The sequence below is a fragment of the Rhyacophila brunnea genome, unplaced genomic scaffold (genome assembly GCF_057557595.1).
Source record: "Rhyacophila brunnea isolate RB1 unplaced genomic scaffold, BYU_Rbru_1.0 scaffold_17, whole genome shotgun sequence".
In the NCBI taxonomy this organism is placed as follows: domain Eukaryota; kingdom Metazoa; phylum Arthropoda; class Insecta; order Trichoptera; family Rhyacophilidae; genus Rhyacophila; species Rhyacophila brunnea.
The window spans coordinates 8,236,799-8,308,887 of NW_028232827.1; the positions used below are offsets into that span (position 1 = coordinate 8,236,799).

Sequence of the window (72,089 nt, forward strand, 5' to 3'; positions counted from 1 at the left end):
TACCTAGCTACATTATATCAAGTCACTATTCCGTTGAATGCTGTAAAGTTTATAATTCATTAATTTCAATAAATAACTTAATAAATTTAACCCAGATATTATAATCTTGCTTCAAAAAAGAAATACAGCTATATTTTTTGACTAAAAGTTGCGAAAATATAAGTGGTAGGTCTTCGTACTGAAATAAATAACAGTTAAGATGAAAGACTGGATATAAATTTATCAGAAGGCACCATGTACGAGCATTTCAGAAGCACCAAAACAGCATAGGAAGTGTTAGTAAAATAGACAATTTTGGTAATCTTTATAATGGTTTAAAATTTGGCGGAAACTAATTAGGACACATCAACATTTTGATCCCAGTGAATATATTTTTGCTTAATCTTAATGCTCAAATAGAAAGAAAGTTGTTTGATTTACATAGCACAGATAAATAAATATACAAGAGCATGGATTCGTAATTATTATTGCTCTCTTTTTTACACTAACTATGGACAATTTATTACAATATATTTACAATATTAAATCTAAAATAATATAATTCAAAATGTGTGGTAAACAATCACAATTATCAGTCGATACTTTAATTCTAATAGACAACTTTATATAGTCATAGTTTTATAAAAAATACAAAAGTTTAATATTGGATTGCGTAGGGTGTTTTTTTTTTGACGCACAGTCAAAATTTGGCTTACTTGGGAGACATCGAAGAATGTATAGGAAGTAAATTGTAAATTGCTTAAAATGTTAAAAGTGAAAATATACGTTTTCTTGCCTAATTTAGGCAGTATTCATCAATGCAATACAATGCACATAATAATTTAATAATTTGTAACAATGTTTCTGGTTTGATATATCACTGTACTTCTGTCGATCGTTTGAAACTATTAGATAACCGCAAAGATGTCGCAGAAACCCTTCTCTAGCTGGACAGCATCTTTTGTTGTTTCTCTATCGAAATCGGTAATGCAAATTTTAGTTCGTCCATTAATGATAATGTTAAATTAGAATTGTTTATAACTTTTAATGAACGAAACATCACAAAACAAAAATTATACCACATTTTAGACATGCGAATCTCCTGACAGTTAATGTCAGTTTAAACCAGTCAGACCTTCAAGGTCCGCGAGACGAGTAGGTAGGGAAAGACTAGTCTTGATAGTTGCGTTCCGGCATGTGTTTTATACGCATAACTCTGTGGATACTTATTTTGTACTTCAATGCACTAAACAACCACTGACAATAATCGTAGTACTATGTCCATAAACTCTTTGACTTACTTCACTATTTTGCTCTATAGAAGAAATTTTTGTTCAACATCTTTGGGTTATTGTGAGATTTCAAAAGGTATTTAGCCCACAATGGGTTCGAATCCTGGGTCCGGCAAATACTCATATTGTTTTTCAATGTGTTTTTGGAGCCAAAGTATGGACCTAATCAGTTGAGCAAGTGGCTAATATCCATTTCTCATAAAAAAAACAACAAGAGAAAATCTGTTAATACAAATAAAGGGCCGATACGATCTTCTATGTGTCCGGAAACTGTTCGTCGTATCACACATCACTGTGAATGTATCGGAAATATATGGCTGTATATTAACCGCTTCACCATCATTTAAATAACATGCTAATTATATCTAATGGCCCCCTAATGAGGACACAACAGCTGTACCGTCCGCGCTCTAAGGATTAAAGACCATCCAACCTCTTTGGGTCATATAGTACTGACATGTCTAAATAAAACATGGTTCTTGTCAGTTTACACTGTTTACAGGAAGCCAGCAGCAAACAAATTTTGAAAATACCCTATATACTGGATTATTTGTTAGGTTAGGTTAGGTTTTCATTCTTGAATTCATGAATTTTTCCAAAATTAGCTATGAAAATTGAATTAATGTTCATATTAAATCTAATAAAATTGGAGACTGTATAGTTTACGGTTATCTCTTTCCGATAAGAAAGTTCACGGCGAACTGTGCTACAGTGAAATGTTTTTCATACAATTTACATGTAACCGAACTTCTTAATATCGGATATGGTCAAAAATTGTGAAAAATGTTATAACAAGTACCTATCGATCTCGCAGTATTATTTTTGTTTCAATCGCTTCAATATTTCGCTTGTTTTACAATAAATTAACAATAGAAATATCGCTTCTACGTGTATATCAAACCGGGAATCAATGTCAGTTTACTGTCACATTATTTCAAAACTATTCAATCACAGAAATTCACCGGAACAACCGAATACGTCACTTCTGCACTTTGTTAAAAAAAAATCAAAGCACCCATTGTCACTCATCAATGACACCTATTGCAAGAGTAACTATTGCGGGCAATGATTAACGGTGTTGGACGCTGCTTTACCCCAATACAAAATTGTCTCTTTATTGTAAAGTTTATCTTCCATTTTCTCGTCTTCGTCCTGAGGCATGTTGATATTTACATCTCTGTTGGAAGGATCAGTGTTTGTCGGTTTATGGAGCGGAACCGGCTGCTCCGCGTTCGGCTGCAGGCACTGCTGTACCATTGCATCGTAGGAACCTTCTCTGCTGTCGCTGGCCAAATTCATTTTGGCGTTTGCTTCGTTTTTTCCGGAACTAAGCGTCCGGTCTCGACTGGACATTTCATAGGGCCGTGTCGCATTCGCGTGACTTAACAGCAACGGCGCTGTGATCGGCCCGTGATGTAGAGGTAGTGACATGGGCGATTTCTTCATCAGGGGTTGCTCCATGGGACCGTGATCCGATGCGTGCGGGGTATACGTTGCACTGAAACAAATGAAATGATCTGTCAGCATAACAAACAAACAAATATGTCAAACCCCTTATTTTTCCAGATGTAACTTTCTGTGGTTTCTTCATCAAAATCCCTGAAGTGCCATTTTATATACAAACTCAATGAACTACTACTATGAAAATTGGGAGACTAAATGACCTTTATTTGCTTCATTGCAAACGCATGCACATTTCCCATAACTTTAGAAGACATATTCATCAACTACTTTGATGTAATGATGTGAAATTACAGTACAGCAGGGCAATTCCCAAACACGTTTCTATTATTTTTCTTGATTCAAAATAACACAGATAACATTTGGGGCAATTCCGTATACAAGGCGGTCTACAATAATAATTGGTACCTAAAACGGTGATAAGCGAATATTTAAGTTGGTACGTATATCGTGTGAACCGCATCTCTTTTTTTGCAGAGAACGAAGAGGTGGTGTTGAGTTAAGGCGGCCACCGTAGCTCTAGTATAGGAAATTAGTATTAACTTACGAAATCACAACATCTCAATTCTAAACATGTAATTGCCATAGGTACTCTTATCACAATCTAAACCAGTTAACGCGATCATCTCAGCACTTGAAATGGGAAATATTACGAACCGGAGCGTTCGATAATTTTACGAAAATATTAACCTAGTTATCTAATTTTATGTGTATTTTATAAAAGCAAGTGTGTTCAATTCCTTGTTATAATATAGTCTATTTATATTTAGCTCACAAATTATTTTTTCCACGAGACAGAGTGATACTTTTGGAGACCTATGAACCGGAATGGCGCTCCGGTGCGTTCCGGTTCATTTCGAGCCCTGGGTAATCTCGACCTACATTAAATAATTACAAGATAAAAAGATCTTTTTTATATACAACGTTTTTAAATTTTCTGTTGAATCATGTAAACTTGACTTGACTAGCTTAAACGATCAAAAAAAATTGTACTTGATACAAATAATACTGAAATGTCATTTTGACATTTCATATTGATTTCCATAGCAACGCACGTATATATTAATAATTTAGTTGCTACGGGTCTGGGGTCCTTCTCTGGGGTTCAAGTATCAATAATTTAGGACAAATAAGGCAATTGTCAACAAATCATTTTTTTTGCTATTTTGCAACAAACAAAATAATACATATAGAATACTAAAATGTCATTTTGATTTCCATAGTAACGCACGTATATATTAATAATTTAGTTGCTAGGACCACCCCCTTAGTAACCAATAATAGTGGATTGGATTACGGATTTCTACCGAAATAACTTTTCATACAAAACAGAAATAACTGAAAATGAATTCAATTCTACTTAAAGATGGCTAAAAGTATTAAAAAAATGCATTGGCATCGTGTTCTGATATATTCTAAAAGTTTCAAATGTCTAGCTAGTCAGGAAGTTAGTTAAAAATCGATTGCAAGATTTGTACTGTATAAACAATCACCGGACAAATAGGAATAGATCACGCCTGACAGTTCATATACCGGGATAATTAACTGTCGGCATATGACGTATCATATCATAGTATCACATGATATATTAGAATACTGCTGGTAAATTTAAACATGAATTTGTAATATTAATGCATTAATTTAATTTTATAATGTAAGAAATAAGTATATGCGATGAACCTCACCTAAGTTTATTGGCAGATTCGAGAGCATCCGTCCGAAGTATTCTTACAGCTAAACCGATGAGAACGAAGAGAATGAGAGCTCCGCAGATTGGCACCGCGATGGTGGCCGCACGGAACCATAAATCACCAGCTCCGCCTTCACCGGCTACATTGCCGGCTGCCGACACAGCACCCGCCCCAACACCTCCTGAGATCATCCCTCCGCCAACCATACCACTGAAGCCACTCCAATTTCCTCCACCTGGAAAAAGAACATTAGATGCATTAGTACAACTTAATTATTGTTTATGCAAAGATATATGGGTGACACTAGTAATAAAAACCAGCGAGTGCTGCAGCATTAAGACCCGATTTCAATAATCAATTCAATGTAAAAAATAATATTTTGTAAGTTGGCGCATTGAAACATGACAGTAGCACATTCTTTATATTTGGCAGTTGCCATGTCGGTGTTAACATAATGTCCAAATTCTGTCTATCCACATATTTATCGATGAAACAAGATACGAACATCTAATTGCTTTGTATGCAAAGCATTTTTTGCCAACATTTGAGTAAATCCCATCGGGGTAAGCATGTCATGCGCTGTTTAGAGGCGGCACATTCTAAAAAGCAGTAAATAAATGACGGAATACAAATAATACATTATTTGAAAGGAGGTTTCGTAAAAATTACAATATATGTTTCGCCCACTGCACTGAGAAAGTTCGTCTACTCCTTTTTGTATAGGGATCGGAATTTTAAAGATTTTAAATACATAACAATAATGACATCACAGGACCCCTAATAATGACAGTCGATAATATAAATCAGTTGGTTTAATTATTTCAAGAGTGGCACCATCCAACCTCTTAGTTTATTCTAGATTTCGAAATCAGCCAAGTCCACCTTTAGGTATTTTTGACTTTTTTGTGAATGGCTGAAGAATGTGGAACTTATTAATTTTAAATATTCTATAATCGAAATAATATAAACTTTCACCCGCATGACTGTGTACCTGAGAAAACGAAAAAGCTGTTTTTATCCTATTCATCCATTATGGACATGGCTAATTTTGAAATCTAGAGACTAATGGTTATGTAAAAAATGTTCATTCACTGGGTAATACTTTTAATGGTATATGAATGACCATCAAGTGACCATGTGAAATTCTTTCTATAGGCACATGTCTTTAGAAGAAAAACGCAAATACAACGTGTATTCTTCGCATTGAAAAACATGGCCTGGCATTTTGTTATTACGAGAAATGGATTTCAGCCACTTGCTCAACCTATTAGGTCCATACTCTGATTCATACACAAACTGAAAATTTTTATCAGACCCAGGATTTGAACCTGGGACCCACGACGCCATAGACCGCCGCTTAAGCCACGCGACCATCGTGTGTGTATGAAATAACGATGTGAGAAACTAATAACATCTTTAAATAGAAATTAGTATGAAAATAATTACTTAAGTAAGATTTAGATGTTTCTACAATAATTTACACTATAATACTATTTAAAATAAATTCTGTTCTTTATAAATTGTGAATTCTTTATAGGATTCTATTTTATTATTACATGTTATTTGTATGTTTATTATTAAAATTTAGTTTATTAATTTTTCTGTAATCTATAGAAAAGATTTAATTTTAATGTTTTTTTTCTATACTTATTTAGTCTTTTGTTATTTAAAACAAGTAAGTGTCCCACCTGCCAAACTATCATTTAGCCTAATTCTGGAATGAGGGTTGTCCACATGGTTGCAGAGGTCTCTAAAACAGCACAGGACCAGCGATCCAGCACTTGACTTGAGGGCAGTATTGGAACTACCTCCAGCACTTGGAGAATTCATGCATTTGGCTCTGTGGTCCCTGAAAAGAGAGAAAAATATATTGTTATTATCTAGTTATTTCCGAGCAATGTTTATAATAATTGGTAATTTCTTTTTAATCCCGATTGTGAGTGACAGAAAAATGTCATGATTTACTAAAGAACTGAAAAATAAAGTATCTGCAAAGTTCAGACTCAAACCGGAGGTCTTACGATTAGTTGTTGACCATGCTGTCAATTCCGATATTCCGGCCATTGAGTGATTGACAATAATTTACAAGTAGAAAAACCAGGATCTTTGGCGCCCCCCCCCCCTAGGTACCTATCGCTAAGTTAATGAGATCTGTGAGGCATAACAGAAGTGTTTAAAAGTAAGGGCATTCGGTTTATTCGGTTTAGCGATTTCATGTAGTTTTAATACATCTACTTGATATGGAGTTATCGAGTATCAACACAAAATACTCAAATGGAAGGGAGTCCAAACTCTTTGGCCCGAAGGCAATTTTTTTTACGATTAATACGACACATATCTGATCAACACGCCACGCCGCCCCCCCCCCCCTTCCGGGCCCCTAGGTTAGAGACCTGTCAGCCCCCCCTTGTGGGGGCCATGAGTAAAACTATTAATATTTTTTGATAAATCATGTTATTTAACCTTTATTATTAAACTTATATTTTATAACAAGGGATTCGCGTCATTCGAATAGTGAGAAGAGAAGAGATTTGAATGAATCAACATACAAAATAGATAAGGTTTTCAACGGTTACCAATAATTTAATATGTACACATTGATTGAAACATTTTTCGATATCATTTAACGGGTTGTCACATAATTTTTATCATTAGGTTTCCAGTGCACTCGATGGTTGGCGCCAAGATAACACCGGCCGATAATTTCAAGATAGGTTAGCTGTCGGTGTCACCCAAAAAAAATCATATGTACGTAATTACAGATAAAATTATCATATTATTATGGTATAACATATTATTACCATTTTTCGTTATTCATGCTCATTTTAATGGCGGTATTTTATCAATAATTAATATTTAGTAATATGAACATTATGGTAAGTATAATATAATTTACATAATACAGGTTTGAGGGTAATACCATTAGTGAAATTCAATAAACAAGACATATAGTGCAGGATCCCATAGACTTGTCGTATACATAATATGCGGAACGCATTCTGACAATTGGAATAGGTTTTAGGGGTCACCAAGATATATAATGTCGATGTTGCCAGGCGATATTAGTGGTCAATTTTTTTTTATTGAGGTTTTAATTTTTTTTCTTATAACCCACCAAAAATTGTTCTGAGTTCTTCAATAAAACCAATACGGGATCAGGGATTGATTGAAAATGCAATAATTGTACCATGCCATCGGCATGGTCGTAGAACGGTCCGTCCCGTTTAAAAAAATAAAAATAGCGGGTAGTGAAATGTGTTCAAAATTATCGATTCTTAGGACCCTTCTTGGCTTAAATTATTTTATTTAGTAGCATTTTTGTATATAATCACCTAAATTGGTTTCTTTACTATATCTATGCATATGACATTCGTTTTAGTATTATGGTTAATCCAGAAACAGTGTAGGTTGCATATATAGGTAGGTGAATAAATGAAATAACGATAACCACTAACCACACTAAGTACCTACATATTTATTAAAAAAAAAGAAACAACAAGTCAAGTGTTCAAACTCCTTTAAGTATCATGATCACAGTTTTTACAAACACTACTTACACTTTTGCACAATGATATACATGTCAAAGCCGATTTCTTATAACTACGTGATAATGTACGGCAGTTAGAATTACATTTGCATGGTTTAATTAAATAATTTGGTAGAGGTTCATTCGTCATTTGTCTTGGATACGAATTATTTTCTCGTAACTCATAGTCAAGTTGTAGGACATCAAGAGGCTCAAATAGTGGAACATATGAGCTTTCCCGTAAATAAACTTATGCTGAAGGCTTTAAACAGTGTAAATGCAATGAATCATATGTGCCTATCATTCTTGACATATTTAAACTAAATTCAATATTTTGGGAAATAAATTTATGCCGAAGCTCATTCGCTATTGGTTTTTGTTTATATAATAAGTAAGTGCAAACTTTTTCCAGGTCTTGAAACTGCTGTGGTCTCCAATAAACCATTTCCTAAAGCTGAAAGTGCATCCTGAACAAAACTCGTTGACGAGATGGTTAAAGCTTGTTTCTTTGTACATATGCAGTCACTAGTGGTGTCGCAGCCGGTTAAACAATGTAATGCTGGTATAATATTACAAATATTTTCGCCAAGAGGTTCAGCTGCCAATTGGCATTCTAAAACATGGGATTTCTTCTGAGATCCCTCAAACCATAATCCATGGCAACCAATCGTTGCAAGTTTATTCCAGAAATGAATGCCTAAAATTAAAACATCTGTATCGGGACTGTGATAATCTCCAAATTTTGCATTTTTACAGCATGAAATATATGACAGAACATTCTAGACTCCAGAGTCTGCTTCTAAATGATTTTGATTTTAAATCAATGGCGTCAGTGAAAATTGATCCCTGCAATTTAAACCATTGTGTGGGGTCGTCAAATCCACCACAATGTACAGCTCACTTTTTCCGTTGATTTTTGCAAATGTGGGAGCATTTTTGCAAATACATTTAACAAGCTGTAATTTATTTTGAGGGCTCACAAAAAAATCTTTGCAATTAATCCACCACATACCTACTACATACACTAAGGGAAAATCTCCAAGGCTTAGATATTATAAGCATTTACACTGTTTAAGGGCTGCAGCACAAGTTTATTTATGGAAAAGCTCATCTGATCCACTAGTGAGCCTATTGATTTCCTACAACTTCTAACAATTATGAGAAAATAATTTGTATCCAAGACAAATGACGAATGAACCTCTGCCAAATTATTTGGTTAAACCATGCAAATGTAATTCTGACTGCCGTACATTATCACGTAGTTATAATAAATCGGCTTTGACACGAATATCATTGTGCAAATGTGTAAGTATTGTTTGTAAAAACTGTGATCATGATACCTAAAGCAGTTTGAACACTTGACTTCTTGTTTCTTTTTTTTAATAAATATGTAGGTACTTAGTGTGGTTAGTGGTTATCGTTATTTCATTTATTCACCTACCTATATATGCAACCTACACTGTTTCTGGATTAACCATAATATTAAAACGAATGTCATATGCATAGATATAGTAAAGAAACCAATTTAGGTGATTATATACAAAAATGCTACTAAATAATATAATTTAAGCCAAGAAGAGTCCTAAGAATCGATAATTTTGAACACATTTCACTACCCGCTATTTTTATTTTTTCAAACGGGACGGACCGTTCTACGACCATGCCGATGGCATGGTACAATTATTGCATTTTTAATCAATCCCTGATCCCGTCTTGGTTTTATTGAAGAACTCAGAACAATTTTTGGTGGGTTATAAGAAAAAAAATTAAAACCTCAATAAAAAAAAATTGACCACTAATATCGCCTGGCAACATCGACATTATATATCTTGGTGACCCCTAAAACCTATTCCAATTGTCAGAATGCGTTCCGCATATTATGTATACGACAAGTCTATGGGATCCTGCACTAATATTCTTATGTAAGTAGCTACAGATGGTAGCTAGCTAATTATCGTAATTAGTATTCTTTTTCACATAGGTATGTATGTATATTATGACTCATTATGAGGTTTGCGACATTTACGTAAATAAAACTATCTATTGAGGGCATGGGTTCCACACACAGAGCAGATGAGTTCTCTGGTCCCACATCCTGAATGATTGGCGCCAAATTCAAATGGAACATAATTCAAAATTATTGTGTGCAACATTTTTAAATACATTTCCAAACGTTCTGATAGCTCTAAGAAATATTTTCAGTGGGTAGGTATAGCTGCAACTAAAATGCTAAGGTGAAAGATCATTACTCTCTACATCAGTGTTTCCCAAAGTGTGGTACGCGTACCCCCTGAGGTACGGGAAGAGTTTGTGGGGGTACGCGCTGCACCGGGCTTTGGCTGCGCCTGGTGCAACTAGCATTAATACGACATCAATACAACATCCATGCTAGAAGGTTTATCGCATGCGAAGGGAGAGCAATAATTGTTGGAATTAGCTTCAGACGGATTATTGAAAAATAAATATAAGGAGTGTACTTTAACATCATTCTGGTTGCAGATGCAACATGTGTAAGTCCTGAAATACATCTTGCCTTTTCCAACTTCAAATCCATGTGAAGTTGCATTTTCAGCATTTTTGTTGACATTAAGTCAAAAATAGGAACAGGCTTTTGGATGTGGAACCGCATCTCAGATTAAAATTAACAACCAGATAACCAAATTGTGATGATCTGTCTCAACATAAACAATTTCATCCTTCTCATTGATTATAATGAATGTTATTTATAATATACCTAACTTTTGTTTATTTTATTATGAATGAATTTTATTTTTCGTTTATTATTATGTTGTGTATGTAGGTACCTACTTACTAAAAAAGGAAAAAAATAAATATATTTTAATTGTTGTTAAAGTATATGCATTTTTTTGACGAGGGGTACTCAGTGTTACGAAAATTATAGAAGGGGTACACAGATATCGAAAGTTTGGGAAACACTGCTACATAGTCACGAAATAAGAATTGTTTGCGAAACACCATTGTCCAAAATCGATTGAGTTCACTTGCCCTAACCAACGTCAATAAAACCTGAAAATTACATTTAAATAAGATGTTTGGGGAGGGGGCTAATATGTATCCATAAAAAGCGTAAATAAGTCCTGCCAATTAGTTACATCAATATTGTATAGCACTGTTTAATACATATTGGTAATATTCTCCTATATAAAAGACTCAATAGAAAGTACGCAATAAAGATGTCACAGATGTTCGAAATCCGCCATTTGCAAAAAAAAAACATAATTAAATATAAATAAAATATAAATAATTAATGACGACTATCTTATTAACAATTATAAAATAAAAGCTTATCAACAACATAATTAATTGACATAATGAGACGTTGTCTTCATTTGCAACACAGCTGCTGCCTCTCCTGACAGATAAAGACAAAGAGATGGCGAGGTCACGACCGCATCCCGATTCACCCGTGACCTTTCTTATCACAGCGTGACCTTTAGACTTATCGCCGATGGCAGCCGCGGGTCGTCAAACCCTCGCAGGACGATATCGCACCATACCGATGTATCTACATATTATTATTATCTACCTACTCTCAGTAATTTTATGACTAAATGAGAGAAAAATAATCTAAATACGTATCAGAATTAGAATTATTTTGAACTACTTCAAAGGAAAATAAGCACAGAAAAAAGCGTTTAAGCGAATAGAATAAATTAACATAGTTATTTTAGAATAGGTAATTTGTACAAATTAAAAAAAATAAATAGCATATTTGACATAAATAGTCCTCTTTCTTCATAGTTTTAATATTTTTTTATATCTATTATAAAAAACATCGATTTTTATAAAAAATATAAATGTGTATAAATTCTAATGGATTCAAGCTCTGTACTATTCCATTTAAGGAATTCCACTTAAACGGAAAAGTACAGAGCTTGAATCCATTAGAATTTAAATTCAAATTCCATCAAGTACCTTCGGTCGAAAGTATTAATAAAATGTGTATAACTTGAAATCCTTTTTATTTATATCAAATCGAGCTTAAATATTGGGACCATACCTAAATAAGATTTCATATAAACAGCGTTCGAAATGGACCGGAACGTACCGGAGCGCCGATCCGGTTCGTGACATCGATAAAATTATCGCTCCGTCTCGTGGAAAAAATATTTTGACCGTCTGAGCTAGATAGGCCATGTAATAGAAAATGTAACACATTTATTTTTATGAAGTAGGTACAAATATAGCTACAAATTTGTTAACTATGTAATATCTTCAGAAAATTGACGAGCGCTCCGGTTCGTGAACTTTTCCATTTCGAGCGCTGCATATAAATAAAAAGGATATACCTACACATTTATATTTTTTTTATAAAAAACGATGTTTTTTAAAATAGATATAAAAAATATTAAAACTATGAATTAGTCAAAAATCTCTTAGGCGATGCTTAGCAAACTTAATAAACTACATTTTAATAATAAATATGACCATAAAATATATGTAATAATAAGATGCGGTCCGATTCAACAAATTCACATTTTATTACATTTTTTACAATTGTAAGTTTATCTCCGAATTAAAATAAATAATATTTTTCTTTTTAATGTTTTCAGAATTATCAAAAAAAATTCTCAAATTGCAAGCTTCGTATTTTTCCGCTAGGTGCCTCTTTAAAAAAGGCTCAGTAAAGGTTTCACCTTAAAAACTCATGTTTTAAAAATAATTACTAAATACATATTTATTGCTTTTTCTCATTATTTTTATTGATTGTGTTTTATTTAGGTACCTACCCTAAAAAATAAACAAGGTATTTTGTTAAAATTTCAGGATTTGCGAAGTGTTCCATCGCAGGAAAAAGTTGACGAAAAGGGGTGTTAGGCGTAAAACCCACTTAACGCAGCAAGTGGGGCTCTCGCGCAAAATTTCACAAGTGGCGCGTAAATCATCGAAAATACAACGCAATCAAATACGCCAGCGCACACTGGATTTGACGACGCATTATACGCGCCCGCCCCATGAGTCATCGTTTTTTGACTTCTCGGCGATACGAATGAACGAAAATACAACGTAGTCCATTCATTGAACGCGGCGAGCAAAATCACGCTCTGGAAGCGTCGTCGATCGACGGGCGAGAAGCCATTATTTAATAACAGAGAACTCATTGTTTAATTTTATTGCGTGTCCGATATTTCGCTGGTAGAATAATGTCATCGTGAATATTAATTACAAGCCCCGAAATAATATAATATTTTTAATGCTTTGTTATGAGAGACGCTGATAATAATAATTATTTTATGCTTCTTGGGCCCTTATTACATAGGTGAAGGGTAATGCGCGGGTGGGAGGGGGCCTACTCAGTAGTGAGCGCATCGAGCGCTTTTTTGGTGGGCTTTATGCCTTAGGGGTGCGAAACACTCGGGCGGCAAAAGTACAAGAACAAGTCACCAGAAAATTAAAAGTAGAATATTTCAAGAAAAATAATTTGTCTCATGAACTTGATCCACGGATGGTAAAAGAGGTCGCCTATGGAGTAATTATCTTCCTTGTCATTTTATAAATTTATGCTTTCGTGTTCCACTATACGTCAACCATTTTAAGTGTTTTAAATTATAATTCATAATGTTATATCATTTAATACGTAAAATACGTCATAATTGTTTGATAACAATAAAATAATTGTTTCAATTTTCTTTGACTTTTGCCATATTTCCAGATTTTTTAAAACTTTAGGGGGAACGGTAATTTTGGGCTGGCACCCAGCCGGCAGACGCTCTTGGCACCCTGGCTGTCAAGGGTACATGACTGATCCTAATGAACGACACCTGTGGGGAAGGAAAAATCCTGCCTTTGGAATATCATGGCGAAAAAAAGAACGACGTTTATTTTAGACTACTAACTTTCATCTCGAGGCACGGGTTGAGAGCGCGCGTCTAGAAATCGAACAATAAAATTTATAATACGAATCAGTCTATTTCTTCATTGTATTTATTTAGTATCTATATTATATATGTCTACTTTTAATTTGTTTATTTTACGCATACGAAGTCGTGAACTATCGCTAGTAAATATTTGGTGTAGGTATCTATGCTTTCTTTATAATATTATACCTTTGGGAATGTAAAAGAAGTAAAAGCTCACGCCTATATAAGATCATAATATGGAAAAACAAATATTTTATGTGTGTGATGTCGTTCTATATGAGAACGTACGTAACCGTTGACTAAATCAATCATTTTTTTAAATGATCTAATACAGAGACTAGATGTATGTTGTAAAAAGTTGTATAGGGCCTCACCTCGTAGGGTCATCTGTGACATCTTCCACGCAGCCATGCCGCGCCCTTTTGACGTCCGGAAGAAGCTCCGAGAAGCATCCTCCTGCCGGAGACTTGCACATGTAGCCCGTCATGACGCAGGCTGGCATGTTGCAGTAACATCGCACGTTTCTCCCGCCTTCTTCCCCTGTAACACAAAAAAGAATGACACATTAGTACAGTTGAATTAAAATATATACGCGCTTTCTATTGCCGGTCTGGAGTGGTCACCAGAAAGTTGAATCCATGTACAAACCTACAAACTTATCTAAATAATGGATGGGGGAGCCACAGTCGAAAACTACCCAATCAAGACTCGCAACTGGACAGAATCTAACATTCGAATGACTACGTGGTACCTACTATTTCTGACCGTTCTTTAGATACGTTTGTAGGACTATAACCTTTGTTAAAGTGACTGTACACAATATGAAAATAGAAATAATTGCAAAACGATAAGTCGAAGCTACAACCAATTTGGAGAAATCTTCTCTTCCCAATTTGAATTAATGTGAAATGTGTTTCTAGGGTCAGATGTTAAATGTGAGTTACAGACAGGGTTACGTGTAAATTGTACGTACAACATTTCACCGTAGCACAGTTCGCCGTAAGCTTTCTATCGGAAAGAGATTACCGTATACTATACGGTCTCCAATTTTATTATATTCATAGCCGATTTTGGCAAAGTTCTTGAATCCAAGAATGAAAACCAAACCAAACCTATCCTACCTTTACCTAACAAATAATCCAGTATATCGGCTATTTTCAAAATTTGTTTACCGCTGGTTTCCTGTAAAACGACAAGAACCGTGTTTTATTTAGACATGGACTTTATCTCAGTAGTATAAGACCCAATGAGATTGGATGGTCTTTAATATACTTACGACCATTATTATACTTCCGATACAACATTTCACGGTGAAGTGTGATACGGCGAACTGCATACGTATCTACAGATTTCCGGACACGGAGTTACAGAAATTTGACTTAGGTATATACTCTTATGATTTAATTAATCTTTTGTCGCTGTGAGTAATATTATATAAAACGCGGCTAAATAAAATAATATCCTGGTAGGTACCTTTATTATATTAAATCACATCGTATTTATTGCATAAGTGAGCAAAAAAAAGTATTTAATGGTAAGTGGGCGCAAAGCTTTCAGAAGAAATCCAATAAAATAAACACATCAAAGGATGCATTGCCAAGATTTTAGGGTCACCGTAAAAAAAGAGGGGAAAAAATTGACCACAAAACGACGACATGCCACGTCCATTCTTTATCGGAAATCAACAAGTCAGTCCAAGTCAAATAAAAGTCCATTGTGTGGGTTATTTTGTTTTACTTATTAAACACAGTGGCGCGCTATAGATCTCAGACCCATTGAAAAGCAATAAAGATAATTTAAGCTTATTAAATTTACTTTCTCTTGCGTATTATATGACATAAAAATATAGAGAAAATAGCATGTAAGTAAGGCATAAATTGCATTGGCGAAGGGTGACTTTTAGAAAGAGGTAGGCGGACATCAGAGAAAAATAGGACACTTGTCATTTTAATGAAGTAAAAATGTAAACCTATCTAGAGAGATGAATCTAAGAAGATGCAATCTGTTACACAACAATTCACAAATTCAACCGTAAAACAAGTCATTTAAAAAAATACTTAGATACATATTCAAAACACTGACGAATAGGTACAGTATCAGATAATTTATCCACATTCAGTATACAATAATACTCTGAATTTAGATCACAAAATCTTACAAATCAAAATAGCGTTCACAAATATCTCGGCATGGTAAATAATGTGTTAGTCTATGACTGAACTGACTGATAAATAGAAATTATGAGATAAAACTATTTTTAATTTTTAAAAACAATCTATAGGTAAATTATTTTTTAAATTATCTTATTGTAATTATTTTTGACAAAGCTGCAGTCATTGACAATAATATTATGCGCAAACGTTTTAGGCTTCGCTGTTCAAAGTCTACCGTATTTCGGTAGATAGAGTGGATGTCAAGTGAAGTCAAATAAAAAAATGTATCTAAAATCCTTCAAAATAATCGTTTAAATACAATACTTGATACAGATGGCGCTGGCGCATATTTTTTATTTATTCTATATTCAATACTTGAACTTTCTGACGATAGATGATTATCGCATTTTTTTATTTATTCTATATTCAATAAGTGAAGATTTATTTTACTTTTAAGGTAAGCTTTAGAATTTAAATAATCGGCTAGTATGGAGTCTTCGCCACTGCTGTCGGGCGTGATATTTTTTAACACGGCCAACTACGACCTCGTTAACCGTGAGATGTCAATTGTCGTTGAGTAGCACAGTTAACACGTCATACATGACTCCAAATGCATCCCATTATAATCTCCGTTAGATAAAACAATTGAGATTCTAATCGGATGCATTTGAAATCAAATGACATAGTGTTGTGTGTTAACAATAAATTATTGTAGATAACCGCCTTGTTTATGGAATCACCACGAGTGATATTTAGACCAATATAAATAACGGAAACTGCTACCATGATAACTATTTACAGGGCTCGAAATGGACCGGAGCGCCGTAAGTATCGCGCCGTCTCGTGGAATAAAATATTTGACCGTCTGAGCTACTCGTAGATATGCCATATTATAACAAAAGTCTAATATAATTATTTTTATAAAATACACATTAAATTGGATAACTATGTTAATATTTCGTAAAATTATCGAGCGCTCCAGTTCGTAAAATTTTCCATTTCGAGCGCTGATTTAAAATAACCCTGCTGACCAAAAACTATACAGGAAAATGACAGATCTAGGTACGATGCACCGATAAAGCACTGTATTGTGGTTTCCAGAATAATTTTTAAGTTATATTTAAATCTTGTTTAAAATACAGTCTGTTCCGCTACTGAAGTCAAGATAGCCGGTTGAATAAAAAGAAATAAAAAAGGATACATCTTCTTGAAACAGTAGAATGCGGCTTGCTTCCTAGCGGGCGGTCAGAGAATTCATTTTAATCCTACAATCTTTCTTGGGGGAACTTCAAATTCATTGTTTCTAATTGAATTCTTTTAGATTGTAAGATAAAGAATAGTTACATGCTGTTGTGTTTGGATACGCGTTCTCATTAGATTAATAACATGCAATGGTAAGATTTGGGTAATTAGGAGACATTAAGTTTATGTTGGTCCCCAACTGTGTAATAAATAGACTCCTCTAACTAAAGTCTAAAGGAGTGTTGCCCAAATAAAATGTAATATCCCTAAATTTAGGATTCAAGGGTTGCCAGTTTTTGTAAGATATGCGTTTGTAAAAAAATAGACTGATTAAAACATGTGTGGATTATTAATTCTATTAAATTCGACTATTAGTCATAATATTTTAAAATTATATGCGAATATGACTCGTGGGGGCTACTGCCAAAAGTTGGTAAATCTCGAAATCAGGTTATGTAATAAGTAATTGCAATTTCAATATTTTTATGAATATTGAGAATTTTACATACCTACTTACTTATTTATATGTACATGCACACTAACTAATCAGTTGTTAGCTCTAAACACCTACCTAAATAATTATGGACTATTCACCGACTTTTGGCGGCAACACGACTATATTTAGGACGTGACACAGAAAGCAATTATTTACGATGGTACTTAGTGCTATCACTGCCATTTATGGATTATCTTCTAATTACTAATAAAATGTTCACAGTAAATAAACATTTTTAAATGCATAATGTCTCACTACATTTCAAGTCCACCTTTAGGTATTTTTTTTACTTTTTTGTGAATTGCTGAAGAACTACTGCTTTCTAACATTTCTGCATTATCAAAATGTGGAATTTATTAATTTTAAATATTCTATACTCGAAATAATATAAACTTTCACCCTTGTGACTGTGTATTTGAGAAAACAAAAAGCTATTTTTCTCCTATTCATCTATTATGGACTTGGCTGATTTTGAAATCTAGCGACACATAATATATTGTTCAACTTATTGCTCCATTTATTTCAATAAGTACCTATGCAACACATCATAATTGTCTACAAACAGTATTGCATTCGAAGTATGAGCAATAACTAAACACTACCATCAAAGTTTACGGTGACACGACCTGACTTTGTGTTCCTCGCACACGGCCCTGCTTTTTGATTCAGATGTGCGGTGGTTATCTCGAGGTAAAGACTTCGTTAGGATTTTGAACTACAGAAAGAGTTACTTAGTATATTTTCTGGGTCATAAATTTCGATTTTCTGAACGATTAACAAACATTTCGTGGTTATTGAAAATCGCATATCTTACCGACATTAAATGTGTTATTATAAATTTTATAATAACACTTAATTATAAAATTAAGTACTTAGGTACCTACCTATATTTAACCACGCCAAGGAAAAATCGTTAAGTAACATTTTTATTGCGAGAAATAAAACATCTCCACTGTCATGTAAATTGCATTTTGGATGTCAGTAGTGGAAGAAAAATATAAAGATGACAAACTGCAACATCAAGAGGAAAATCTCATCAGAAGAATTTGTTTTTGCATAATATGTAGGTAGCGTTGCTAGAGTATGAGGTAGTACTACATACAAGATGTTTCGATAAATCCTAAGATTATAGTGTCACGTAATACCTATAGTTTAGGTCAGGGAGGGGCAAACTTTTTGAATGGAGGGCCAAATCAAGAATTAAAAATGAGCGGCGGGCCGCAAGTAAAATACCATTTTTAGATATACACTATTTATTATCACGAAAAATAAACATTACAAAAATTAATGAGAAGAATGAAACTGATGTACATTTTTTAACATTTTTTTAAATTCAGGTGTTAATTTTGTAGTTGATATTCTCAAAGCTGCTTCTAAATGGGCATCGGAGATATTTGATCGTAAAGAATTTTTATTGAGGTTCATGATCGAAAATGTTTGTTCACATATATAGGTTGATCCAAAAAAAGCGAACATTTTTCTTTCATAATCTTTAAGTTGGTCGAAATTGTCTGAATTAAGGGCATTGTAAAATTTGGATATTTCTTCACGACGATGCAATTCTCTTAAATCAGTGTCACACTGCAGATCAATAATCTCAAGTTGTAGCTCTGTCGGCACACTATCAATATCTATTGAAATCGATGTTCAACGTAGAAAATAGTGGTTACATAGTGTGAGACGAGACGCAAGGAAGGCGTACTGAGATAATACATTTACGAAACAAGAAATTCTTCAAATTTTAATCTATTGTCAATATTTTTTTTAAAATATGTAAAAAAAAGTTATTCGTAATCAGAAGTACAATTAATGATGGCGGGCCGCAAAAAAATACCCGGCGGGCCGCAGTTTGCCCCCCCTGGTTTAGGTAATAACTATATTTAGTTTAAAAACCTATATATGTGAAAACCGTTTATAACTGCAGTCGATTGAATTTAATAATCACATAAAAAACATCGGTATGTCAACTGAGCGATGTTAATATTTACAAACTTAACCATACTTCATGCGTTTACTCAGTGACGTCCCGTGGGGGTAGGCAGATTGAGAGTCGCTTGGTGGCGGCAGTTACTCGAAGGGCGGCAAATCGAGGAGAATCATTTCGCATATATAGAAATGGCTAGCTTAACTTAGTAATAACTAAAATATCGTTCCAAAGAATTACCTCACTGCTTGGAAACAAAGAGTATTATTAATTAATATAAAAGGTTTAAATTAAATAATATTGAAGATTAAAGGTTTTTTTTCGGGTTCGCAATTTGTAAGAATACATCGTATTAGGTACCAACGTCAAAAAAATCCCACTTTTAGTGAAAATATATTTATAGATTTAATTTTGTATGTTTACTGATAGGTATATGTAATTTGTTAGTACCTACCTAATGTATCCATATCGCATTTCTAAGATATTGGAGTTATGAAAGGATGATAAAAAATACTGTATAAAAAATGGAGCGGCATTTTGGCGCTGCCTAGGGGCGGCATTTTTATAAGGACATCACTGCGTTTACTAAATACATAATTACAAATGCCATAATATAAAATAATGCTTAGGCTCCTTCTATTTATAGTTACCTAGGTGCATTGTCCAATTTTTGAAGTTATACTTCTTTAGGCACGTTTGGAAAATCAGATCAGAGTGTATTTTTGGCGTGTGGCATGTAATACATAATTTATTTTTCCACACAAAAATAAACGCACTCGATTGGATTCGAACCACCGATTGTTCGGTTATCAGCCGAACGCACTACCTTTACGCCACAGTATGATACTCCAATCGTGACGATTATACAGTATAATATTATAGTTTAGAATTGTTCCGTTGCCTAGGCAGCGAATTTATTATTGTCGGCCATTTGCAATTCCTTACGTAAACAAACTATTAAACGTCATAGTGGCAGTTGTTACCTTAAAAATAAAAACAACGATAAATAATTATATAATTTAGTAATATAACTAGAAATAAACCAACGGCGTTTCAATAAGCGGTTCTTTTTCTTGAGTTTGTAATTTAACAAGATAATTAAGAGCTAGTCGAAGAATCTAGGTTATCACAAGTTTTGTTTTTGTTTTGTTACGCCAAAGAAGTATAACTTCTAACGCGCGTACATAAGTACACACACCGTTTTTTTTTTTTTTTGTAAAAGTGATCTTTTTTCCAGGTTCACTGTCATTTTACGCAATCTGACATCTCCATTATAAAAAAATAACAAATTTAATAACACACGTATAATATACGTATCATTATTATTATGAATCGAATATGTATACTAATTAAAATTCCTCGTATCTGATCATAACTTGGGTCTCATTAAAGTTTGACAGGTGGTTCAAAATGGCCGCCGCAGTATTGCCAGAAAATAAAAAGCTCATTATTATCGCAAATAGTCCGGGCAGGGTTAAAAAGGATAATTTAAAAGTGGTCAAGTCTGTTCAAACATTTACGATGATCACGACGGGCGGTGGTGGATATAAGTTTCAAGATATTATTTACAGAGGAAGGCTACGGATCCGCGGGCGAAACCTGAATCGGCCGCTCACCTGGCCGCCCATCAACCCTTTTTACTCCGTCCGGCCTGGAGATAAAATATCTTTTATGGTTCATAATTGTTGAATATTCCATTATGTCCTCAAGCCGCTGTCCGTTTGCCGTCCATTTTTGTGCATTGCTTATTATTTTATGTCCACGGCATTGAACCACGCGAGTGTCACAGAAAATTGTTATCATAAAATCAGGACGGGCACACTGAGAAGTTGTATGGGGGGAGGGATACAATATTATGATGATACATTTCGAGAACATATCCATAATAACGTAGGTAGATATTTTTTGGCGGCGGGAGGAGGCGGGGTTAACAAAATAAACCTGGTGCTACCGAATTTCACATTTTCTGTTTACCCTACTACAATAACATCCCGTCTTGGACGTCGTTTTTACGGATACATTCTTCAAACCCAGACAGACCGCTGAGCTATAATTACGTACCTACGAGTTGTTGCGACATGTCAGACACACATCAGAATCGTTAGTGTCCGTTTGTGTCATCCACGCCGTCTTATTTTTTTAGGCATGCTGAGTGAGAATATTAAAGCGAACATAGGATGCTTCAGATGGTTGCACCAACGCACGGTCCACTGACGTAGGCCTTGCGTGACGTACAATGTATTTTTTTCGTTCCAGGGAGGGGTCCAGGCGAACCTCAATATTTCTTGAAAGCGCCTGATAAAATCATTTATATCACGACATAAACAATCAGTTTAGCAATGTGTAGAGGCCCGACGCACTGGCTGATCACATTAAATTAACTTTTAAGATTTTGGTATAATTTAATAATTGTATGACCGGTTTGAACTGTTTCGAGGTCCCCCTTTATTTTTTTCTTGACGAATCGATTGCCTCATTTGCGTTACCAGAATCAAAGTCATTAAACATCTGTAATAATCATCATTACTGTAATGTAGGTTCTAACTACTACACAGATGCATTTTTATTTGTAGGTGGCAATACTGGCAATTTATGCCAAATTACACACATATGACAATATTTTTACGTTCGAAGAATATAACAATGCTGTAAATCAGTGTAGTATTTCAAACGGTCGGCCGCGAGTGTCCGTGTAGGTACCTATGTCGTAAAAATTTACCTATAACGAACATAATAACTTTAATAACATAATGCCCTAAGATTAAATCCGTCCAATTAATGCCATAAGACCAGTAGAGTTGAAAGAATAAAATGGTCCAAATTTTGTATATTATGTAGGATAGAGACATAACTCAAAAAAGTAGATTTTTCACTAGAGCCAAAAAACGAATCTGAAAATGGTCAAAATCACGTTTTTGTATGTTTCCCGCATTACTCTTTAGAGCAGTGGTTCTTAACCGGTGCGCCGCTAGTTTTTATTGCAAGTGCAAGAAAAATCCGTGAAAAAATAGTGATAAACATTGCCGAAGGAGTTATTTCCGCTATAACAGAACATTTAACTTTATTGGAAGAAAATATTGCATATTAAGGCTATACCTCAGTTGAGGCACGGTCTAAAAAGGTCGTGGCTAGGCGATGCGTGGATTGCGGGTCGCGGGTCGCATGCCGAACGAAATATAATTTGTCATATAAATCCAACATGCGTCCATTTAATGTTCTTAGCACATGGAGATTTTTTTGTGAATATTTATGCTAACTAACTAACTCAAAATCGTGTATTTTGACTTATGACTCTATTTTATCGGACGTGCGATGTATTATTCAGGACACGGTCGTATTGTAAATTAATTGAATTGAATTCATGATGTTCAGATACTGAAATCAGAAAGTTGTACGATTAAAATATCTAAGATTAGCTTTATTTACAGGATTTGACCGATGTAAATAATAATGAAAGAACCACAAAGAACATAATTAGCCAATGAAACTTTTAATTAATAATGTGATTCTTAAAAAAGAGATCTTTTTAATCATGCCGAGACAGAGCTGCTAATTTGTTGAATAAAATAACAATTATGTACCCCTAAAGAATTCTAATCGAAATTCGAACGTTGAATCAACAGTTACATTCTTTCCCGCTATATTTTTTCTGTCAAAACGACGTCCGAATACAAATCGAAGGCATTGGAATTGAATGGATTTACTAATAAAAAAATTAACGGAGAGCTCGCGACGGACCGTTTAAATTAATTAAGAATTAATTAGAAGTATCTCCGAGTCTCGAGACTTCGCTGGGGCAATGAGAAAACCGAACATCGTTTTACGGTTCTGCTGTTCTGAGAAACTAACTTTTCGAACATAAGAAAGGCGGTCCTGAAGGACAGAGAAGGAGCATCGCCTCCTCACGAATTGCATTTTGTCTCTTTTTTCTGTTCCCGAAAGATAGGGTTGCCACAAAGATACAACGGAACTAATTGGAAAAGAAAATAATTTGAACATCAGAAACAAGACACAAAATTAACATTACATATTGCATGATATTTATAGACAATAAGTTGCAAACTAAAATTAATTTTTGCAACACAATTATTATACTATCGCTAAACATCATAGTAATGCAAAAATATCAGTAGCAAATTGTAACTAATAAATAATAAAACTATTAGTAATTAAAATACATATTTAGAAGAAATACCCCACGATTATACGTGTCTACTATAATAGAGAGACTTAGTTGAAGTTAATGGCCGCACGAAACCACTCCGTCCCGCACCACACCACATCCGGTCTTAATCAGGCGTATCACGGGACCCTACGTCTGGTTGTGAAGCATCATTTTTTTAATGAGTGGGAATGTCTCAGGGGCAGTTACCCAACCACGGTCCGGTCGCCACGCTCTCAAGTGAGCTTTGACACTATACATGGTAGTATTCAAGCATTAGCTATACCTCTCTCGATAGTGGTGGTTAAATATATGTACTTGGAGGCCCCAGCCGCTGACTGATTGTAATACGGTAGAAATTAAATTATTAATTAAAATTATTTAACGTTTAGTAAAACAAAAATTGTATAAATTTTACAAATATGATTTTATTGCAATCAATTAAATTGCGCAAACAGATCTACATGCGTTCAATAAGTTGATATTTGATGTCAGGTTTTGTGTCCCCTAGCGAAATTTAGCCTGCGTAATAAACCGCCAATGCATATTATTAGAATATAGTGCACTCACTGCAACGATTTTTTTACGCTTAAAATAATATTTATAAGATTAATTTGTAAGACGTTATTGGGTTTCCTAGTGTGAACTGACAACCCTACCCAAATCAAGATGAAAATGATTTTTAAAAGGCCCACAGCAAGCTACCGCCGACCCGCCATGTTTGTTTGTTTCTCATAATCGCCTTTGTGTACAATGGAAATAAAGGCCATTATGTCTTGTCGGCGGACGGCTTCTTTGTATACAAATACTATTCCGAAGGATCTAACCCTTTAATGCCATGCAGTTCATAGGGAATGTCAGATTAAAATAACCTCTGAATTGAAAAGAATATTTGGAAGACGTATGTCCGGTACATAATATAGTGGAACCATTTACTAAAGAAGATGCGCATATGTGATTTCTTTTAGTGCGCAGAAATTACGCTGGGCAAATGTGATTATTGTTAGATATAAATGTATATCAGTTAAACAGTGGCTCCATGAGGGGGGGTATTGCAATGCCCGTTTCAATGCTAACAAATACCACTACAACATACTGCAAACTGCTTTTATCATGCCCATGGTGTGTCACTGAATATTAATTTACTACACTTTCTCTCGCTCCGCGCCCACCGGGTAAGTTTGGTTTCGTGTCAAAACTATCGAACCTCATGTAGTATGTGGTATAAACATTGTTTCCATACGTTGTTTATAAATTAATATGTAGAATACGGACTAACATTACAATTTTAATCGACGTTCACTGGTTGTTAGACATTCGGTTAACCTATTTCGTTCATGTGATTGATCTAAACACATACGTGAATTCCATTCAGCAGCGGTAAACGAACCTGCACCCTTAGGATACTTAGTGCTACTAGGATCGGCGATCGACGGTAAGACGTACATGATACATTTATTTATTTAGTGTCGTTATAACGTTCGTGGGTATTTCCCAATAAATAGGGAATTCTATCAATTTTAGATAATATTAAGTGTTTATATTTGAGGAATTATAATCCTTGAAATAAGATAAGCAAATATATTGTACAAATACCTAACAGAAATATGTAACGTACATTGTAATTATGCGATGTTATCAATAATATAAATTGTGATGCACTGATATGGTGGAATTACATGTTTTTTTAAAGTCATGAGTCATCAATAGAAATTCAATGTAAAAATTGTCATTAACAAAGTCTGGGTGTATGATCAAGGTGCGTGTTTTTATCATACGATGGTTGGCGCCGCAGGAGAGCCACCAAACAGGTTACAGGACCTATCTCGATAGACAAATTAAATGCATAGGTACTGAAAATTCAAAAGGATCATTCAAATATTATTATCACGAACTTAAATAATTGTAAAGGTTTTACATTGAAAAATTATTCTATAGTTGTATTAATGACTATTACTTCGTCTTTCTCGTTGTTGGTTCGAGTATTAATCAAACCTAACCTTAAAAAATCGAATTAAGAGTGATTTGCCACAAATTTTCACATACATCTTCATAAATAGGAAATGTTATAACTATTCTGTAACCAATATGTCATAGTATATTACATAGCATTGCATGTAATGCCTGCATTTATACTAATAAACCAATTTTTAGTACCTACCAACAAAAGATTACAACTAATAGTAATAATATGACAATGTATTTGAATGGGCAACATATAATTTTACATTTTCAATACGTAAACATAATAATATTGTATAAGCACCTACTAACCTACTCCTAATTTTAAAAAGGTAATACGATTAGTAATGTACATTCGTCTATTCAATTCTAAACTATCCTAAACGCCAATTTTTCAAAATGTTTTTTTACATCAATCGATTCTCTGTGAAATTTCCAACATTTCTGTGTAAACTTAAATGCATAGGATTATATTGAATTTAAGAAACAATTATTTTCATGCCAATTCTTAAGTATCCTAAGTGACACTATTTGCCAATGTATTGAATATTTCATACATTTGAAATTGGAAAAAAATCGCTAAAATGAATGGTAATTTGAAACACAAAAAATGTTTTTTTTAATATTCCGACATTTTTTTCCGACCATGTCCGATCCTAATAGGATCATATAGGCCTCCACAGAGTAGAGGTTTGTATTAACAGATTTTGTTTTTTACGAGAAATGGATGTCAGCCACTTGGTCAACCTATTAGGTCCATACTCTGACTCACGCACAAATTGAAAAACAATGTGTACTTGCCAGATTTCGAACCTGGGACCCACGGCGTGATAGTCCAACGCTTAAGCCGCGCGGCCACCGTGGGGTTTTGGGTGTGCTTTTTATAGTGAATTGTAATTTTTTTATTGTTTTCATTAACTAAAATCGAATTAAGTATAGGTTCGTAATTTCTAAATTTCGCTTTCCTCCACATGTTTTGGTTTGACGTTTAGGATAATTTAAAATTGAATAGACGAATATTGTTATTTTGTATATAAACTAAGGAATATAAAAATCCCCTTTGTGAAACAAAAAGTTCTCTATTATTCACTGTGTCAATTATCTATGGGTGTATTAATAAAAACATTTTTAAAGAAAATAATTAATTCTAATGAAATTTCCGCCACAGAGGGTCAAAATGAGCAACCGAAATGCACTTACGAGATATCGGAGCGCACAAAAGAGACGGCGATAGCATCATTCCTCAGATAAGAAACACTGGGAATATTCTTTCGACAGGTAAAAGAAAGGACAAAACAAATACCCAAGATGGTGGGATACTGCTGTTTTCTACAGGTGACTTCTGCGCCTTTTGATAATACAATTTTTAACGTAGTACAGCTGTTTTTGCTTTATGCAAAAGATAAACGCAAGAAAACTGATAAAAGGTTAATTATTCCTACTCTTAACCAATGATATTTTATGCATATAATATAAGTACAGTCGAACTTGGTTATTACGAGGAAGATGGGACTGACTGAATTTCCTCGTTGTAAGCATTACTCGTTATATCATTATATAAATTTTTTCGCGCCACGTTCTATTTAAGCATAGAACATAAAAATATCTGAAAACCATTGTAAAATCCCCGAAACAAGCATGGCATTTATAAACTACAAAAGAAGTTATTAATTGTAATGAAGTTCTGAGCCGCCGGTGCTGGTAGGTACCTACTGACTTCACAAAGCTTGGATTTTTTACATGCAATTTCAACCATATGCGTGGATACTTTTTCAATGTTGTCGGCGAAAACACCAATTAGGTACTTAGACCCTTAACTAGTGTCATAAACGTAATCCGTTCCCGGCGGCATCGGTCTAGTTAACTGCCCGGTCGGATTTTATTGCTTAGGGTCGAAAGTGTTGTTTTTAAACGATCTACACATGAACAGTGTTGCTCGGTGTTTCCGAGAAATAGCTCGTTATAAAAGTGAATAAATGTATGGAGAAAATCATAAACTAAAATGTCAATGAATGCTTCCTCATTAAATCCGAGATCTCGCTATTTCCGTGATCGTAATAACCAAGTTCGACTGTATGTTTATTTTATTGTAAAATGTATACATAGGTATATAGCTTTGATGTAAGCATTTTTATATACGTGGGTAAATAGATAGCTAATTAAACAGTGAGATACATTGCAAAAATAAAGAACGTGTGTCAAATCGTTCACCTCTTTCGGAGCGTGCCACACAAGGTTAAGGCAGGTAGAAGGCTGGCAACAGGTGAGGTATTGTTGAACCAGCACGAGTCTGAAGAGTATCTCTAGAGTTTATTTTGTTTGGGAGTTTATTACATGCCTTTATTATTATTCAATAACATTCTTTATAGCGGGATGAGCCTATTAAAACTGGCTAGACGGATTTTGGATCAAAAAAATGTAATTTAGTTGACTTTTTCTGTCAACGATGTCTGATTTTATTTTATCTTTGGCATTAAAAGTCTACCTACCTGTCTTATGGCTGTAAGTAACAAACCTATTATTTTATAACTGACTCTACTGCCTCAACGTGCATCATAGATTGGACCCAATAGCACCTGCACACGTGCATGGATTTACTTGCAGCTATAGTGTGTATTTTAAACTATCGTGACACGTAAAAGTGCTGAACTGACTGTCTCTTCAATCTCATTCTTCAAAATGAGCGAGACGCGATGTTGTCATTTTATGGTACTATTTGACAAGTCGTAAAAATCGGTAAACCTCAAAATGAGTCTCTCCGCGGTATAGTTCGTTATTTTTCCGGAAGGTTCGCCACTATTGTACTACTGCGCAGGTGCAGATCGAAAAAATCCTGCTGTCGCATGAAAATTCAGAAGCTTCCGAACTTATTTGATCCATGCATGCAATCTTGCAACTGCAGGATTTACACGTACATTTTCTTGTTATGACCGCGATAATACGTACTGTCAGCCATTGCCCCCACATCATGAAGCGGGCCCCAAGAGTAGGATCTTTGTCGGGCCCCTCTACCTATCACCAAGGTCAAAGGCAGTGTGACGCACTACAGTAGCGTTTTCCAAATGGCGTTCACGGTAAAATTAAGGGTATTTAGTGTATTTTTATTACTTGCATCCACTCTAATTATGGAATTAATTATCAAGTAATGACACAATTCAAAATTACATCGCATTATCTCCGCAGGCGACTTTTTTTACTATTAGAGCAAATTTGTGATGTGTGTTTATCTCTCTTATTTGGTTGACTCGCCATGCCGGGGCGCCCAGGCTAGAGCCCTATCAGCCCACCCCCCCCCCTTGGGGGGACCATGCTGTCAGCAGTAAATCCATGCACGTGTAAACGGGGTATAAAGCTATGATTACACTATTGATGACTTCATCTTCCAGTTCGCTTCAACGTTTTAATTTTGCTTTATAATACAATAGTTTTGCGATTGCCAATTGAATGTGTTGAACGCACTCTGTCAACTGTCAATTTACATCAAAAAGTTTTCAATTTTTCATGGGAATCAGTGTTGCCATTTTTTATAAGCCGATTATAATACAAACATGTAAAGAATGTAGTATTTAGTAGGTACACGGAACATTCTTCGTCTTAAATCCTTCAAAATTATAGTATTTTTGGCTTATTTGGCGGAATCGTTCATGTAGGGTCCTCCTGTGATACGCCTAATTACAGAATTACACACGTGTGGTGCGGGGCGGTGAGGTTTGGTGAGGCGACATTGACTTCAATGACTCAAAACTGACTTGATTCAAGAATAATATTCTTGATCTAAAAAGGCTCTACACGGATTTGAATGTAATCATCTTATAGTAGGTACATATGCTAAGAGATCTGTTATTAACGATGTGGGATTATAACCCCCTGCACTATTTCTGAGTTCCCTGTAAACCCCACAGTCACAAATTCTTGCCATGTGCTCCTGAAAGACAGATAATTAAAACGACATTAAATTAAGCTTTATTTTTTGTTGTTATGACGCATGATTGTCATGTGTTGCAAGTAACATGCAATTATTTTATTGCCTATGAATATTATTTTTTTCTAATCTATGGCTGAGTAAAAAAGTGCTTCAAATTTTTCAGTAGCCGCTTTGATATAAAAAAAAAAGTAATCTCGCGGCGCTAAATGGCCGGCTGACGTGGGTTCGAGTTGCCAGCGGAATTGAATTTGTCACGCGTTCCTTTATTTTTAATGAACTCCGAAAGGACCAGAGACAATTTATAGGTTTATAATGGCGCATATTATAGTGGCAAACATTGTGATGGCTGATAATCGAGCGGACAATATTATAATCTCGTTATTCAGAAGCAGGCGCCACAAAAGGGGTATTATATTGTGATATCGTTATTTATGGACGTTAATGTAGACGGAATCACAATAGAATGACATAAATCATACATGTCACAATGAAAGAGATATCTAATTCCAAAGTCTTCGCCACAATAATATATTAATATTATATTAAATTAGAATATCTAACTAGATATTAAGATATAATAAAATATGAGATTATTCGTTCCAACAATGAAGACAGCTAGTAGTTCACGTATTATAAAAGCTTAATTTATACATTTATGTTGATTAGTCTTGTCATAGATATACAAAGTCGATCATAATACAGGTAGATAATACTACAGAAGTGTTATTAATTATAATTAATACTAAATAGCCAAGTTATATGATATTGAAATTATGCAATTAATAGAGTGATAGACGTTTGTTTGTATCACTGTATGGTAGTGTGTACCTAATATAAATTATTGGCAGTGTTTTTAAATAGCTAGGTTGAATTGTATAATAATTATATAACGTTACAATTAAAGTTAGATAGAGTCAAAAAACAACACATTTAGACGGGATCTAAACACTGTCGGCGATAGCGACCTCTGCGCACGTATGTCTAAAATTACTAAGTTATTTTTCAGGATATCTAAAGGGTGCTTTTTGGATTATTATGTAGGTATGTAAATCTCTATATTTATTGTCGCCTTTTTTTCATTTACGCAAATTAAATGCATTATTTATTTAAAAAAGACACGTTGAATACATAACAAATTATTAATTCAGGACGTTCACAACATCATGATTTATTTAGCGTAAAGTCACAGTTAATTTTTCGGACATACCTATCATGTTTATGGATATAATAAAATAAAATTGCCGCCCCATCAGAATTAACGCCCGGGCGTTGTGCTACCCCAAAAAACAACTAAGTAAGTACCTCCTTATCACGTGCTTGATTGCCGCGAAAACAAACGCATTATTTTTGAATTAAGAATGTTTTATTTATGATGCATAGAAATTGATCGAATAAACTTCACTTCCGGAATCGCAAAACAGTTCAGCTGTTTCCTTTTACAAAGTGTTGGCGCCTGAATTAATGCGACTGGCGCCTACATCGGCCACTCATGGTCGAAGGTATTCATTCCAACTTTCAACATGAGCTAAGTCGATCTAAAAGGGCAGCTTTCCTGGAATGAAGAGCGCGGAATCTGACTTCACATTTTTTGTTGCGATTCTGTAATCAATCGCAGAATAATAAAGTGGATTAGGTTTACGGGAAGGAAACGTGATTAGACTAGATCTTTCATATTATATCTGATTGGTTAGGACGTTTGGTACACATCGAGGGCATTTATGGTGTGTTACTGCAGTTCTCAACAAATGTTGTATTTTCAAATAAATAATTATATCACGCTAATTGAGGAGAAACTCTTCGAATCGTATTTTGTCCACAATAGCCCTTTAAGTTTCTCTAAATTTACGCAATATTAAAGAACGTGTAGGTATCTATTATATGATTACTGAAAGTATATATTTTTTTCAACTTCATTTTTTTTTACATATCTATAGTGAACATTACAAATTATTAATTTAAGACGTTCACAACATGACATTTAGAAGCAAAGACAAAAACATTAGATACAGTAGAAAAGTGTAAATACAAAAAAACATAAATTAGATACAAGGAAGTACCTACACCGAATGAGCGCACACTTTTTTTAAGAATTTATAAAACAATGCCCACTACACAGGGCTCGAAATGGACCGGAACGCACCGGAGCGCCGTTCCTGTTCGTGAAATCGGTAAAATTATCGCTCCGTCTCGTGGAATAAATAATTTGACCGTCTGAGCTGGATAGGCCATATAATAGAAAATCTAACACACTTATTTTTATGAAAAAAAAACACATAACCTTTGATAACTTTACTATGTAAAAATCTTCAGAAAACTGTCGAGCGCTCCGGTTCGTAAATTTTTCCATTTCGAGCGCTGCCACTACACCATACTCATCCGCACCCAGGTGGAATATGTCAATATCCGAAGTGATGTGTTTGAACAGAGTTATTGCCCTCCTAATTTTTATTATTATAGAATACAGACATAGGATGAAATATTAATGACGACGACTTTATTTTAATTTTAGAAAATATTAATTATTAAATAAGTACTTATGTAAATTAAAATATAACTCAATATATAGTAGGTATCTACTACATAGTTCCACTTGTTTAAATATTGGGTCAGGACCGGTTTCGTCCGCTCCAAAGGGACAATGTAAACATTGACCAGTTGGCAATGTGCTTTTGAAGCGAACGAAACCGATCTAGGCTAATATTTAAATAAGTTTAAACTAGTACTGCGTACATATTGTGTTTTGTTTTAATTAATACAATGTATTTCCACCAAGAATTGGCAGGTAACACCATAAAAAGGAATAAATAATTACCGACAAAGCTTGTTTTGATGCAACCCATGTGGACAAAATACATTTTGAAATGACTCAATACTTTATTATAAGTAATTGTATTGTATTTGATACATATGCTACCTATATTTATAATCTATTAGTTTTATGGTAAAAAATATAAGAAAAAAATAATATAGGTAACCAACATACAATAATTACATTAAACAAAATTTTTGTGTAAATTTAAATTTGTCTACAATTATTTGATCAAGCCTGGTCAAAATTCATTTTGATGTGGGTAGATAACTTTAAACATTCTTATTATAGGGGTCAGAAACGATTTGTCGCGTACCTTATATCGAATCAATGAGATCAAAAATCCGTTTCAAACTCAATTTTTGTCCTGGGGCGAGCAAAATACGAGTTGAAGAATTGCTCCTCAGTTATATAATTTTATTTTAATCTACCATTTCTCATAATACCTAAATTGTGACCACGTTTGTGTACCCTGATTATAACAGATGCCTAATTGGTAATTAGAGAATACTGTAAATGTAAATTAATATAAACTGTAGGAACTGGACAATTACCAAGAGAAAAATAGATTTATATGCATATCCACAGTGACCATGTCATCCCTAGACAAAGTGCACCCCTCAAGCAGACTTAAAATGACGCCCCCTATCATTTTTAGTCTCAAATTGTATGCGAAATTGTTAGTCGCATACCTACCTATTTGACATGACAAATGGAATAGAAATCTTGAAAAAATTACACGCATAATATCATCTACCAAGGATTAGAGCATATCTATGGTTTTAGGTACGTGGAGGCCTGAGACACAGTCAATTTTGTCACAGAAGTCTGACACTCGTAACATAGCGACCGCATCGTCCGCTGCACGGAAAACCGCCAGTGCTTTAAAAAGTTGTAATGATCGTGTTCGTTCTTTAATTTGCCGCCCCTACGCAAAGCGTGACCTGCCTACCCCCACAGGACGTCACTGCATATGTATTCATAAAAAATACTATGATTCATTGCAAAATAATAATTATATTGCATATTGACGCCACCGCAAATAACGACATTTGAATAATCGTGTTTACGGCCAGTTAAATGATTTACGTCGGTAAATTTTTGTTTTTATTATAAAATACAAAACACAGGTATTGCTTGTGGTAAATTGTATACACCGATATATTTTTTGATCTTCATGAAAGATAGCTAATTTTTATTTTCTATTCAAATGAATGATTTTTAATTTAAAAATAGAACACATTAAAAATATGAATTATAAAAAAATACTATTCGCATACACATAAACAGTAAAATGAAATAAATTGTTATTGTTAGGTTAGAACGCTGTCAATAAAATGCGTACTTTCATATTCCATCGTTAGATGTCTCTACTAAGCACAAAATATTAAGATGAATAAAAATAATATTGTACTAATACTTTTATTATGAGTGCAATTCGCCGTTTTATTAAACATTTTAATATTATTGTAATTAATAACAGTCTGGAGACATTTTTGCTACCACACCACGTTGCGTGTATGCGTATATCGTGTGTGGAATATTAAATGTATTACTTATAGTCATTCTACAATAGTATATAGGTATGTAAACAAGGTACCTACCTATACAGAAGATCGTTTATAATGTGAAACAAACATCGATTTCTTAGAAGATTTGAAAAGGGGTTTTGAAACAGTTAAAACCCGTCCAACAAATGAAGCTTCTCCTCCCAATAATGATTTATGTTACAATGGCAGTTTTGAACTAAATATGCAACAATGATCTATCTATGACATTGCCTCTGTTTTGGTATATTTATTTTTTTGATCTAACAACATTGAGTCACTTGTTTTTGATCCGTTATGTTGGCCTCCCTACAATTATGATCTATGCATATGTCAAAATGGAGGATGACACGATAGTTTTTGTTTTGCAAAAAGACTTCACAAAGAAAATTTCACATGGATAATTGGAAGAGGTATACAAATAGGTGACTAAGGAATTCATGAGAGACCTTTTAAATTTTAATTATAAATAATTTCTTCTCAACAAAATAGTTTTATTTGATTATTTCAAAATGCCCAAATGTAACATAGATCATTATTGAGGAGGAGGATTCAATTAAGTATAAATTATACTAAAATATTTTAAGATGCGCAGTTCCAACAAATTGAGAAGGTACCTACCTATAAACTATTAACAGAATCCCTGCGACTAACATCAAACGGACCATTACAATATAACAACTCAAACTGATTGTACGGCAAACCAAACAATAATATTAATTGTACGTGTCATCGTTGTATTTTTTTTTTAAATAATTCTTTTTAGCTAAATAGGTACAGAATGCGATGCTAGAAAACAAAGAGGGAGTTCATCAGTCAAGACCTCGGGCATCCACGTCCCTAAACCTGCTACTGCCACCAGTGCCACCACCTCATTAAATTCGTATACACAAAATACTACGTCATGTAGGTACCTATAATATTGGAATCAAAAAGGTTGAAGTTAGTATTTTTGGAATAGGTAGATTTTTTAAATAACGGAAGGTAGATAGAAATTCGTTACGAATTACAATATTTATATTGATTTATTTTATTTGGACCGTGTTACGCTTTTTATAGAATACAGAGCAATAAACCAAATGACATTACAAAATTAACACAATTATTGGTTATGAATGTTGACTTCCAGTATCTACATATTAAGTAGGTACTTTAAAATTAGATGGTTAAATTTGTTTAACACACTATGTATAAATAAATTACGTATCACAAACAGTGATGAATTAATTACTATTATACAAACTGAATTCTTACGACGAATTATACCAGTTTCTCAAAAAGGTGATTTTGATCTATGAATTAATTCATAATAAGTATGAGATTAGAAACAAATATAGGTATTTTATGAGACAAAATAAACGTCATATGTACGACAGTCCCTATTACTATCCATAATTAACTAGGTACTTAGATAGGTATATTTTTGAACGCTAGTATTAAAATAGTCTATATCAGAGTTTCTTTCCCCATTATACATGCATTTTCACGAGTTTTCCTTTAAATTAATTAATCAATAACTACTTAATAATTTTCCTTTAATTTAATTAAATTAATTTTTTTGTATTTAATACTACGTGAGAACGTGACTATGGTGTTTCTCTTGTCTTTATATAGGTACATGGATATATGAAAATCCTGAATGTGGCTCTCGTTGACCTCATGAATGCCCATCCCTGGTCTATATCTTATGGCAATCGACTTTACCTACTAATCAGTCTCACAATTTTTGCGTAGTTTTTGTCCCGTGTCAACTGTCCTACTTTGCTACCCGGATATTTGACTCTGAAGGTTATTGGCGATTTAAGGTAGGTAGTACGCGATGGTCTTAGTCGTTGACATGTGTGGAGGCCCCCTCTGCGATTTTTTTAAAATACGCATAAGATTTTTGTACTTTCTAAAGAAGCGACGTCTGAGCTGCCTCAATCAATGACATTATTAATGGACAACGCACTCAATACAGTAGCTAGCAAGTAAATTCGTGCATAGTGACATTCGCACATGTATAGGTAGACGTCACGCAATTTCCATAATGCGATATCACGCATCGGGAATTTATAGCAATATGACCTTTATTGTAATGGCGTTAGAACAGTGTTTCTAGTATCAATGTTCATTCGAGAGAACCCACCCGTTCGAACCGAACGATTTGGCAGACCCGACAAAAAGCATAGGGAATTTATAGCAATATCACTTTTATTGTAATGGCGTTAGAAGAAATTATGCCATTCGGCAAACCCGACAAAAAAGTGAATGTCATTTTTTTTCAGATGCTTCGTCCACCGACACGATAGTCACAAACATTTAAATTTAAACGTCAGACTATACTAGATCAACTAATAAAACATAGCACTTGCAAGATGGAACCGAGATTATTTTATCAAATTTATACTTAATTTCATCGTCTTCAAAGCAGTTAAAATTTAGTCCACAGTAATTTAGTCTACAGCGACGGTTTTAAATAGGTATGTGGCACTGGCGAAGGGTAGAGGTAGGCTATTAAGCTACGACATACATAGTGCACACGAAACTTCGTCAGTCATGCCGTAGTATTTGTTTTCATTGAACTATGCCTACAATTTCCAGTTAGTTGTTAGGTACCTAGGTAGTTAGTTATTAAAATGCAATGCTATCAAAATATCATACATAATTTTGGATATTTTTTATAGAAAGATGAATATTTTTATCGATTATGGTTAGATAATATATAAAAAAAATAACCAACACCATCTGTAGGTACCTACATACCTACTTAATAATAAATATATTAAACAAATCAGTATGATTGAAAAGTGTGCACTATTTTAGTCGGATCGCCCTTGGCATACCAAAACTGTGATGGTTTGGATAAGGCAGGCTTTAATTGTTTTTGAAAAACTTACAAAGAACTGAGTGAGAACGTAGTTCGATAAAAACAAATACCCACGTATGACTGACAAAGTTTAGTGTGCACTTTTTATGTGGGTTATTACCAGCCTACCTCCACCTGAATTATGCGGAGCCCCAAGGCACTGACATGTGTGAAATCTTACAAATACAACAGTAGACAAGTTTTCACAATTTCGTATAAATTCGTCAGTTGCAATAGAACCGTTAATTATCGATACAATAGTTTTCGATAGGCAGGTAGTTGAAAATGTCTACGCGACAGGTGAAACTAGTCCAAATTAAACGGTTCTTACCCATATAGAGTGGAGCGTACATCTCATCAACGTAAACTTTCATCCCAAAAAGAATCACTCCACAACAGAGATCCACTCGAAAAGCAGAGTTACCATATTATAACAATGTAAAACAGCTTTTCACAAAAAAAACACAGTAAAATTCACCACCAATCCACTGATTCGACTTAAATCTTGCGTTTGTATTTTACTGTATTTGGGAATACAGAATTAGCTTTTATTTCACAGCAAAAACAGTCAAAAAGCAAATTATTTTTTCCAACACTTTAATATTTCAAATAACTTATTACACTAGCTAATTCGAAAATAGAATGTTATTATAATTCACTTTACAGTAAGACCGATGAAGTAAGAAAATGTAGTGTTATTATATTATGAAAAAGTTAAACTCGCGTAGTTTTTGTGTTGAAACACAACAAAAACGGAGCAAACGGGAAGTACGTGTTCTCCGATTGAAGCACCGCGCTTGACTGAGTCGTTTACGTAAAAAAATGCATGCGTTCGCCGCTCTACCTGTCAATGCAGGTCCAAATGGTGGCGCCAGTGAGGGGGAGGGGGGCCGCAGTCTGTTTCGAGGGGGGCGCTTGTCCCTTTGGCTTTTCAACATAAATTGAATGATGTGAAAAAAAATACAATGATTTTACCGTTTCGTTGGAATTTTCGAGTTGCATGGCGCTTTCAATGCACCGGTGTGTTTCTACCTTAGTTTTTACCTTCGATTTTAGGATGCAGATTGCAGATAGTTTTAGAAGATGATGATTTGCCAGGCTTTAGCGTTCATATTTATTTACAAATATAAACTTATGATGTGGTCAAACTAGTGTAATTTTTTTAAAACAATACTAAGTACCTAGTACCTACTAAATTATAATATCATTCAAGGAAAATTAAAAAATGAACAATTTTCGTTATGGCACTTTATTATTCTAGGATTCCTGTCAAGGCGGTCTATAGTCAGGCCGAAGCACCAAATGGCAAGTTACGATAGTAGTGCTAATTATTCCTTCTATGAATACAACATAGGTACAACATAATATCTAGTAATTCGTTCACTGTAATTAAATATTTTTGATTGCATATTACCTGCATTAATTAACGTATTATCATTTTGCAATATGACACAAGCATCGTGTTATATATCTACCTAATCATTTTACTCTACCTATTGCCATGTTTCCCACAAAGGGGGGGAGGGGCTGACAGGGCTCTAGCCAGGGGGCCCGGCCTCAGGAAGGGCCCGGCGTAACGAGTCGACCAGATAAGTGAGATAAACACAGATTACAAATTTGCTCTAATAGTAAAAAAAAAAGTCGCCTGCTGTGGGCGCGTACGCCAGTATTCCACAAACAATTTGTCACTATAGCCCGAAGGGGGCCCTCACAATGTCACAAGTAGCACAAAAAAGACAAAAAAATCGGTTTTCACGCGATTCACGAAAAACCTTGAGATTTTCCGAAAACTTTCCGACGACTTCGAATGCAAGGGGGCTCCCGTCGACGCCTGGGAGCAAAAACCGACTTTTCTGAAACACTTTCTCCCGACACTTTATCAAAAAACTAACATTCAAAAAGATTTTCCGGTTTTACGGCTTTCCGGAGGAATCTCTTGGAAAAGTTTGGTATCACCGGGTTGACCGGTTAAAAATGGGGGGAGCATGTTAGTTTACAGTTTTAAAACGTAGCCAAGAAGATGTTGTCTTAGAGTACTACTATTATTCAGTCCGCGACACGAAACAATGAATTTCAATTATTGTAGTTCTAGTTATTGCTTATATATGTACTTCGTATGCAATAGGCATGGCCCCCATATCCTGAAACGGGCCCCCAGGCTAGGATGTTTGGCGCCCCCCCCCCTACCTATCGCTAAGGGTAAAAGCAGTGTGACGCGCTGCAGTAGCTTTTTCCAAATGGTGTACGCGGTAAAATTAAGGTGTATTTTTAGCGATATTTTATATTTTTAATATGTAGGTGCATCCATTTGAATATGTTTTTTGATTTATGGAGTTGTTAAGTATTTATATTGTTAATATTATTGAGTGAAAATAGCGCCACGACTTTTTTTTACTATTAGAGGAAATTTGTGATGTGTATTTATCTCACTTATCTGGTCGACTCGCCACGCCGGGCCTCTCCTAAGTCCGGGCCCCCAAGCTAGAGCCCTGTCAGCCCCCCTTGTGGGGGTCATGACATTAATGCATATGTAATAGGTTTTCGAATAATTGATCGTTGTGAATTTATTTTGTGCGTACAATTATATGCGGAGTTCAGTTGTCTATTAAAATGCTAATACGCCTCGTCTACCGCACAGTCATAAACAAACCTTCTAGGAACGTCGCTCCGATGCTGCATATGAAGACCACGCAGCCACCTAGCGACAGTCGCACGTAACCTCTCTAAACGTATGTACCATAATATATATTTGGATGCGGCCACCGGCGAGCCAGTATAGGATTGACCAATTCGTAGGTGTGCGTATGCGTTCTGGCATCATCGACTCGCAACCCGAGACACATGTGATGTTTTGCTAGCAGCACTAGATGTTTTTCTCAAACTAAAAAATCGCATTCGACCAATGTGCGGAGCTCCATTTTGGCAACGTGTGTTTTGTGAATAACGATGACGTCACATTGACGTATTCGACACATTGCAGACGGACGAGTTTTGATGTGCGAGCCGGGTAAGTTTTAATATCCGCAATGAAGACCAAACCAACCCATTTTAAAAATAACGTTCAAAATACATTTTGTAAAACCTCAATAATCGAATCGGGCAATAATTAGTACCTACTAAGCTTATTATAGAAATGAGTTATTATGAGCGAAAGTGTTTAAATTGTGACACCATCACCATGCTTTACGAATAATATAATATAGATTGCAAGTATTTTGATGTGAGTTTTACATTATTATTATTATTAACAAATGACGAAGCTGGACCGTGCACTTGCAAGAGGGATATTGAAATGTTTGAGAAACTATGGCTCCATAACTCATGTAAGCGATGCCAGTCTGCAAGTTAAAACTTGTCATGCTCATTGTTTTCTAACTAGAGTTCCATAAGCAGCAAAAGCTCATATTAGGGAGATTTTGTAAAAGCATGCAACAACTTGTCACGTTTTTTGTAATGGTAGGTAGATCTTTTAATGTGAATCTGTATGCACTGAGGGCGCGTAAAATGGCGAATGACACAACGCGCGAGCAATGAACAGCATCTAACTTAGCTCAATGGAGACAACTGGATCTACTCCATACCATTGAAATTCATAGATCGTATTCTTAACCTGCTACAGTCAGTGTTGCCAACCGTACTATTATTATAGTATTTGTACTATAATTTTGGTCCGCGTACTATGTACGATATAAAATAGGTATAGTACGCCCAAAATACTATAATTTTATATAAAAAATGCGGCCCGCGACGAAATATTTTTCCTAAAAAAAACGAGCCGACCATGAAAATTTGGGAACCTGCGGCCCGCGACGAAATATTTTTCCTAAAAAAAACAAGCCGACTATGAAAAATCGGGAAAATTTTCATTTTCAACAGATGACAACGCGTACTATATTTTATCTCCAAATACTATAATTTTGGAGGCTCTGTACTATAATTCCTCTTTCAAAATATGGCAACACTGGCTACAGTGCAAGTCTAATTAAGATTCCCACACGCAACACATGCTTATATGGCGAATCGCAGAATGATAATCACATCCTAGGGGAGTGTCTTTATAATGTCAGTCGATTGAGTAAGTTTTCGGAGACATTAGGGCGAGAGAAGATCTGTTCTCGTCTAGATTTAACTGAAATGCGATGAGGAATGTTAAAAGTAGAAATCTTGCACGCTGTGCACAACCAGGATCATGGATTTCTTTCCAACGGAATAATGATAAGTTATGGTGACGTGGCGGGTGGTGGAGGGAAAGCATGTGACCTTCAGCATGGTTAATTATTATAACATAGATACGATAATACCATTGTCGTTATTCTGTTTGTATTCTATGAGTAGGTACTTGTAGGTATTCGGTAACTGGACAAAATAGAACACGAATAAACAGAACACGAAGAAACAGAATGGTGACAAAACAGAACATGAAAAAACAGAACAATGACAAAACACAACAGCCAGTGGAAAAATAAAACATTATTTTTTTTTATAAGTATCTATTTATTAATTAAATACCACCTACTAACAAAATTTAAGTTTATAAACGAAATATAGTATATAAATATTTAGGTAGGTAATACATATAATATACCTAATCACTGCATTTGGCCATTCGGCGTAAAAACCTCAATCTGCTTGATTTTGATAATCATGCACAACTCTGTGGAACTATTATTAAACTCATTATTTCGTTGTACCTTCTTAGTCACCCAAGAATTTTTATCATATTATATTATTATATTGAAAGACGAGATAATATATCTAGCTTGCCGGCAGCAAGCCCAGCCTTGAGTCCCGTTTAATTGAGGCTTTCCAGCGATTTGAAAAGGAGAAATTATATAATACTAGCTGAGCCAGCTGGCTCTCGCCAGTCTGTCTCGCTAGGTCTTGCTGACAGCTTGGCGTCCTAATGAAATGATATTGGATTTTAATAAAATTGTGAAGTATGCAGAGACGGCGCCGTTTGGCATGTCGCTGATTTGTTACTTTTACAATTTGCAAGTCGTTACTGTCGATATAAATTTAGCGTCATATGTATAGTCTATTATGGATTTTGGCCTTCAGGATGTCATCTGATACCATCCCAGGCTGCTAGACCTAGCATAATACCTGACAATTTGATTGCGATTGAATATAATGTAATAGAAGAAGGTTAGCCATATAAAAAATAAATTTAAACTATTAAGTTATTTTGTTTCATTGTCTAAAAAAATGGTTGCAGCCATAGAATAATATTTAAAAAAAAAAAAAAATTGAATTAAAATTTTAGCGATAATATGTTTCACGCTGCGGGACGTTCATATCGAAACAAATGTTGATAAAAGAAGAAACATATAGATCTGAGAGGAAGTAATTATTAGGTTGGAAAAGAATTCGTCCAGCAGTGTATTGATATAAACTGATTATGATAATGGCATTATAAATAGGTAGATTATGTATATTATATAGCGATTATTCATAGGACCAAAAAGAGTAGAATCGGCTTAGAGAAGCCTTCATCCAGCAGTGGATTGACCTGGTCTAATGATGATAACGATGAAATGAATATATTATATTGAAATATTTGATAAATGCAGCAATGTATATATGAAACAGGAATGGAATTAGTTTTGAGAGGCCTTCATCGAGCAGTGGATTGATCCTGGTTCATGATAATAATGACGATATAAATGGGTAGGTAAATTTTAATATCACCAATTTTAATAGATATAGCAGTTCATATGACCAATAGGATTATTGATACAACCTTCATCCAGTAGTGGAATGCGAATAAGCATAGTGATACATATTAATTCTTCTATATAACCACGCGAATGGAAATAATGGATAATACGACGTAGACGACTCATAGTGTGATTAGGGTATGAAATTATCATAATTCACTATTTTATTTGCTTATACGCACGCATGCATTTTACTAATATTATGTAATAAAATATTTACAATATAAAGTGAAATAATATTATATACGTTGTGTAATAATTACATATAGTAAATGTCATTTTTAATAATTTACCTCCCTAAAAATAATTATGTTTACGTTGTCTTTGAATATAAAAGTTCGAATAAAAATATTTTAGTCTATGTTTGTTATTGTGAATTATTGTAAAGCTGATAAAATAAATGACAGTCGGATAAATGTCAAAAAATGCAATTAATAAGATTCTGCGGTACAGTTCTGTTATGAGGTATTCAGAGGAAAACACATTTTGAAAATAGCCGATATGTTAGGTTTGGTTAGGTTAACCTAACAAATAATCCAGTATATCAGCTATTTTCAAAATGTGTTTTTCGCTGTATTCCTCATAACCGAACTGTACCAGTATGGACATAATAGGTTAACCGAGTGGCTAACATCCATTTATCGTAAACATAAAAAAATCTGTAGTAAATGTGCCGCAGAGGTGGACATGAGATTTTACAACTTTCTTTTTAGACCAAACCAAAACTAACCTGGAGAGTGAAAATAGTTAGTTTTAACACCACATTTCATAATTGGGGAAAGAGAATAATTGACCTCAATACTTATAATAAATAAATTTACTTCAGTGGGTCCAATTTCAAACAGTTTGAAAAATGTAACACTGATCGGTACTATCAAACATAATTGAAAAACGTGAGCAGAATAGTGCATAATACTATTATTTTAAATAACTTAATAATTTGAAAGTCAAGACAACGTACCTATCACAAAATATGTTATATATGAAATCCATTACAATTTAAATTCAAATACCATCGTTATACATTAATATATACATATCTACGTACTCACCGTAATTACTATATTACCAGATAAATAGAATTAGGTTGGAGAGAACTTCATCTAACAGTAGATTGATCGAGGATGATGGTGATTATAATAATGATTTGAATAGGTACCTAGGTAAATATTATCACAAATTTGATAACATAATTTGTGTACGAAAGGAATGGAATTACTTTGCTTGAACAGTTTGATGAAGGTTTGGATTGATTCAGGTTTTTGAAACCCACAATGACTGAGTGGCTAACATGTCGGCTTATAATGTCGTGGACCTGACAAATACATAATATATTGTTTTTCACGGTCTAAAAATATAATATCAGATATGAATGTGACCGTAAATAATATACGTCAAGTGTTGCACTAAAATAATGTCATAATGACCAGAAAACCAGAATGATGTTTTAAATCAGGAGCATATGCACTTACCTGGCGTATAACTTCATCAACAGTAGATACACAATAGGTATATGCTTCACAACTTAAATTAGAATGGTGACGGTGACACATCATAAACATACAGCAGCTGTCAGATTGATGTGACATGGTATACTTCGCCGGTAATATGAATCTAATATTATAATAACAACTTCAAACGATTGAATGTATTATTAGGATAAGTATAGTGTTTTAATATAATATAGGTACACATGTATTAGGTAGTTTTATTTAACCTCTACTGAAAGGGTAATATTATGTTAATTAAGATCGCACCAAATCGCTTGATTGAGAATAATATCCGGATTAAAAATTCACTAAAACATAAACAATTCGCCAAATCACTTGATTGAGAGTAGTATCCGTTTCTAAAAGTCACCAAAACCTAAATAAACATCTTTTGTTTCTAATACAAAGGCATTATTTATCATATTGTCATTACGATTGACGGAGTAGCCGCCATTTTGAAATATAATATTTTCAGTGTTGCAAACACATCGAAAAAATAAATTCCCTAATTAATATGTGTTGTAAAAAAAGTCACGTGCCGATCGAAAATCTATTGTAAAACAGTCAAAATAACCCTAAAAAACCCTAAAACGCAACGAAATTTATCAAATTCCATACTTTTATACTTGAATAAAGAACGTTTCTCTACTGAATTTTTCATTTAAACCTATTGGACATGACGAATAAGTCACACAATCGCTCGCAAAAACGGGCACAGCTGTAGGATAATAATATATAGGAGATGATTTTTTTTTTAAATTTGTTATTAAATATAAACTAACAGTGTAGAATGTTATAATAGTTATAAGAATGAATAATCATAATAATAATAAATTGTGTTGCAACTTCCGTCACACGCCAAACGCGTTACATCGGCGTCACACGCCAAAAACACACTCTGCATACATATACCTATGCTCTGATCTGATTTCCCAAACACGCCAAAAGAAGTACAACTTCTATCAAAACATATAGGGATACTTACGACAATTTCAATAATATTTTTCCTGAAATGTCATAGTCATATTTATCGCTGTTCTGTTTTGTCACTGTTCTGTTTATTCATGTTCTGTTTATTCATGGAACCTTGTATTCTAACATTTCTAACCTAACTTACTAATGCACCTAAAATATATTTTTCCTGAAACTTATTATTTCCTGCTAAAACGAGGTTGAAGTGAATCATGCTTCTCCATTATTATCTGAAAACGATAAGAGAAGGTAGGGTCTTGTACCTAATATTAAATAAATATTATTGTATATTAATACTATTAGATAGGTAAGTCTCATTGGCGTCGAAAAAAGAGGGAACATTGTGTATCTAAACCTACGTTATCAAAATAATACCTATGTAGATACATATTCGCTAGAAACGCTGATAATGACAATAGGCGCCTGCCTACCTAGAGCACATACATACGTACCTAGTCGATAGAAAATGAACTTTCCATAATGTAACAACGGGGCAATTGATATTCAAACAAATTTATTGAACTTATAACAAGTTCAGTGAACTTATGCAATATATTCATAATTTTGTCAATTCAATGAATTTGAAATACAAAATGTAGTTAAACCACCTAGTGAAGGCAGACGCGCACACAAAGGGGGGAGGGAGTGGTTTCGCGTCCAGCAGCCCTATGTTCTAACTAGTGATATGAAGTCACCCGACGACATTACGTAATTGTGACGTCAGCCAATACACGCTAGAGGCAAGCCGCCCAAAGCACACGGCTCACCATAGATCTTATTATGCTGAAACACCTATTTGTGAATGGGGACAATGGATAACGCCAGTATTTTAGTAGCGTTATTTTCTCGAATGCTATTATCACTCCGGCAGTACGTCACAATGATGTCATATGACGTCATATGACGTCATGTCGACCGGGCGACTTCAACTCGCAAGTTCTAGCATAAGGCCCCAGACCGCAGACCCAGGATCGGAAAAATACAAATTATTTAGTAGAATGGAATATTACTTCATTCTTTTCGTCAGGATTTCATGGCTGAGGACTGTGACCCGGATAATTTCTTCTCACGGGGTTGTTCCCACTTCTCTCGGTATTCTACCACATCCACACAAGGCCTGTGACAACTGGAAGACCCGTGGCATTCACAAATTGATGCCGTCTGTACTCTGGAGCATCCAACATTAATTGGTTTCATACTCAGATGCTGCATTTTGCTGGCAGTGCAAGCGACTCTTTTAGCGTTGGTATTCTTTCAAACGATACAAATACCGTTCCAAAGATATTTCGTCGCGGCCGCAATGCCAGAAGAATCTATCCTTCCTCTTCCTATTATTAAGTTACCTAACCATGGCCCCCACATTCTGAAGCGGGTCCCCCTACCTATCGCTAAGATTAAGGGCAGTGTGATTTTCTACAGTAGTGTTCCCCAAGTGTTTTCCACGGAACCCAAGGGTTAAAGGCATTCCGTGTATTTTTAGAGATTTTTAAATAAAGCCAGTTGATTTATTGAGTTGCCGGCACTCACACCTCCTTTTGTGGTACCCAAGTAACATGGAACCCTTCGCCTAGATAGAAATTCATTTTGTAAGTCTGTCAGAAAACACAGTTAAAATAATTATAAAATTAAATTCTATGCGTGAATTATCATTTAATTATATCAGAAATCATCATATCACATCAAATTACAGCGTACAGCCACATATTTTTAAATTTCGACTTTTATTACTAGAAGAGTAAATTTGTGCTGTGTGTTTTTCTCATTTAACTGGTCGACGTGCCACGCCGGGCCCCCTCTAAGCCCGGGCCCCCAGGCTAGAGCCATGTCGCCCCCCCCTTGTGGGGGCATGCCCCTTACTATTTAAAAAAATACTTTACTGCAATAATGAAAGCCTGTTTGTATCTACATTGATTTAAAGCCACATCAACACAATCCGTTACACAGCCACCGATGGTAACCACCCGTTACTCCCGTTTCAGACGGGACACCGGTTTCGCGCTCGTATTATAATAAGAAGGCCTTTGTATTCGAATAAAGGGGCCTTTGTATTATGATTATGAACGCATAGAGCTAATGAGTCAACGCATAATTTTGCGATATAAATTAGAACATAAAACTGGCTGCGGTCATAAAAACGTGTAAAAAATGTGTATCGGCGGCTAGAGAATGTAGCGGCCGACGGAAAAGTGTACCGGACACGCCTTGACTCATTAGCTCGGGGCGTTTATAAACATAATACAAAGGCCCTTTTATTCGAATACAAAGGCCTCCTTACTATATACGAGCGCGACACCGGTGTCCCATCTGAAACGGGCCTTATCATATTGCCGCGGCTTAATTCCACTGCCACTGGTGGTATGCTGACATTTTTGAATCGTTGCGGCCTGCCGCATCCAAATTGGTTATCGTGTGTATAAAAAAATTGCACCTTCAGAAAGGTGGCATTCTCAATTTATGATATCTGATAAAGTTGGTAATCGACTTGATAGGACCAATACTCTAATTATACCTATGTAATTTTCGAGATAACATAATATTTTAACACGAAAGAGTATCATGACGTGACGTTAACATACCTCAACGGCGGTTATCTTGATGATAATATAGTATTATCGATAAGTGACGTATTGACGTGAAATATTGTGAAATTCTATGCAAAATATGGTGCAATCCTCACATGTTGATACGAGATGAACTGCTTCATATGTGTAAATTTTCAACGGTTCAAATCGCAGACGCTTGTCACATTAATTCGTTTTGACAAAGTATTATTATACCTACTCATTGACTGTTGATGCGTTATACAAATACCTATTAATAATAAGCGTTGGAGCGGACCTCGGAGAAGTGGAGCAACGGGGTTTTACCCGGAGGAGGAGCGGAGCCGGAGCACCGAAAATTTATAGTGCTACACTGCTCCGGATGTGTTTTTTATTATTACATTTTCGTCCTTAAATCCAATGAAAATATTATATTTGACGCTGCAACACTGGAATTATTTGAAATACGGCAACACTGCCGAGTGATAAATAGCCTCATTTTTTTTGACAGAGGAGGCAAATAATGAAGGACGATGTATTTGTGTCAGAAATTTTGTTTAATAGAATTAATAATGAAAAGGACAGAATAAAGATTATTTCAAAACTACTTTTTATTTTTTATTAACATAATATTATGTACGATGTAATAGAGTTCATTAAAAGCCTCAAATGGAGATAGGCTGGACACATAGCTCGAAGAAGAGATAATCGTTGGACAAATTTAGTCATCCAGTGGTATCCTAGAGGTACAAAACGTCCGCAAGGTAGACCTAGAGGCCGCTGGATCGATGAAATAAAGTTCTACGGAAGTATAGGTTAATCATTCTATAGTTGCACCATAGGCGATTCGCGGGTGTATTGAATTGCTTACGACAATGCCTGTTTCAATGATAGCAAACAATACCACTACAACTGCAAGCCGTATTTGCCGTACCCATGGTGCCACTGTAAAACGATTTGCCTATACGTGGCAGCGCTACGCACAGGATCGAGGGAAGTGGAAGCAGCTTGAAGAGACCTTTATCCAGCAGTGGATAGATTCAGGCTGATGATGATGATGTATACCTACCTACATATAATACTGATTAAAACTTTTTATCCGGAACGGAGCAGACCCTGGAGCGGAGCAACTCAAAAAAGTGTCTGCTCCAACCCTCTGATAATTATAGTTAGTTTACATTTTTGACATGCAGTTAAGTAGAATAAATTGCTGGCTATACGCAGGACAATCTTGGGTTTTTGGATATCTTTGAACCTTGAGACGGGACCAGATCCATGGACATCTCCAAGAGTAATCACTACAATATAATATTCAACCCGTACAGCCACATGATTACTACCTTTATACCCCGTTTACACGTGCACGGATTTACTGTTGACAGTAAGAAAATGTATGGTTAAACATGTATTATCCTGCAGTTGGCAAGATTGCATGCATGAATCAAACAAGTTTGGAAGCCTCTGAATTTTCATGTGACAATAAGATTTTTCGATCTGCGCCTGCGCATAAGAACGATAGTGGCGAACCTGCCGGCAAAAAAACGAATTTTTAGGTTGACCGATTTAGACCTACAAACTTAAGGCTATATGAGGCATGGTCTAAAAAGATCGTGGCTAGGCGATGCGCGGATCGCGGGTCGCGGGTGCAAATGACGCATGCCGAACGAAATATAAGTTGTCATATAAATCCAACATGCGTCCATTTAATGTTCTGTTTATTGTACTATTAGTAACAATAATAATATAGGTATTCATTGACATGTCTTTTTCAAGTAAATGGGCAACGTTTTTAGTCATCTTTACACGATTTAAGAATTAATACCCCCGTCGCCATCACGAAACAAATTGACGTGTTCCCAGCTCGACGTTCTCTCTCCGAATGCCAGCGAGTCCAAAATTTCGTCGCGCTTATTGTTGAAAATTGTTTGCTGTTTAACTGATGTATCGTCTTAACTGGAGAATGAGATGGGGGAGCCATTGTCGAATACTACCCAATCACGACTCGTAACGGGCAAAATCTGACATTCGAATGACGTTTTTCAATATGGCGTCCTATGGTAGTTCGTAGTTCCATTTTTGGTCATTCTCCAGATAAGTTTGTTGGTCAAATAGTACGAAATACTACCTACATATTTATTCTGTAATCTGAGTACCTACCATAAAATGACAACATCGCGTCTCGCTCACTCTCAAAGAATGAATTGGAGAGACAGTCAGCACTTTTACGTGTAAACAGTAATTATTGTCATGATGGTAAATAAGCACTATTGCCGCCAGTAAATCCATGCACGTGCACAGGCGCTATGACATACGGACATGAAAAATCGTCTCAATAATCTATTAATTGAATCTGTAAAAATCAGTTTCAGTATCAATGTATATTCAGATTTTGTTTTATTTGGATATCACTATATTCTCTATTATTAACAGTACAAACAGATAACTGCAAAAATTAGGTATCTACCTGCGCAGACAATGACATTAATGTCATTGTGCGCAGATAACAAATGATATTCATCTCTACAAAAATAAAAGGTAAGTATAACGAGCTACCTACTCATTTTTAGAGATCAACTAACTGAACTAACTCACAATCATGGCAGAATTCTTATATTTGTCGGCATTTATACATAAAACTTTGAATAATAATATCATTCACTCGGTATGTAATTTCAAGATCAATCATAATTTTGTAAAGAATTTTTATGTTCGCAAAATTACTAGCTTTGTCCGTTGTTTATGAACACAGCGGCAATTAGAGGAACCCTTTTTTTAAAGAAAAATTGTTCCTTTTTTTGACGTTTGATGTCGTTTAAAAATGGCGCAGGTGGGCATTTAAAATTCAGGGTTTCTCTTCTTCGGAGTGCACCGAAATTAAACGTCAGGAATGCGGGTTTAATGGATTCCGAATTGATCACCGGAATTGCTAATAAGGATGGTTTAACTTTAAATAAATATATCCCACACTAGAATTGTTTTATCATCTATTAACATCGGCCACATTTCTCAGAATCTCCTTTTCACAATGATAACAAACAACATAATAAGTAACTTATTATGAAAAAGTAGGAAAATATACCTAATTAATCATAAATACATAAGCAATAAGCGGTTATATCAGTTATTCATTCGAGGAATGGTTAAATTTAAAAGTAAATTTCTTACACGAATAATGTTATTTTCAATACCCAGTATCCTACTACACTGTATCCATTAACGTTTGTCACGTAAAGAAAACGCGCATTCAATATTGGTCATATTCAGCTCTCGGAATAGAAAATTTCAGGGACCCGATACTCGATAATTTTCCGAAAATATTCAGATTTTTATGTTTATTTTATAAAAACACACGCACGCACGCTTTAATTGAATTTTAAAAACTAACGAACATCATCTGTAAATAAATTGTAGTCTTAGTTCAATGAAAACAAATATGTATGACTGAAAAAGTTTAGTATGCACTATTTATGGCGGATATTAACAGCCTACCTTCACCCTTCGCCACTGGACAGTGAAGACTGAAGATTGAAAAATGAACACATTCGTTGTAAGAATTTTGAGGTCTATTAACTTCCAGTGATGTCCAGAGGGCTTAGGCAAGTCGTGCACTGACTAAGGGCGGAATATTCTAATGGGGTAGCAAATAAAGGAATACATTATTGCTGATTATATTAACATGAAGTTTATTTATTTTTTTATTGCATTTGACCGTTTAATATAGATGTGAAGAAATATAAAACGCAGTAGGTGCCTAATTAATTTATTATAAAGTTTAAATTCAAAATGGAAAGGGCGGCATTATTATTCTGCTTGAGGGTGGCACTTTGGCTTTGGCGGCACTTTACCTATTTGGCATTGGTTAAATGTTTCTAGATATTTTAACAGGACACAAGGTTACCGTCTATCACTATCCTATCCAATTATAGTAGAAAAGAAAGTGTAGAAAACTCAGGCATAAGCTTGAGAAAATCAAATTATTGTATGGCATACTCAGGAATAATATAGACTAGACATTTTGATGCTATTATTGAGCTGATTAAATAAATAAATATAATAATAAGATTGTATTGATCCATTCGCGTTATCAAACGAACGGACGTATGTAGATTGTAAGTATTGAGTTCGAATCCCAGAAGTTGTAAAAGTTCTTCTGAGAGTGTCTCGATAAAGAAAAAGAACGTAACAGGTAGGTTATCCACAATGAGTATGCACAGCAAAGGTGGAAAAGAGACCATCAAAGTGTGCATCGCGTGGCACCAAGACGATACGTAGTGATTTTTTATGACTTGATTGTGCATCGCGGTTACGCGAACGATAGACTATTTGAACATTACCTCATTATACCAAATAAATTATAAATTAAACTAAATAAGACGTAAACGTCTTAAACCTATCCGGGAGATCAATATTGAATATGCATACAGACTCTGCATAATGAGGTGTAATTCGAAAAGTTATACGTTTCTGAGAATGTTCCAAATTATGTTGAATGAAGTATGTTATAATGTCAAATCTTGTGTAACTCATAATAAACAAAAGTCAAATTAAAGATAGCTACTTTCTAATTCATGAACACGTCGAAAAAGGCTGCGTTTAACGCATGCGCAGAACGCACTTGTGAACTCCCAGCTCGACAGGCGAAACTATAGGTATAAGGAAGATTTTTTAAAATTAGATGTAGCCTGGATCCATAATACACCAAGTGAGGCCATAGTGAGGTATATTTGTTTAGTATTAATTTTTAAATACTTACCTAAACTCATTACCTACCAATTTTAATCACATAGCTAATTTAATCGAATGAATGCAATGTTTCAACTTCTGTCACATAAACACTGGTCGTAAAGACTATCAGCTGTAAAAAAACTTATCTTTACTGAGAACTTAAATTTTACTGAATAAATGAAATTTGTTGTATCAATTTTAGAATGTTAACTAAATTATCATGTACGATCCTAAGTGGACCATATTGGCCTCTACATAGTGGTTGTAGTATCAATAGACTTTTTACGAGGAACAGTTGCTAGCTGTCCGCCCAACTCATTGGGCCCTTGCAGTGAATCTGATAACTATCTTAGAAATAGAGAGCATCAGTTGTTTATTCTCCCAAGGTGCAGAACCAACCTGCTATTGATAATGACAATTGGAAGGGTGATAACTATGTATAACCAAATTGCTTCGGGTGTTGATATAATATTCCACTTGCGTGAGGGTGAGTGAGGGTGGACGCTATTTTATAATTTCTTAAAATAGGGTCACCTTAGCAAACGCAGTGTACTTCTTTAAACTTCTATAGATCTATAAATGTATTTTCACTGCTTTTGTATGTTTATAATAATATTATGTTCTCTTTTTATATTTTATTTTTTATCGTTTTATTACTTTTCTTCTTTATAATAATGTTTCATGTCATGCTGTGAACGTCTTAAACTTGTAATTTGTAATGTCTACAATATGTTAATAAAATATCAAAGAAATTGAAAAAGTGTAGGTATGTACCTATATGTTATGTGATTTTTAAATGTTGATTCGCATTGATAGAGCATCATGATGGCACAATAATCTGTCATAATAACTTAGATTCTTTTTAAAAAATCCCAAATAATTGACAAGCACTGTCCGAAGGAGACTGAAGTTGTAAAACTGTCCTGCCATTAGGAGAGCGGAGAAGAGATAAGCTGGACTGAAGATAAAACAAACCAGAAGACACGAACATCCTTTTAAAGGGTTGCCTGTAATCAGCTGAACTTGGATTGTTTTATTTTTTATTATTATTCACAGATAACGTGTCCGAGAGGGCAACACTAAAACACCCACTAATTCGTGGAGGGACCGTGATATAATTTATTTATAAGAAACCGAATGACATGGCGATGGGAGGATAATTAGTGTATGTTTTTGCTGGATTTATTGGCTTTTGTTTGGTGATACTATGGCTGTGGTTTTTTTGTTTTTTTTTTTTTGGTTTTTTGTCGTTAATCATGACTTAGTAGCTTGACTTAAGAGATACATTTTGAATGGAAGAAAACGTGAATAAATATCGTTAAATTAAATTTTAATGACTAGGTAACGAGTAATGACTAATGAAACTTAATAAATTTATTCGATACCGAATAGGCATAGTAGGCCCACAAAAAATGTAAGATTATTTTTGTTTAAAATACATAACAAAAAAAAACCTAGAAGACCATAGACTATAGATACATCTAGACGCCACCCATTGCATTGCTAAATGAAGCTGCGTGCCGTGGGTTTGGTTTGTGGGCGAGCGAACGCATTCGTATTCAAATGTTCGAGACCATAGACCATTTCGCTAGTGCTCGCCCAAAATGCTCGCACTAGAGGCTCAGAATTAAAATATATTTTTTTTACGTTATATAGTATTTTTAAGCGGTCAAATGCAACCATTAAGTAAAAATATCCATAATTTAAGTTATTTTAAAGTAAAACGGTCACTTGATATTAAAATATATAATAATATACAAATAAATTATCACGAACATGTATCAACTTACCTATGAAACGTAATACCATCTTCTTGCTTATCAGTACGGCTACCACATTTTAATACAACACACAGAACCATCTTTTCTACATCATTAACTAAAAATATTTACCACTGACTTTATGTTTAACACAAAAATAGCAATTTTAGCAACACGGTTATCGACGCTTAGTTAAGCAATAAGGTAAGATTTGGCGGCTACACCGTAGCAAACCATCTCTCACATCTGTAAACCTTTTATCGTACTCTAGCGCGTGTATTAGACACAGGCCTTGTATTAGACAAACCTTAGATCAATAGGTTGACCGAAAGGAATTCGAAATCACATCTTTTACATTCTGGGTGCCGACTCTTACTGTAACCATTAAATTAAAATAATTTCTTAAATCTATGTTGTGTTGTGACAGTGTTGGCGAACATTTTTACGTACGCGTGCCAACTTCCCAAATATACTTATTTTTTTGACTGTCTGACGACTGACGAAAAAGACGATTTTTTTTCGGTTCGGTAAATGTTCAAACACGCGCGTTAATATGATCTTACTCCCTACTTCAGTTATCGTTTGTCAACTTATAGCTACGGCCGTACATTGTAGCTTAACTACTGGGAACTGCCAACAGAAATGGCGTATTTCAAAAAAATAGTACTACCTTATGCTTAGGTCAATGATAATTATTATAAAACAATCATTATTCGTAGGATGTTTTATCAGATTTTAATGGTCAAAGACATAGCTTATAATCAGTATCTTTAGAATTATCTTCAAATGTGTTAATCGTGCGCATTTTTTGAATAAAAATGCCTAATTCTTGTCAAATTTGGGACCACAGAGATTAAAAATATATTTTTTATCGTAAATATTTCACTATAATAATGTCAACATAAATTTAACTAATGGTTTTATAAATGCGTTTAAAAAATAATAAATCTAAAAAATCTTAGCACCACTGCACATGGATGTACTGAAATATGACTATATTCTAAAACATTAGATCAAGAGGTTTAAAAGAATACTATTTTATCTAATAAAGATTCTTTATGCAGTCATAAAGTGTTTAAAATAAACTTAAAGGATAATAAGGCTTCAAAATTATATAAATAGATTATCTACAACGTTTAAGGAATGTTCAGGCTAATGCTTTGAAAATACCATAAAAGCTCCATTTTGACCTTCGTTGGGCATGTGAGCCCTTAAGCAAGACTTTCACAAATTGTGATAGCTAAATTTCATCCGAATATAATATGTACTTAGTATGACAATACTAACGTTTCAAATGATTGGTTTCATTGGCTTAGTATTCAATATTCAATTCATGGGTCCCAAATTCAATCGACGGGACCACCTGAGCGCGCGGTACGTACCTCAGGTTCCAGACAGGTACCGTCTTGTTTGTTTGGTCTTCCGATAGTTTGGGCTCTGACTTTGAGGCGATATCGAGACGGTAAAAAGGTAAAACAGTTCTCTGCTCTCATCGGGGAACGGAATCGTTGGCGGGCCATAAATAATACACTGAGATAGGAAGGATGCATGCTTGAAGCAGGGTTGCCACACACTTTATTATTATTACTAATAAATTCAATTTATTATTCTGAAATGACGGCTACCAACTATCCCTTGACAAAATGTTTATGCTTATTCCATCAGCATGAAGATAGTCTTGAGAGAATCATTGAAGAAGTCTTAACAGTTTTTGTAGTTGTTAATGAGTTCGCACATAATATCTACATTGTATCTGGCTACCTTTGGCTCCTGAGAACACAGAATTAATGGGAATTGAAATACCTAACGGGTGTGGAGTAACAGGGAACCGATTTCAAGTGTGGAAGAATATTGGGTAAACTTAAACACGTGTAGAATACGTCATTCTAAACGTGCCCTTTATTCTGACAACTGCTCTCGGTTCATGCACTGACGCTCATACAATAGTGGTGCATTTTAAGGTTGCAACACACACTATTGCATGTCTACAATATGTGGTTCATTTTCGTAGGAAACTCACACATTCAAAACCCTGCGCCAAAATAGAGTGTATTGGGGTATAGCCTATCTGAATTCTATTTATTAATCTGTTCTGTGTTTGGCTCATTGGCAACAATCACGCACATTTGTATCAATCTGCCCGCACAAAAATTTCTACAGATTTTTTTAGATAAAAGGTATTCAATACCTACAAGATCAGCATTCTAGATGGGAGGAGATTGTTCGTCGCTATAGGATTTGTTTCCCGAATAGACCAAATGTCAATTTTACAGGAGACGAAAAACAAATTTCATTATCGTATATTTTAATATCAGTAGATGTATCAATCATTCTTTCAAAACTGTATGATTGCAAAATTATCTAAGAATAGATTCCAAGAGTAATATACTGGTATAAATCATTAAATGCACAGAAAATGCGTTTTATTTACAAGTATTCACTGTGGATATTCGGGAAATTTTTAGCGCTCTCTCAGAATAATGGATATTCGGGACCAAACATGGACATTCGGGATTTAAGACCGTAGCGTATTGCTGCACGGCCCACAGATTACTGAGTGGTCAAAAAATACGCGCCTCAAATGTTATATTTATTTACACGATAATTGTTAATAATTACCTCTACTATTTAAATACTTAATGATCGTAATTACCCAAGTTCGTATGTAATAATAACATGCGGTAATCGCTTTTTCGGTTTTTTTTCGAATTAAGTAATAAAATAGTTTTTAAGTAATTAGCTATTTTTTTATTGAACGAATAATTCACAAGATTTAAGAATGTACCATTCTAATAATTGAACATACTTACATAATTTTTTAAAATAACTTCTGAGAAAATATATTATAAGGTATCTACTACTTCAATTATTAACCGCCGTCACGGTCATTTCTCCAATATTTTATGATGGTACTTACTCGTACTTGCTAACAATTTTATATTAATACTTTTTCCAAAAAAAAAAAAAATCTATTTATATATATCTGTATATTATTATATCTATATATTTCTATAATTGACAATTAAACTTATTATAAACCACCAAATAAATATTATATATTTACTATTGTAAGGAATAACAACACAAAATAATAACATGTATAAATTAATTACCATTAGCTGTTAATATTAGGTAGGTACCAATATCCTTAGTATATAATATCCACCAAATAAATAGTTACTAACATACATTTTAAATTAAATTAACTATCAGCGCATTCAAAAATAAATAATAGCATCGCCTTTATTTTCATAGAAATACCTAGATTAAAAGTAAAATAAAGACAAACAATGTTTGATTAATAATAATTTGAAATAATAATTATTTTTTACGTCATAGTAGTTGCCGGGTCATACTGTAGAATTCATATAACCGTTGGGATTTTGTGTCATTTATCAAAACAAAATGCAGTTATTTAGGTCAAAATAGTCACTTCCACAACTCTACTGTAAGTTCAGGGCGAACTGGTGATGTATCAGCTATAAATGATCTCTTCAAATTTGATGAATTCACTATTAAGACAATAGTAACGTTAAAAACAATATCAATTAGACGAAATTTGAAAGAAGTCTCCGGACGGCCGAAACATATGAAAGTGGGCGTGATTGTTTTAGAGCTAGACAGCGTGAATGTGGGAGCGAGATGCACGGCGTGAGCGCGGTTTGATTGGCTAAAGTCATATTCGGGAAATAAACACTCAGCCAGAGATATATTTCGACCAAAATTAACTTGGATATTCAGGTACGAATAGTTGGATATTCGGGAGAACACCACGGAGTAATTGTAACTTAACATGGCGTATTCGGGTTTTTTAAAAAAATATCTCTGTTCCTAGATAAAAATATATCATTTTTATAAATGATTTCGGTAGAGTTCGATAAAAGAAATTGAACTGCAATAAAATGTCGATTTTGACAAAAATGGATATTCGGGAAACAAATCCTATAGCGACGTGTTGGCAACGCCTGTAATTTCAGTTATCATCATCGTCAATAATGAGTCAAATAATTATATTATCAAGACAGTAGATGATTATTCCAAAAATTTACACCTCAAAATCAATAATTAAATAACTCATCGCTATATAGGTAGTACAAGAATGGCTAGAACATAGAATGTAGTCCGTGTAGAACATTTAAATGACTGTTGTACAGGGGTTTGTTAATCTTGATAAACGCATTTCTTACCTACCTATTCAATTAGGCGTTTTGTTTTCATTAATCATGCAACCAAAGTATTTATTTAGATTCAGAATCGCACACGATAAAATAAGCATTTTAGTAAAATCTTTTTTTAGTTAAATACGTTTTAAATATGTACCTACACTAATAAACTTTACGATTTTTGATTACTTAACACAATTTACCTCTCAAGTTCATAAATACACTATGTATTAGGTATTCTACATTATAACTATATCAGCAAACGAAATCAATTAACCATTGACCTTTTCGCCAGCCCTGCCGTTATCGCGGCGGTTCTAAAAGCATTTTCGTGTACCCCGAGGGCGGTATCGCAGCAGCGTTCGAAACGTTCCCAAGGCGCGGGAGATAGAGAGAAGAGCCCCGGAGACGGCGGTGCTCGGAGACGAGGCCTGACGAGGCGAGGAGTGCAAGGCGAAAGAGTTGCTCTCTCAACGCGGGCCGCAGCCGAACCGCTCTATTGTTTTTGAAGAAATTATCTATCCATCGCAGCAAAGGCCTGTCCACACACGTTTTCATCGCTGTTACTAATGGATTATGCTTAAATGATTTTTTCAAAGTGAAACCCTAATGTGGATCTTGGCTACCTCATAAAAGGTTTTCACTCCCCTCTATCTACCACAAGCACCCTCCACTGTCTTGGCATAAGTAGTGATATTATGTCTCTTCACACACAGTCCAATCACCGGAGTCTATATCTTCTTACCACCCTTTCCCCTTTTGGTTTATTGAAGATAAAATTCTTGGGTGGTCAGGTATTTTCTATCGTCAAGATAATCTAACCAATGGAACCTCACTTTCACGTATGAGATGACGCCAAGGAGATCTCTGTACAATGTATACAATTCGTGGCTGTACTTTCCTCTGCGCGTGTCATCTTCGTTGCATACGGCTTCAAAAATTCATTTTATAGGTATTTTGGTTGTATTTCAACCATTTCCGTACTTTATGATATTCATGTACTTACTTACATACATAATTGTTAATGTTAAAAAAAATGCTTAAATTTTAATTGAATTTTGAATACGTATATATTTCAGATATAAATTGCGGGAAATAAAAACGTAAAACCGGAAATATCACGAGTGTGCAAAAAATAGGTAAACAGGAATTCTGGACGCGTAAACCGAGATTCTGTAGTAAAGTAAAATAAACGAACTTACTTTTCCGACCATGTCCGATCCTAATAAGATCATATGGGCCTCCAAAGAGTGGAAGTTTGTATTGACAGATTTTATTTATTTACGAGAAATGGATGTTACCCACTTGCTCAACCTATTAAGTCCATACTCTGACTCATGCACAAATTGAAAAAAAATATATATTATGTACTTGCCAGACCCAGGATTCGAACCTGCCATTGTGGGTCGAAACGTAGATACGTATAAGAGTTTATATGTTTATAATCTAACTTGAGTGTATAAAATAAATACGAAGAAGTGTATCGCAGGTTCCGACTCACAGGTTGTTAGAAAAAAAATTAGATAAGTAAAATGCATGTTACATTTTCAATATAATTTATATTTATTTTGATCCCCGCAAATATTCGCAGATATTCCCCGAAAATGTCTGTTGATCATGTCCCCTACATTCTAAAGCGAGCCCCTAGGCCAGGATGTTTGGCGGGCCCCCCTACCTATCTCTACGGTTAAGGGCAGTGTGATGTTCTACAATAGTGTCCCCCAAATGGTATTCCGCGAAACCCCACGGTTCCACGAGGTAATATGAAGAGTGTTTTTAGTGTTTTTTGTATTTTTAAATAAATTCAAATTATTCAGTGGTCAGCGCTCGTCATCATATCATCATGAAGCACTGATTGCGACCCCCTTTTGTGGTAGGTAGTCAAGTAACATGAGCCCTTCGCCATATTGGAAACATTAAAAACAATTAATAACATAAAATTCTACACGTGAATATCAACCATCACATCACATCAAGTTGCATCACATAGCAACATAATTATATTTTAAAATGTTAATATTTTGCAAGCAAGATTTTTTTACTATTAGAACAAATTTGTGGTGTGTTTATCTCACTTAACTGCTCGACTTGCAACGCCGGGCTCCCCTAAGCCCGGGCCCCAAGAGCCCTGTGTCAGCCCTCCCCTTGTGGGGATACGGCAATGACATTAATATGGACGAAGCATCTAGAAAATAAAATGACACTCACTTTGTGTCGGGTCTGCCGGATGGCGAAATTCATATTTTAATATCGGTATCCTACGCTCAAATGAACATTCTGCTTGCAAGCGGTCTGGCGACACCGCTGGGTCTGCCCATACAAAATTTCTGACTGTCAGGTTTCGACTCCACCGTTATTATTGTGTTACAAAATGCCAATGTGCCTAGTTAAAAATTGTAAAAAAAATCTACTAAGCACTCCAAGAAAGATGGGATATCACTTTGCATGTGTTAGTATTATTTATTATTTATAAAATGCCATTTTAAGATATTGACGAATGTTTATGCAATGCAATTGAATGACAGGAACCATTGGACAGTCAGTCGCCTGTGATTTGCTGGGCTCACTTGCGTCTAATCTCCGAGAAGTCGTAAGTAACCGAGAATCTGTTTCTAACGCAATGAGTCATGACACTAATACGCCATTACAATAAAGGGTGCTATAAATTCTCGAAGCTTGTATCGCATAATGGAAACGGATACGTCAATGGTCACGTGACATCTACCTATACATCTGTGAATGACTTTCATGCACAATTTCTCGTGGGCGCCGGGTATGAAGTGAGTCGTCCATTTAATATGTCATTGGGATACGGTCTCCAGTCCGTGGAGGACCATATTATTATATACTCCGTTTAAGATCGAACATTGTACTTATTTTAGTCTATAAAATTGTAAACTAAAATATACAAAAATTATATTATTGGCGTGTGAACATTTCTTTACACTGATTCTATATTTTTGGTTATACCTAATTGCCATATCGAATAGCATGTTTGCTTTAGAGCGCGGGTCTGTTTGGATTGTTGTTTTATTTTTGTTTATCTTTTTTGTTTTTAGGGTCCAAAATATATACTGCATTATGAGTGGTAGCCTCGAACAACTGCCAGGCGAGTATAACAACATAATGCTGGTTATAGGTACTCAGATTAACGGCCTCTTAAGACAACATTTTATAAAATAAATAAAAAACGAGCACGATATTATGTTTATAAATCCATTAAATCGCTGTAATTAATAACCACAGCGAACGCTTGTTGATAGTTCACGTTATTAAGAGGTTAAGATGTCATAAATATATCACCAATTTTACGTCTTTTAATGATATATGTTAGGATATTAAAAGATTAATGATCAGGTAATTAAAACCTATGTAAGCAACGTTGCCAACAGTGTTTTCTTACAAGACTAACATTTTTGAACAGGCATCTATCTATATAGCTTGCAAAATACGCGTTTGGCGTTAAATCTAGCGTTTTTGAACAGCTTAAAATTTCTCATTAAAAAGCTAGAATAATACATAAAAGTATGAGACTTGCTTAGATATTAATATGCTAGCGTTTTCTACATTATATTTTCATAAATTAATCAATGTAATATACTATTGACGCGATTACTGAATTTCATAGGTACCTACCTCCATTATTGTGTAGTTATAGATAGAGTGACTTATTATATGCTGCGATGGCAATAATGTGTTTTTCAAAATAAACGTATTTTATTACAACGTTTTTCTTAGGTCGTATTCTTATTTGTCCGGTGCTTGTTTGTCCGGTACAAATCTTGCAATCGATTTTTAACTAACTTCCCGACTAGCTAGACATTTGAAACTTTAAGAATATATCAGAACACGATGCCAATGCATTTTTTTAAAATACTTTTAGCCATCTTTAAGTTGAATTGAATTCATTTTTTGTTAATTCTGTTTTGTGTGAAAAGTTATTTCGATACTATTATTGGTTGCTAGGGGGTCCTAGCAACTAAATTAGTAAAATAATATATACGTGCGTTACTATGGAAATCAATATGAAATGACATTTCATTATTCAGTATTTCTATCAAGTACAAATTTTTTTGATCGTTTAAGCTAGTCAAGTCAAGTTTACATGATTCAATAGAAAATTTAAAAACGTTGTAGGTATATAAAAAGTTCTTTTTATCTTGTAATTATTTGCTCTTTAATCGTGTAAACAAATTGTTTCCCAATGTGGGCATTACTACCAAATAGAAAGCAAAAGAAAATTTTGAAAAAGTCTAGTCGGTTTACACTTTACTTACAGGAAGCCAGCAGCAAACAATTTTTGAAAATAGCCGATATATGTATCTACTGAATTATTTTTGGCAGGTTAGGTTCGCTTAGGTTAGGCTAGGTTTTCATTGTTGAATTCATGAATTTGGCCAAAATCAGCTATGAAAATTAAATTAATGTTCATATTGAATCTAATAAAACAGCTATCGCCAACCCAAATGCATTAGCGTGCCACAAAACAGATACCTAATTCAAAGAACTGGAACAGGCGTGCCACTGACATAAAACTAGTAAATCTGTAAGACAATTTTATTTGATTATAATTATATACGCTACATAAAAACATTATAAAATTACTTACAATATTTAAAGATGAGTGACTCCATTGAGGTTCAATTTTGGAAACTAACACCTCGATATTTGGTTCACAGGTTGAAGTTTTTAATTTTATGCACATTTCAAATCGTCATTTTCGAGGCGTGCCAGCTAGTGGCACCCGTGGCATAGGTTACCGGGCGCTGTTATTGTCTACGGTCATCTCTTTCGGATTGAAAACTCACGGCGAACTGTGCCTCGGCGAAATGTTTTACGTACAATTTACATGTAACCATGATTTCCCGGGTTCCAGTCCTGGGTCTGGCAAGAACAGATATCGTTTTTCAATTTGTGTATGAGTCAGAGTATGGACCTGTTGAGCAAGTGGCTGACATCCATTTCTCGTAAAAACAAAATCTGTTAATACAAACCTCTACTCAATCTACCCTGTGGATGCCCATATGATCTTATTGGGATCGGACATGGTCGAATAATATAAAAATATATAATTTAAAAATCATCACGTCCGGTTTCGTCCGCTTCAATAGAACTTTATCAACACGGTTTCGCATCGATAATAAAATAGTATTTTAATCCTTTTGGAATTCCAAAATTATAATACGTTCTCGCAAAGTCAGTGTTTATAAACAATGTTCCCTGTAAGGTGTGTGCGCGCACATTACCAAAATGTGTCCGCATACATGTTTCCATACCCCGCGGCCCGCACAGTCCTCACACGAAAATATTGTAAAAGAAAATTTCCTTTGCCAGATTTAAGTTTTGCTCGAATGCACGAAACCATCATAATTATGCACAATTTTTGCGACTAACGCGAGTACGCAAGTGACATTTTACGTCGAGCGGGATCACTATATCAGTCCTGTTCTATTTACTTCAAACATTATCGTTGTTAGTGTTATTATTATATAAAATCACTGAAATTAATAAATACCTAAAATAAGTTTTAATGAAAAATTGTATGTGTGTGTTTGTTGGAGGGGGTGTGTAAATTTACCGCACAGGGTGACGGGTGATACCAACCCTAGTTACGCCACTGCTCACAATAGAAAAATTAGCGGGAACGTTGGTTGTAAACGTGTGAAGTATGAGCAACACTGCATCTTGATTGTTGGCTTCAAATTTCGCTCTAGAAATCTTTCGTTCAATCTCAACACTGCTTTTTAGATTTTGTTTCTGAAATACTATGTAATTTGTATTTTACAAACAAAATAATTTATAATATTAGCATTTTTATTGATAGAGACATCTATCACGCCGCTAATGGCTATTCACAATAAAACCACACTTTTACAACAATTAGTATGGTTATATAAAACACGTAAACATAGCTGGAATTATATAATAATTTGATTTTTTCTAAGCGCCGAGCGGTCGAAATTGTTTTTATAAAAAAATCCAAGGTTACATATTTCAATATAATAAAACGCTACCAAAAATAATGTAACGTAGAAGTATAGTTTTTTTGGTGTTTTAATATTTATTTTAGTACAATTTAGAATGTTATTAAAAACACTTAGGTAGATGGATATCTCTAAAAATATTCTATGCTTTTCAATGTCTGTTTTTGAGGTTATGTTATTTCTTTGATTGGTCAAATCAAATACCTCTCACTGCATTCAACGGTAAATTTATCGCAGGTACAATGTTATTTCAACTGAATGTGAAGGGAGAGTACATTCACGCAGGAAATGTGCGGACATTTTCTCAATATAAGATGGCTAGAGTATACGTTTTATAACTTTGGACTTTTCTTGCAATTTTTACTACATTGATATGCCTACAGTGACGTCCCGTGGGGGTAGGCAGATTGAGCGTCGCTTGGGGGCGGCAGTTACTCGAAGGACGGCAAATCCAGGAAAATCATTAGATATATATAGGAATAGGTACCTAAACTTAGTAATAGCAGAAATATCTTTCCATTAAAAAAATGACACAAAATGTATTAAATTAACATAAACGGTTTAGCAGGACTGTAATTGTTTTTGTCGGGTTTGCGATTTCTAGTTTACTTCCGTTGTCCTTGGACGTCACGTTCTTGATGACCAGCAATGACACGTGCAGATTTTCGAATTATATAGGTAGGTACATACTAACCTAATTTATGTATCCAAATATTTTTGTCAGTGATTCGCGAGTTTTGAAAGTTGTCAGGTGTATTTTTAAATGTATCTGAAACCGTGGACTCGCAATATTGTCTATTTGAGTAGAGATGGCATTTAAATTAGATTTTGTGGTATATATTTTGTCAGTAAAGTATCCACACAACACATTTCTTAGATATTGGAGTCATGAAAGGACGATAAAAAATACTGTATAAAAATGGGTTCGCATTTTGGCGCTGCCTAGGGGCGGCATTTTGTCTAGGGACATCACTGTATGCCTATTTGCTTGATAACCTCGCAGGAAATTAGATCAAATGATATTCACTTGTATTAATATTAATATATGTAGTAATCAGAAAATAAATAAGTACATAGATAATATTTTCATCCTGTAGGTTAGCCGGAGTGCAAAATTATGAAGTGGCAACGGCAACTCTACTATGCGTACATTGTTCCTCCGCACGGCTTAGGCATCGGCCTATAACGTCGTGGGTCCCAGGTTCGAATCCTGGGTCTGGCAAGTATACATATTGTTTTTCAATGCGTGTATGAGTCAGAGTATGTACCTAATAAGTTGAGCAAGTGGCTGACATCCATTTCTCGTAAAAACAAGATCTGTTAATACAAACCTCCACTCTGTGGAGGCCCATATTATGATCTTATTAAGATCGGCCATGGTCGGGATATTAATAAGTGACTTGTAAAATACTTGTATTTTACGTATCACATTTGGCCGTATCATAGTTAGCCGTGAGGTGTCGTACCGGAAAGAGATGGGCGTATAACATTGAGCTTAAAAAATACACGTTGTTCGGGGAGCAGTGCAGACAGTAATTTTGCAATTTTGATAGAATTAATAAAAACATCAATTTTATATCGATTGGTATCAAATATCTGATAATAGCGGTGTCAGTGTTGTCAGATATTTGATATATAAGACACGATACTTGCGAACACCTACCAGAACTTTACATAAATATGTAAGTATTTTCTTCTATTTTTCCTTTGTATTCCGGTGGTTTTTATTATCTATGTATTTTGTAAGTGTTTTATTTAGACATGAATTCTATCTTAATGCTATATGGCCATCGGTGTTCATCTGTTCATCAAAATTATGTAGTAAATAATGATTAGGTATATTGTTAAATATTTGATTAAAAATGTTTGATAAAAGCATTTTTTTTATAAAGTAACAACCTATGTGACATTTTCATGCTCGAATCGGCAGATATTAATATAAAAGCTTGGTTTGAAGACAATAATTTTGAAATATTTAGCACCTAGGTCACCTTCGAAATGTGTAGGTATATTTCTCTACTAGAGGGTATAAATTAAATTTATTAGAGCAGCAATAAATACCAAAAATATCCAAAAATAAGTCACTAAAACTTTGTTGTTGCATTAAATGTTATTAAGTATTTTTTATTTGGATTACATAAATCATCTCTCATAACTATTCATCTATGACTGCAAGCATGCAAGGGGCAAGCATACAATGCAGCAGGCAAGTATGGTGAAAAAGTATGGTGAGGCAGGCTGGTAATCGATTTGCGGCAAAATTTCCACGTTAACATTATAGTATATGGGTTCGTTATAATAACCAAAGTAAATCCTGCGTGATGCCCTGCATTTTTTTGTTATCGCGTCGCTATTTCTCATAAGTTGTCGGCTATTGTTGGCCTGCTTCATTCAGTTGTATGAGAAAGCCGATTCCTCGCCGCTCTTTTTATTTAATACCTCTATGACTGCAAGTGATGATCAGCGGAAATACAAATTTTCCCCCGCTTTCCCCGCTTTCGCCATTTACACTACATACAACGAAATGCAATCGCCGCTATAACATGTTGGTTATCGAATGTATAGATTATTTTCTTTCTGCAAACAAATAAACGCTATCCAATCTTACCTTTGGTCAGGCGAACAGACTATACGAGTAACTATTAAAACTCAAGAGGTGAGTGGCTAATAGCCTATCGCGAAGAGGTTCCACCTGTCCGCGTCAGCTGTATGTTGGAGGTCTACCTGCTATCCACATTCACCAGACGCGAGGTCAAGACTCCAGGAATCTAGTAGAAAGGCGACACAACACTTGCGCCTTGTTTCAAACAATTTTCATTGTTTTGGTTTTTTTTCCACAAACCTAGTTCAGCCTAAAATTATTATAGTACCTACCAATACAATATGTTCGCGAATAAATGAACATTGTATAAAAAATAAATGTCTGTGATTATTCGCATTAAAGCATTTGAAATCTTTGAACGGATATATTTTTGAACATACATTAATTTTGAAAACACTTAGTAATGTATGATTTAATGGCATAATTTTAGATAATTTATAGATAGACGAATATTTTTTGACTTTTTTGTGTTTAATTGAATTTTAAAAAACCTTCCAAAACCATCTGTAGAGTATACTTAGTTCAATGAAAATAAATAAGTTTCACTGACAAAGTTTACTAGGCACTTTATATGTCGGATCTTACTCCACCCTTCGCCACTGTCTGTTTAAGATAGCCGAAAATAAATAGTACTTAATGTTATTACATTATAAGTAGTTACCCAAAAAAAATCATACAATTTGAGACTAAAAATCAAAGTGTGCGCAGTCTGCTTTAGCGCGGTGACGTCCCAAGGACTTCCTTGGGACGTCACTGCATTAATAATAATTGAATCATGTCCAAGATTCAAATAGGGCGGGAGAGGTGTTAGAAGGAAATAAAATAGTTATCTTTGTCTGGCAAATACCACGCCACCTGTGAAAAGAGGTCTCGCAACTCAGAGGTCTCAAAAATATCATCGAAAGAGAAAGTCGAATTCCTCTTCTCGGACAAACATAATTCGGCACCTGTAGATGAGGTCGAAACGCTCACAACCGAGCATAAAGAATAATATTATGTATTTATTATGGTAGCGTGTGGGAAAGATGGCTTCGAATTGAACTCGAACAGTTAACAGTTACTGTTCTTGGACATCTAAACAAAATATGAGTCATCCATTCCTTTTATATGACTGAGTGGTGTGTAAAACTTTGTATAATTATTGAAGTGTTTATAATAAGCAATGTTTACAATATTCACATAATAAAATAATAAATAAAAATAAAAAAGCCTTTTTATTTCTTACAAACAAAAGTAAATGACAGTTAATTGACTATATCTAATGAATATATAATATATAACCTATGAATATATAATATATTATGTATATATATATATATATATATATATCTATCTATGATTGTATTATCTACTTATTTTCTAGTTTATATAAAAATTATTTATTATTATTTTTGTATAATACATATATACCTATATTAAGATTTTATTTTTTTTATTTTGTATATAATACTATTAGATAATGTTTATACATTAGACAGAGGTATGTAATTAGTTTGTATGGTTTGTAAGAACCCCTCTTCGGGCGAAGGCCTCCTCCAAAGAGTCCCACTGGACTCTGTTTTTTGACTATTTGTAGCCAATTTGGGCAAGCTGTTTTTATGATGTCGTCTTGCCATCTCGCATGGGGTCTTCCTCTATAGCGTTTCCCTTTTGGGCCGTTCCATGAAGTAATTATTTTTGTCCATCTCTCATCTTGTAGTCGCGCTACATGACCCGCCCATTTCCATTTTTTTTGAGCATGGATTAGAGCGTCTGTGGCTTTTGAAATAATTCTTATTTTTGTATGTCTTATTTTTTGCCTTTTGTTGATATTTAGCATACTACGTTCCATACCGCGTTGGCAGCTGGTGATTTTGTTCTTTACTGTGTACCTATCTCCAGGTCTGACAGGCATAAGTTAAGCATGGTAGGAGACATGAGTTCATCACTTTAGTTTTTATCTTTGCTGTCATATCGCCTTTAAATATTTCTTTTAAGCTCCAGTATTTATTCCAAGAACTTTGTATTCTTCTTTCTAATTCCAACTCATTGTTTTTCCTGTCGAAATAAATTTGTTTCCCCGGGTAGGTGTAATTTTTTATGTAGGTAAGTACATCGTTGTCGACTGATATTCTTGATTCTGTGCTGTTCGTCATTAGCATTGTTTTTGATAGGTTCATTTCTAAACCGACTTGTTTGCTGACTTCGTTCAGTGAATGGATCATGAGTTGCAGTTCTGTGCCTGTTTCTGACATCAGGACCAAATCATTGGCAAAACGAAGGTGACTAAGGTATTTTCCATCGATATTTATTCCATATGTTTTCCAGTCCAGTTTCCTCATTATTGATTCTAGGATGGCAATAAATAGTTGCGGAGGCAGGGGGTCGCCTTGTCTTACCCCTCTGTCAATGGGAAAGCTTGGTCCAATTTTTTCCAGTTTCACTTTACCTTAATTGTTCAAATATATGTTTTTAATTACTTGTATGTATACATTTTCTACACCCTGCTCTTTCAGCGTTTCCCAGATGCTTAAGAATATTCACATAACAGACAATAATATTATGTACTACATATATCACTCATTACTATGGTTAGTATGGTCTCCATATCCTGAAGCGGGCCTTCAGGCTTGGATCTATGGCTGGGACCCCTACCTATCGCTAAAGTTAATGACTTTCTCCAAGTGGTTTCCACAGAACCCTAGGGTTAAGGGTATTTTTAGCAATTTTTAAATAAATCCAGTTGATTTATTGAGTTGTCGACACTTAGCATTAATTATTAATTATTAATTAATTAAGTAGAAAAGATGGTTCTGTGTGTTGTATTAAAAAGTGGTAGCCGTACTGATAAGCAAGAAGATGGTATTACGTTTCATAGGTAAGTTGATATATGTTCGTAATAATTTATTTATATACCTATTATTATATATTTTAATACCAAGTGACCTAGTGTTTCTTTAAAATAACTTAAATTATGGATATCTTTACCTAATGGTTGAATTTTGACCGCTTAAAAATACTACATAACGCAAAAAATTATATTTTAATTCTGTGCGAGCACTTTGGGCGAGCACTAGCGAAATGGTATACGAATGCGTTCGCACTGCCCACAAACCAAACGCACGGCACGCAGCTTCATTTAGCAATGCAATGGGTGGTGTCTAGATGTATCTATAGTCTAAGGTATATACCTATTTCGCGACAATGCTAATAAGTTCGTTTATGAATTCCGTGAACATGTATGTTTATGCCGTAGGCATCCGTCAATTTCAAATTTGTTTATTTTACATAATGAACATGAGAAAACTACAAATTTAAAGTGTTCACGATATGATAATATAAAAAATAACAATTTAAATAAAAATATAGGGTAATATGAGTAAAAAATAATTAAATAAAATACATAGAAGCACACCGGGTGAACAAAGTAGACCCCAACTCTAAAAAAATATATAAAACAACGTCCACCGAAATTCACTTATTATTGGCCACGATTGTTAATGATCTAAATCTAAAATAACATTTCACGATCAGCAGCTGTTATAACTTGTGACATGAAGTCACCCGACGACATGACGTAATTGTGACGTAAGCCAATACACGCTCGAGGCAAGCCGCCCAACGCACACGGCTCACTATAGATATTATTATGCTGAAACACCTATTTGTGTATGGGGACAATGGATAACGCCAGTATTTGAGTAGCGTTAATTTCTCGAATGCTTTGACTCACTCCGGTAGTACGACACAATGATGTCATATGACGTCATGTCGCCGGGCGACTTCAACTCGCAAGTTACAACATAAGGCCCCAGGGCAGCGAACGACTTGAGAATCTGCTCGTGTAATTTTACCTTAAAAACTCAACTAAAAATTAAATGTGGCCAAGTTGGAAAATGTTTCTGCCCCCTAATTAATAATTATAATATATTTATGCGGTCAATTTTCAGTTCGGTCAATTTCCCGTCAACTAAGTGGCCTACCTCCATTGTGTCGCTATGAATTGTAGGTTTGTATTCATAGATTTTTGTTTTTGCGATAAATGTATGTTAGCTATTTGCTCAACATATCAGGTCCATATTCCAAATACAAATTCAAAAACGATATGTGTATTTGCCAGACCCAGGATTCGAACATGGGACCCACGATGTCATAGGACATAAACCGACGCGTAAACCGCTCAGCCTTAGCTCAGTTAGTTAACTGCAATAATAATAAAATGATAACAAGGTTAGCTGATGAATAAATATTATTTTATATTAATTATATAATTAATTTAACTTAAGTAATAAATTAAATATGTTAAAAAATAATTCGTAAAATATTCAATTATTATGAGAAGCAGTAAAAAGCACTGGATAATTTTATTATCTATCTTATCGTATTCAAATAAAACTAACATTTATAGTTAATACTTTATTATTATTATAATAAGTATTAGTATAATAAGTATTAATCTTCAAGTTTTTATTGATATTTTTTTTGTAAATAATATATAAATTAAAATCAACGGATATCAGTGGCGAAGGGTGGAGGTAGGCTGTAAGATCCGACATAATTAGTACACACTAAACATGTTCAATCATATTTACACATTATTTGCTTTTATTGTACTAAGACTACAAATTGCAGATATTGTTAGTTAGTTTTTTAAAATTCTATTTAACCAAGCCATAATAAATAATAGTCAAAAAATATTCGTCTATCTATAAAATATCTAAAATTATGCCATTAAATCATACTACTTTTAGATATTTTATAGCTAATATACGAATATTTTTTTAATCTATAATAGATGGTTAGGCAGGGCTAAATCTGGCTACATGTAAATTGTACGTAAAATATTTCACCGTGGCACAGTTCGCCGTGAGCTTTCTATTGGAAATAGATGACCGTATACTAAACGGTCTCCAATTTTATTAGATTCAATATGAACATTAATACAATTTTCATAGCTGATTATAGCAAAATTTATGAATTCAAGAATGAAAACATCGCCTAACCTAACAAATAATCCAGTATATCGGCTATTTTCAAAATTTGTTTGCTGCTGGCTTCCTGTAAAGTGTAAACACTGTAAACCGTCAAGAACCGTGTTTTATTTAGACATGAATTTTATGTCAGTAATATACGACCCAAAGAGGTTGGATGGTCTTATACGGCCGATACAACATTTCACGGTGAAGTGTGATACGGCGAACCGCAAACGTACATGTTTCCGGACACGAATAAATTTAAACTAACAACACCATCTGTAA

General features: G+C 34.5%; 1 protein-coding gene across 1 annotated transcript; it reads right to left on the reverse strand.

The window, feature by feature from the left end:
* Window positions 1-670: 670 nt before the first annotated feature.
* On the reverse strand, window positions 671-37,702 carry LOC147073640 (uncharacterized). Its single transcript, XM_085944149.1, has 5 exons — window positions 37,231-37,702; window positions 14,206-14,371; window positions 6,112-6,272; window positions 4,418-4,658; window positions 671-2,769 (listed from the first exon to the last, which is right to left on the reverse strand). Exons 1-5 carry the CDS (start codon window positions 37,271-37,273, stop codon window positions 2,325-2,327), a joined length of 1,056 nt encoding a protein of 351 aa, XP_085800275.1. The 5' UTR covers window positions 37,274-37,702; the 3' UTR covers window positions 671-2,324.
* Window positions 37,703-72,089: the final 34,387 nt, after the last annotated feature.

Excerpts from the sequence above, each read along its gene's own strand:
- LOC147073640 (XM_085944149.1), bottom strand. The coding sequence starts at position 37,273 with ATGAAAGTTTACGTTGATGAGATGTACGCTCCACTCTATATGG. Across the intron at positions 14,372-37,230 it reads GTACGCTCCACTCTATATGG|GGGAAGAAGGCGGGAGAAAC; the intron begins GTAAGAACCGTT and ends TTTGTGTTACAG. Across the intron at positions 2,770-4,417 it reads GAATCTGCCAATAAACTTAG|TGCAACGTATACCCCGCACG; the intron begins GTGAGGTTCATC and ends CATTTGTTTCAG.